Below are 72,089 nucleotides of genomic sequence, written 5' to 3'. Positions count from 1 at the left end.
AATTAACTTATAAATTTCTTCATGTATCTTCATTCATCTTTTAGATGCCTAAATCATTATTTTCTCTTCCTTTTCTTCTATGTCTGTGCTATTAATGGTTCTGTCTAATTACTCAGTGTCTAATATGTTCTATAACAATTTTTATTCAAGTTAGCTATTCTGGCCCATATATTAATTATGGAGAAACTGAGATTCAGAAAATTTTTTTAATTATCCAGTCAATAAAACTCAGATAAGACAATGGCTGGATTTAAGCACAGGTATATGAAATTATTTTCTGAACAGAAAATGCTGCTGTAATCTTTTTATCTGATTGCATTTTTTTTCTTTTTTCTTTTTTCTTTTTCTTCATGTATTTGGGTCCGAAATGAAACATTAAGGGAGAAATGTCTCTTCCACATTACTAGTGTTTTAGTAGTGTAGATCTCTGCTCATCTTACAAGAAAAAGCAAGACAGAGGGAAAATATTCATTCCTGAATTTCATAAAACATCAACCCTCTCATTTAAAAGACTGAAATATTTGGGGCTGGATGAAGAACTGACTTTATTAGAAAGAGAATAATAAGAGTCAAAAATTAATGTTTAATACCATCATGTCTACAAAAACAGGAAGGAGCCCCATCAGAGGCGTAGAAGAAAAAGATCAAGATGTTAGAACTGGCTCTAATTTTCTCCTCTTGGACTGGCATTTTGTGTTTGCCCTGCCAAGTTCACCCTCTAGACTTTCCCTCTGCAACACTGGAAGCTGACCTGCCTATAAGACTGTATCTCACTGCTCCTACGTTCTTGGCCTTGTGTTTGGGTTCAGCCCATGGGAAGTTCTAGTAGAAAAGGAGAGGGTAGAAAAAAATGGAGGCTATTTTTATTTTATAGACCCCCTCCCATTCAGGCTTACAGCCGCATTCCTCTAAAAGAGAGAGCAGTTCTTGTCAGAGGGTCCTCTCTGCTTACCTACCCTGCCTGGGCTTAGATAACCATTTTCCCTGCTTGCTCTTTGGGAACAGTGTGTTAGAAGGCTACCTCCCCACTTTTGCTCGCTTCCAGGTGCCACAATATCTGTTGATGGTTCCTTTATACCACACTTACCCTTCACTACAATGTCCATTTATTAAACTTCCCTCAGCTACTGTGAATGGTCCATCTTTTTCCAGCTGGGACATGTACTAATAGAGTAATTAGCTCTTGAATAAGCTATAGAAAACAGAACTTTCCACCTTTTAGAATTATAGAATCATGTCAAAATGCAATTCCATGATTGAGCTGCTCATATATTTGAGAAAAGAAGAAATAACCTCCTTGCTGTGGCTAATGGACCAGTGGTAATTTGGTGGCATGTGGGGGTGTCATGATAGCTCAAATTATCCTCACTGGTAGCATGGGAGGAGGGATGTAGTGCAGAGCAGGTCAAGTAGCTAGAGCACTTGGTAGCTATAGTAACAACCATGAGTACAAACATTGTGGAGTCACTTGGCTTATTCTGACTAGCTTAGAAAGCAGAAATAGTGAAAAGGACAAACCAAAATCCTTGAATGTCCAACTAAGAAAAAACTGAGAAAAAAAAATCAGAAAATCTTTATGGTCATTTTGAAGATGCTCTTGTCTCCTACAGTTGCAGCAAATACATGCTAAAAGCTATTAGATTATAGCACCATTGAAGTATCAAATCTTGAGAGCATTTTATGCTGAATTAAGGTCACTAAGGAGAAAGAAATAAGCCCAAGGCATCATGTGGAGGCATTGGAGCAGAGGCAGTCAATACAAAAAGTTTGAACAGCCAAATCTCCCTGAACCCCCTTGTCAACAGGGATATTCTGCTCTGTGCCCATACCTTCAACACTCACACACACTGAAGAAATCAGCATCCTCCTGCACAAACAATTATCATACTTGAGGCTTATATTAACCTTGTATTTTATTTGCTGCGTTCTGAAGCTTTGACATCTGGGATCTTGCTGCCCCTAGAGGGTCTGCCCTCCCAGTGTTGGCCAGTTCCCAGAGACAGTCAACAACTCCAATGTGAGTGTGCTTATATTATATAAATATTATACAAATATTATACAAACATTGGCCTCAAGACCACACCCCAACCACCTCCTTTACTGGTTCTCACATCCTGGGCCACCATTCACCTGCCTTAACCACCCCCAAGGGCCTGGTACCAGCAACCAGGGACAGTCCCAAGTCTATTCCCCCTGCTTTACCCATTTCTTCACCTGAAAGCCACAATCAAGGTTCTTACTCACAGTTCCCGGTCTCTCTCTGCCCCCCGACTGATGCTGGTGCGTCCTCATGTGCACCTCCCGCAGCACAACATGGCCCCCTCCTCTTAGGAAAAATGAGTAATAACTATCTTTTTTATGTCAATTATTTCCTGATCTTTTTTATACGACGTCAAAATTTCTATTAGTACACAATATTTACAAGTCCTTGTGCTGTGTGTTTCCTAAGAAGAGGTTGCTGGCTTCTCTGGACATACCTCCACTCATGTTTTTGGCTTCAAGTGCATAAAAAGTTAGAAATTCATAAACTAGACTATAAATTTCATAGCATGCCTCCAGAGAAGATACTCTATACTCCAAATAATATGTCACTAATTTCTATTATCGGGAATTTGGGGAGTACATTATGAGTATACCATAGAGATATTAAACTAGTGAAGATAAAATATAAGTATTGATGAATATATTGATAGGTATACTTACCTAGGATTGAGAATTTACTGTATTGAATTGAATACTTGGGAATGGTATTAGTAGGATATCTTTAAACCCCCAAACCCCCCTGAATGTACCTTTCCAATGCCCCTTGCTATTTTGAATAATTGAAAGTTAAACGCAACAATAGCCAATAGTCATGAAGGATAAAATACCAGGACTTTTCTGGCTAGGAGTCTAAAGACTCAAGTTACTATAAATATTAGACTGACTCTAGTATGTATAAAATGATCATCTATCTATAAAAATCATCTTGTCTGCAATGGCCCAAAGCAGACTCCATTTATTCGATTGTTAAGAAACCTATTGGTGAAAGAGGAACCAGCATGTAAAGCTCTGTAGTGATTCTTTAAGAAGCCAGACCTAATAATGAGGGATTCTGCAATAAAATTGGGCTCCATTATCTGAACACAAATAATGAAAACCTAGAGGTGCATAGATTAAGTGTCATAGATCATGTGAGTTCATTTATAATAATAAACCACTGAGATCAGGGATAATCTTATTTTTGACAGACAGGGGTCTGTGCCAAAGGTTAGTCAATCATGAATTTACCACAAATAAAGTAGTTTAACAACCTAGAAATATTTAATGTATACAAGTGAAAAATATTAGGGCTAGTGAGTAAAAACCTAACTTAAATTTTAGTAAAAAATATATGGAAGACACACTTTGTGATGATTTCCCAATGGTCAGGGTGGACCCCTGAGCCAGGGGCTCTATAGTGGGACTACTTATCTTTAATTACTGGCAGAAGCCCTTCATAGGTTCTATGATCTGTATAGAGAAGGCTGTTGTGATAGAAAAGGTCAAGTGGAAACCTTTGGATCTGTCTACTCCTGCCAAGAAAGTAATAAAAAGACAAAGCAATATAGAAAAGGTTTGTAGAGGTTAGTACCAACGACAAATATTTTGAAGATGTAGGGATAGCGATTCCTATCACATCCTCATTGAACTGCTTCATAGCCAATGCAAAAAAATAACCAGATCATGGAGCAAAGCTATAGATTATCACAAAATTAATCAGATGATAATGACAACCACAGTTAAGTTGCTTAAGTCAGTGTCTTTACTAGAGTTAATCAACACACAGTCTCTTGTGTGCAAGAGCTTTCTTTTTTTCCATTCCTATTAATAAAGTTAACCATCATTGGCAATAATACCAATACACCATTACTCCACTTTATAGGGCTACGGTCATAATAAAGTTGAAAGATCTCTTGCTCATGCCAATATTTCATTACTCTTATTCTATATCCATGACAATATTCTAAGTGAGTCTGATTCTGATCAATTAATAAGCCTTCAAAATGCTGTAGTAAGATACAATAGAAGGGGTTATAAATCTTGCAAAATTTCAGAGACTTGCCACCTCAAAGAACTTTCCGTGGGTTCAGGAGTATAGAGTATATCTCAGAATATTCTCTTTGAAGTGAAAGGAAGTTGCTGCCCGTTTCACTGCTCACCATGAAGAAAAAGGTTCAATGCCTTCTGGGACCCCAGCGTTTTGAGACAACGTGAATCATATTTATGGGTTCTTCTCTGACCCATTTCTGGATAACTCATAAATCTGCTGGGTTTGAATGGTGTTGAGAATAAGAAGACTCAGCAGCAGGGGAAGATGCCTTTCAATTTGGATCCAATCAGCAGACTTGGTAGTATTGGAAATGTTTATGGCAGACAGAGATGCACTGCAGAGCTCTAGGGAAGCCCCAACAGAAGAAATAACCCCAGCCCCCAAATTCTGAAGGGAAGTCATGGATCTTTCAATCACCAACGCTTCTCCATTTGAAAAGCACCCTGTGACCTCATACCGACCACAACAGAAACAAAATATTTGACCATGGGATAACAAATAATCATGTGTCCCTGCCTGCACATAAGCAACAGGATATTAACTGATCTACTGAGTCATAAAATTGGATGAGTACGGTAGGGTACCGCTGTGTAATGGAAAAAGAATTTATGAGACTGGTACCGAGCAGGTCTAGAATGCAGATAGATGCAGGAGAATGAGGCTCAGATGCCCCTGTTTTTCTCTGCTTTACCGCCTCTCTCTGCCTACATCTGTGGTTAATGTGACCAGAGAGCTAACATCTAAAGCAGGACACTTTGGAAAGTGAAAAGTGGCACTATGAATAATTAAGAATGGACAGTGGGTGTAAGTCAGAAGTGTTCAGGGCAAACCAGTATCTCTCATCACTCCATACAAGATATTTAACAGATAAATAAATGAAAGAAAGAAAATGTATGGGTTTAGTTTCTAGAATAATGTGAACCATATACCAGAAACAGTAAAACTGGATAGTTCCTACGTTATAGTCCCATTTAGGAATACCTTCAAGAAGCCATAATGTAGGGACATTCCCATAGTCAGCAGACTTTTGGACGCAGGGGTACATCACTTTATATAAAAGAAGTGATAGCCTGAGATACAGATCTGTGAGGATTCATGAGTAATTGCTAATAAGTTGTCTAGCTAATCAAGGACTTAAAAAAACAAAATTGGAAGATCAGTGATGAGGAATTTAGGGGTGAGGTGTGGACCTGTCAAAATAAGCAAAGAGTGTAAAAATATTTTGATCCTCATATATGCCTACCAGTGAACTATCACCATAAATCAATCTCTCAGAAATGAAATAGAACATATGGACTATGCTCCATTGGGAAGCCATCCAGGTGCCTTCCCAGTGGGTCTATTTATTAATACAAAAAAGATACTGATGGTGGGAAAGGGAGATACGTATCAATCGGACAAGAGGTATTTAGGTATTTCCTCTTCCAAACTGATTTTCCTACTGCTATTGTTCTCAACCTGCCAAAAGTGAAGGCCAAGTTACACTCCCCATTTTGTTTTATTTCTTGGGGGTACTAATTGACGACATGGCAACATGTTGATTAACTTAGAAGCTTTATATGATGGACATGTTGATTAGATAGATTTTGTTACAGTAAAATTCAATCTTAAACTATTAGTGGCTAAAAACAACAATATCAATAGCAAAAACTATTTTCTGTTCATGTTTCATGTGTTCACTGTGGGTCTGTCCCACTTGGTTTATATTCTAATATTCTAATCTGGAGCCAACTGTGATGGAGCAACTCCAGTTTGGGATATCCTGCTATCGTGACAAAAGGAAAAATCAGAAAAGACTGAAACAAATTAATCACATAATTAATTAAAAGTCTCTATTCTCTGTGTGCAAGTAATATAAGCATATCCACTCATTTTCTTTCGACCAAAACAATCACATGATGAAGCCCAGTAATAGGGGTGGGAAACTATACTCTAAAACCACTTGCCAGGAGGATGGGTAAAACAAAAAAGCAAAGTACACTGAAATATAATACTTTTACAAAGAAAGGAGCTGATATCTATGATAATAATTCAATTTTTCGCAAAATGAGAGGAAATCACTTCACCCTACCCTGTAAATACACACAGGAATGGACATGTATTCCAGAAACATATTTACCATCACTACCTGTACTTTTTCTGCTAGGACTACCATATATGCAATTACAGAATGCCTTATCAATTGCCGTGGTATTCCATACAAAATATCCTTTGATCAAGAGACATATATTATAACAATACAAAGATGACACACAGAATTCATAGGTCTTACCACATCTTCCATCACCACATGTTAGATCCAATAGTATATAATGTATTACATGCCTTAAACCAGTGGCCAGTATACACTGCAAACTCTTTCATAGATAGCTTATGTTTAAGAATCAAAGAATAAATGTGTCTAAATGTGTCTGTGTGTATATATATATATATATATATATATATATATATATATATATAAAATTCTTTGATTCTTTTTTTTTAAATATATTTTATTGATTATGCTGTTACAGTAGTTCCAATTTTTTCCCCTTTACTCCCCTCCACCCAGTATCTCCCTCCCCCAGCATCCCCCCCCCAAGTCCATACCCATGGTTCGTAAAAAATAACTATCCCTCCCTCTCAGATATTAAGACTCTTTGTAATCTTGTAAAGGACAATGGGCGAAGGTCTCAAGCTCCTCTAGCTGCTTCAAGCTGGACATGGTCGTCGTCCTACCTACCCTTGGGTCCAGAAATCCCTAATAACAGTGGGGGTGTGGAGGGGAGGGTGGCCTTCCCACATGGGGAAGGATCATGCAGACTCCAGGTCAGTTGGCTGTCTCCGGACAACGGCGTGCTTGGTTTAGCAGGCTGGCATCCTTGTTGTGTTCTGGGGGCAACAGATTTGGCAAAAAGGGTTAAAAAGCATCATTCAATCCATAACTACTAGGTGGCAAAAGGCAGGGATTAATTTTTCAATGTTCCACATTAGGAGGAAAAAAAAAAAAAAAAAGGGCTTCTTTGGAGGAAGGTGTGCTAGGCACATCTCTCCTGTCCAAAACCCTTTTGCCCATTTTATTTAGTTTGGGCTGAGGGAAATAGTTTATGTTTCCCCCCTCTCAGACCTCTGGGCCCTTTCTGTCCAAGCCATTAGGATAGAAAAGAGAATTCAGTTTTAAAGTGAAGCCCACAGACCACCCCATTCTTCACCAACTCAGCCATTTAGTTCAGCCAAACTGTTGAGTCTCCGGAGGCAGCGCTGCAGAGAGGATTAAGTGAGGCTTATGCGTACAGACAATCACTCAGGTAATGCGGTCATAGGCTTATGCCCTCTGGTTCAATTTTGCTCATTTGTTTGTGTTGTTCATTAGTTTCCTGTAATAGGTGACAGCATAACGTATTTTTCTTTCGTTGCCTGGCTTATTTCGCTAAGCATAATTCTCTCTAGTTCCATCCATGTTGTTGCAAATGGTAGAAGTTCCTTCTTTCTTTCTGCTACATAGAACTCCATTGTGTAAATGTACCACAGTTTTTTGATCCACTCATCTACAGATGGGCATTTAGGTTGTTTCCAGCACTTGGCTATTGTAAATAGTGCTGCTATGAACATTGGAGTGCATAGGTTCTTTTGAATTGGTGTTTCAGGATTTTTCGGATATAATCCCAGTAATGGAATTGCTGGTTCAAAAGGCAGTTCCATTTTTAGTTTTTTGAGGAAATTCCAAACTGTTTTCCATAGTGGCTGCACCAGTCTGCATTCCCACCAGCAATGCACCAGGGTTCCCGTTTCTCCGCATCCTCTCCAGCACAAGTTGTTTGTTGATTTGTTGATTATGGCCATTCTGACTGGTGTGAGGTGGTATCTCATTGTGGTTTTTATTTGCATCTCTCTGATGGCTAGTGATGTTGAGCATATTTTCATATGTCTATGGGCCCTCTGTATGTCTTCTTTGGAGAAGTGTTTGTTCAGGTCCTTTGCCCATTTTTTAATTGGGTTGTCTGTCTTCTTGGTGTTGAGTCGTATGAGTTCTTTATATATTTTGGAGATCAATCCCTTGTCTGAGATGTCATTGGCGAATATATTTTCCCATATGGTTGGTTTCCTTTTCATCTTGCTGATGTTTTCTTTAGCTGAGCAGAAACTTTTTAGTTTGATGTAGTCCCATTTGTTTATTCTTTCCTTTATTTCCCTTGCCTTAGGAGATATATCAGTGAAAATGTTGCTACGTGGGATATCTGAAATTTTCCTGCCTATTTTTTCCTCTAGGACTTTTATGGTATCATGGCTTACATTTAAGTCTTTGATCCATTTTGAGTTTATTCTGGTGTATGGTGTAAGTTGGTGGTCTAGTTTCATTTTTTTGCATGTCCCTGTCCAGTTCTCCCAACACCATTTGTTGAAGAGGCTCTTTTCACTCCATTTGATGTTCTTTCCCCCTTTGTCAAATATTAGTTGACCATATGAACCTGGGTTTATTTCTGGGCTCTCTATTCTGTTCCATTGATCTATATGTCTGTTTTTATGCCAGTACCAGACTGTTTTGATTACCGTGGCCTTGTAGTATAGTTTGATATCAGGTATTGTGATTCCTCCTACTGTGTTCTTCTTCCTCAAAATTGATGTGGCTATTCGGGCTCTTTTTTGGTTCCATATAAATTTTTGAAGTATTTGTTCTAGGTCTGTGAAATATGTTGCTGGTATTTTAATAGGGATTGCATTGAATCTATAAATTGCTTTGGGTAGTATGGACATTTTAATGATGTTGATTCTTCCCATCCATGAGCATGGTATATGCTTCCATTTATTTGTATCTTCTTTAATTTCTTTCTTCAATGTTATGTAGTTTTCTGAGTACAGGTCTTTTACCTCCTTGGTTAAGTTTATTCCTAGGTATTTTATTTTTCTTGTTGCTATGGTAAATTGAATTTTTCTTTCAGTTTCTATCTCTGAGTTTTTATTGTTGGTGTATAAAAATGCCTTTGATTTCTTAATATTGACTTTGTATCCTGCTATTTTGCCAAATTCACTTATTAGGTCGAGTAGTTTTTTTGTGGAGTCTATAGGGTTTTCTATGTACACTATCATGTCATCTGCAAATAATGACAGTTTTACTTCCTCTTTTCCAATTTGGATGCCTTTTATTTCTCTTTCTTGTCTGATTGCGGTGGCTAGAACTTCCAAGACTATGTTGAATAGGAGTGGGGAGAGCGGACATCCTTGTCTTGTTTCTGATCTCAGGGAGAATGCTCTCAGTTTTTGCCCATTGAGTATGATGTTGGCTTCAGGTTTCTCATATATGGCCTTTATTATGTTGAGGTATGCTCCCTCTATTCCCATTTTGCTGAGAGTTTTTATCATAAATGGGTGTTGTACTTTATCAAATGCTTTTTCTGCATCTATTGATATTATCATGTGGTTTTTGTCTTTCATTTTGTTTATGTGGTGTATTACGTTTATTGATTTACGAATGTTAAACCATCCTTGCATCCCTGGGATGAATCCTACTTGATCGTGGTGTATGATCTTTCTAATGTGTTGCTGGATCCGGTTTGCCAATATTTTGTTGAGGATTTTAGCATCTATGTTCATCAGCGATATTGGCCTGTAGTTTTCTTTCTTTGTTGTGTCTTGACCTGGTTTTGGAATTAGGGTTATACTGGCTTCATAGAATGACTTTGGCAGTCTTCCCTCTTCTTGTATCTTTTGGAATAGTCTGAGAAGGATAGGAGTTAGTTCTTTCCTAAATGTTTTGTAGAATTCACTTGTGAAGCCATCCGGTCCAGGGCTTTTGTGTGCTGGGAGTTTTTTGATTACTGCTTCAATTTCACTAGCTGTTATTGGTCTATTCAGACTTTCTGCTTCTTCTTGATTCAGTTTGGGCAGACTGTAGTTTTCCAGGAATCTGTCCATTTCCTCTAGGTTGTCAAATTTCTTGCCATACAGTTGTTCATAATAATTTCTTATAATCCTTTGTATTTCTGTGGTATCAGTTGTGATTTCTCCTCTTTCATTTCTGATTTTATTTATTTGGGTCCTCTCTCTTTTTTTCTTGATGAGCCTGCTTAAAGGCTTGTCAATTTTGTTTATTTTTTCAAAGAACCAGCTCCTACTTTTGTTGATCTTTTGAATTGTTAGTTTAGACTCTATGTCATTTAATTCTGCTCTGATCTTGATGATTTCCTTCCTTCTACTTGATCTGGGCTTTGCTTGTTGTTCTTCCTCTAGATCTTGTAGCTGTAGGGTTAAATTTTTTATTAGATATTCCTCTAGCTTTTTTAGGTAGGCCTGTATTGCTATGAACTTTCCTCTTAGGACTGCTTTCGCTGTATCCCATAGGTTTTGGGTTGTTGTGTGTTCATTATCATTAGTTTCCAGAAACTTTTTGATTTCTTCCTTGATGTCATTGTTAACCCATTCATTATTTAATAGCATGTTATTCATTCTCCATGAGTTTGAATGTTTTTGAGTTTTTTCCTTGAGGTTGATTTCCAATTTTAAGCCATTGTGATCTGAGAAGATGCTTGATATAATTTCAATTTTCTTGAATTTGTTAAGGCTTGTTTTGTGTCCTACCATGTGGTCTATCTTTGAAAATGTTCCATGTGCACTTGAGAAGTATGTATATTTTGCTTCTTTGGGGTGAAAACTTCTATATATATCGACTAAGTCCATTTGATCTAGAGTGTTGTTCAGTGCCTCCATATCTTTGGTGCTTCTTTGCTTCGAAGATCTGTCCATTGTTGACAATGGGGTGTTAAAGTCCCCTACTATGAGTGTGTTGTTGTCTATATCTTTCTTGGAATCTTTCAAAAGTTTCCTTACATATTTGGGTGCTCCTAAGTTTGGTGCATATATATTTATAAGGGTTATATCTTCTTGATGGATTTTTCCCTTAAGTATTATGAAATGCCCTTCTTTGTCTCTTTTTATGGACTTTGCTGTGAAATCTGTTTTGTCTGATATAAGTATTGCTACCCTGGCTTTTTTTTCATGTCCATTTGCTTGGAATACATTTTTCCATCCCTTTACTTTCAGTCTGTGTAGATCTTTTGTTCTAAGGTGGGTCTCTTGTAGACAGCATATATGTGGGTCATTCTTTCTAATCCATTCAGCTACCCTATGTCTTTTAATTGGAGCATTTAATCCATTTACATTTAAGGTTATTACCGATAAGTACTTATTCATTGTCATTTTTCCCCTTTGTACTCGTGTTCTTCTCTGTCTCTCTCTGTTTCTTTATCTTCTTAGAGCAGATCTTTTAGCATCTCTTGCATTGCTGGTTTGGTGGAGATGTATTCTTTTAGCCTTCTTTTGTCTTGGAAGCTCCTTATTTCACCCTCCATTTTGAATGAGAGCTTTGCTGGGTATAGTATTCTAGGTTGTAGGCCTTTGTTTTTCATTGCTTGGAATACTTTTTGCCATTCCCTTCTGGCTTGTAGTGTTTCTGCTGAGAAATCTGATGATAGCCTTATTGGAGTACCCTTGTATGTTATTAGTTGTTTTTCTCTTGCTGCTTTTAGGATCCTCTCTTTGTCTTTGAATGTTGCCATTTTAATTATGATGTGTCTTGAGGTGGGCCTGTTGGGGTTCATCTTCATTGGGACCCTCTGTGCTTCCTGGACTTGCGTGACTCTTTCTCTCGTCATGTTAGGAAAGTTTTCTGTCATTAGTTTTTCAAAGAGGTTTTCTATCCCTTGCTCTTCTTCTTCTCCTTCTGGAATTCCTATGATACGGATATTATTACGTTTCATGTTGTCCTGCAGCTGTCTTAGAACCTCTTCAGTCTTGTTCAGTCTTTTTTCATTTTGTTGCATTGTCTGGGAGTTTTTGTGTAGGTTGTCCTCCAGCTCGCTGATCCGATCTTCTGCTTCCTCTAGCCTGCTTTTAATTCCTTCTACTGTGTTCTTCAATTCAGAGATAGTATTTTTCATTTCCTCCTGGCTCTTATTGATAGCTTCTATGTCCTTTTTCATGCTCACGTAATTTTCTGTGAGTTCCTTGCAGTTTTTCTGGAGTTCTTTGAAGTTTCCGCTGAGCTCATTCAGCTTCTCCATAATCCATGTTTTGAATTCCATATCTGATAGTTCGCTCCCCTCTATTTCATTTAGCACTCTTTCTGGGGATTCTACCTTTCCTTTTGATGGGAGGTTGTTTCTCTGTCTCCCCATTTTTTTGACTCCTATTGTTTGTTGGTGCTTCTTGGAATGATCTGCACTTCCTGTAAAATTCTTTGATTCTTAAACACATATATATGTGTGTGTGTGTGTGTGTGTGTGTGTGTATATATATGTATATATATACATATATATATACACATATATATGTGGAGAGGAGCTATAATTACTAAAGAAGCAGCAGTTACATAACTAGTCAAAGGAGAAGGGTGTTTGGGTATGATCATGGTTTCCACAGAGTCCTTACTTTATTCTGTCCTCGGACATGATTACAGAGTAGTCTTCTTTTTGCCTTGCTTTGTCATGGTTAAATAACCTTATCTAATAATGGTGTTCTGTGGAATTGTTTTATGTCCAGCACGATAATATTACATCTTAGCAGTTAGAGCCAGGCCAGCTTCTTGCTGAGAGCAGTATGGGCTATTTTTAACCTTTTCCTTTTCTAGTTCCCTTCTTTTGTCTAAGGTCGAAGTCAGGAAGGAGGACATTAATCCAAGACATCCACATTTTCTCCATTGCCCCAATTTTGCTGATGAGGAAGTTGTGCAGATACTGTGCCTGTTCTTGGCCTGGACTTAGTCTCTCCTGCTCCTTATGTTGCAGTATAAATTGTCTAATCATATGACTTCTATTGCTGTGCAGTTGCATTTAGGCTCTAGATAGGATATGTAAGCCAACTGCAACACAGGAAACTATCAAAAATAGTTCTTATAAAAAGTTTCAACACAAGGAAACCAGGTTATTAAAAAAGCAATAAAGAACATGTGAAAATCTAGCTTTCTTCTAGAGGTATATTTTTGCTTGAGCTTAGTCATGGATTATTCTATTTGATATATACTGTTTAAGTGTGTTCAGCAAGAAGTATTTGCTATACAGCACAACCTCCCTTTCCTTAACTAAGCTAAGAGGCAATTATGTGATTATAAGGACTCTTGTGGTAACATTGGACCTACGCAGATAATTCAGGTAAAGCTCCCATTTCAAAATCCTCAATTGTATCTGCAAAACCCTTTTTCTTCATAAGGTAATATCACATTCATAGGTTCCTAGAATTAGGACTTTAACATTTCAAGAGGGGGGCATTATTCAACCCGCCACAGTCTGCCCTCTGGCCCCCAAGCAATCACATCCATTTCACATACAGAATGCTTTCACCCTCTCCTGATGTCCCAAATCACCTGAACACATTACAACATCAAGTTCAAAATTTCATGTATTATGAGCTCAAAAGCCACAAATCTCATTATCTAAATGATCTAAAGTAGGAGGTGAGCTCTGAGTACATTTCATCCTGAGGAAACATTTTTCTCCATATCTAGACCTGTTACTCCAGAAAAATAGGTGATCTATTTGCCAAATAAAAGTCTGAGGCAGGCATAGAATAAGAGTTATGAATATCCCCATTCAAAGAGGAAGACAATGAATAAAACAATGGGATCATCAGTCTCAAGCAATTTCAGAATCCAACAGAACTAGCTATCAGGTTTCAAAGTTTGTGATCACGGTGCCACGCTCGCAGGATCCTCTTCCCATTTGCATGACTGGTAACATATGTTGGCATCTGAGTAGCTTTATTTTTAAAACTACATGTGTAGCACATGAACATATGTACATTATAAAAATACAAGCAGTACAGAAGTATATAATTAAAGATCAAATAGCCTTATTATATGCACCATCCCAATATCAACTGCTTCTACTAAGGAAACATTGGAGTTGTGAGTTTGATTCTTATTTTTCTAGATATCTTTACGTCACTTTGCATATATATGTAAAATATGAAGATTAGACAGAATCAGTCCTAATATTTTAAATATTATAGGAAGATAATATTTGACCAATTTGCTAATACCTTCTCTGTGATCTATAGGAATATAAATTTCTGTAGAATGTGCCAGAAGATTAGTCAAGAAGAGTCAATTTTTTAGAATTTTCTAATGAAAATGTCAATATTTTCTTTATTGACATATAAATAAAGGGAGAGGGAGACTGGATGAAAGGAGGTGAAGAGATTAGCCAAAGAACATCTATGCATAACTCATAGATATAGATAACAGAGCGGTGACTGCCAGAGGGAAGGAGGCGTGGGGCATGGGCAGAGGGAAGCAAAGAGGGAGAAATGGGCTATCTGTATTAGTGTTGACAATAAAAATAAAAGTAATGAAAAACAAATAAAGAAAATGTCAATATGTCCATATTTATAAAATGTTTCAAAATACTTCAAAGTATTCTACTTTCCAGCTCAGTCTTTTATGTGCAATTATCATACTTTACCTTTAGTTTTGCCAATATCTCGCTTGCTTATGCATCATCTCTGTCCCAAGGCCAGTGTGCCTTTCACATTATATCACACAGGAGTAGTATATATCATGCCTATATCTCTTCCCAACAACATGCAATACTGCAGTGTTCCTTCTATGTCTTCAACAGCAGAGGCCCAATTATTTAAAGTAGCACTGGCAGCTAACACAGGAGTGTGAAATCAATGTTAGCATCCACAGAAGAGTTCTTCATACTGCTTTTCAGTCCCACTCTCAGTTTTTCCTTTCACTGCTCTGCTGTAAAATATTCTTCTCTTTTTTCCCTGTAACAGATATTACTAAGAGTCCATTTTCATGCTATGTTCTTTGTTGAGTTTTTGAAAGGTATTTAACCTTAAGAGATTTTGAAGGAGGACTTCTCTGTGGGAACAAAATGTTGTTTTACATCAATCACATCAGGCTTCTTGTGGGTATTTTCTATTCTGTGTAGAGATTTTTAGCACCAAAAAATGGATGGACCACATATTTTAACAATGCTGGCTGCTTAAATTGCCATTTCCACTGCACTTCTATTCTTCCATAGTGTTGAACATAACTTAGCACAAATTTCATAAACAGTATGCTATGTTGAAAGAAGAGTTCAATCAGAATAAAGCCTCTCTGTATCCTTCATGTATTTATTCTGTTGTGTGACAAATACTGTCCTTGGGGCACTGGAAGATTTATTGATAGATTCTATGTATCATATTTAGTGAGTAGATGTACAAGCGATGTTTTGGAAAGTTAAATAACATATAGTTCTACCACAAACTTACAGAGAGGAAGAAAAATCTCAACAAGAGAAAAACAAGTGGAATTGTGGATTGTTCTCTTGACCTCTAAAGTAAGGCAACTCAACAATGCTAAAAATTCAGCCAAATGAAATTGGATATCCTGATGGCCTCTCTAATACACATAAATGAATTAAATAATACTTAGACTGAGGCCAAATCAGACACACTCCAGGAAGCTCCACACCCCAGAAAATGGAAAATTTAGAAGAACATTATTAAATGCAAAAGGACAAATGGAAATTTTCTTGGGTAATGGAAATAATTTCTACTCCTTGGTATATTCCCAACAGAAACATGTTCACATATTCATCAAAAGTTGTTTGCCAGAATATTTGCCACTATTTTCGTAAAAGCCAAAAGTTAGAAAATAACCAAATTCCACCAACAGTAACATATAGAAGTAAATTATGATATGTGCATAAAGTGTAAATCATAAAATAATGAGAGTAAATCATTTACAACTATATAAAACATAATGGATAAATTCCCAAAACATAATTGTGAGCAAAAAATGTCACACAGACATAGATCTCATATTTAACATACAAAATATCATATATATTATTATATGTATAATGCTCAAAAGCAGAACAAGTTAGTCTATAGCATAAAGAGGCAAATAGTGACTTGGTGTACAGCAGGAGAGATTGTGACTACAAGTGTGTAATGAGGGTTCTGGAGTGTTGAACCACAAAGGGTCTTTCTTTGATCAAGTGGATGTAAGTTAAGGAGTAGTCAGTGTGTGAAAATGTATCAGGCTACACACATATAATATATGTACTTATACTTCAATACAGTTATTTAAAAAATGCTTTTTGTGAAATTACATATTAAATAATGCAAAGAGATATTTAATATCTTAATCTAAAAAAGCAAACTGCTAATTGATGACTTTAACCAATATTGATTGGTTCAACCACCTGCCACCAAGTTTTGGAAGCTAAGTGATTTTATAAAAGGAAACCTGAAGCTGGGCTCAGAAGCCACTGGAGTCTTGGCTCCAGTTTGGTTAAAAATATAACATATTTAATTATTGAACATTTGTAGACTTTAGCATTTTCACCTCGACAGGGTGGGACAAAAGCAGATTTACAGTTGTGAGTAAATGAAACAGAGTTTATTCTTGTATTATTATTTACTAATTATTATATCATTTTCCATATGAACAACTGTGAACCTACATTTGCCCCACTTTGTTAAGATGAAAGAATTGTATTAGGATCTACATGGTTATTTCTACCTCTACAATTCTTTGGATCTGCTGCACTAAAGAGATATAATAGTTTCAAATATTTTAGTTTTCATGAAATTAAAATATAGAATGGTGATAATAATGTTTAATTTTTCATTCAATTGTAAATAATCTCCTAAGTATTTACCAAAAAGGCAAAATTAACTTGTTAAAGTCTCCCTTCTTCTGGCTTCAGCAATAGCTAACATGTTGATTAAATTGTAAATGAAGTCTGTTGAAGAGCAAAGGAAACCTCAAGAGTGGCATAATGCCAGCAGCGTTTTGTGAGCCCTCATTTCTCTAAATTTTAATGCGATTTCATTATATGAGGTTTAAAATATTTATGTAAGGCTTCTGTTTAGGAGAACGATGATCCCATCTTCATTTTTATGATTTCTAAATGCTATGTTAACTGCATTGGTATTGATTCAGATAATAAAATGGCAATCAGTATTCAATGAATTGGATAATATTCTTATAAAAATGACAGTCTAGTGTCTATCTGCTTTTATACCCATGTTTTTTATTTCAGCTCCCAGGATGCCATTCTTTCACAAACCATTAGGCTACTCAGTGTGTAGAAGCTTTTAGATTATTTAGATTATTATAATAAAACAGTCCTTTTGGTAAAATCCCTAGAAAAGGTAGGCCACATCTGAAAAAAATTTTATTTACTCCTCATTTTTATAATAATAAATGATGTTTATTTGTTCTACAAAAGCATAAATAAACATTTTAGGAAAACTTTTAGGCATCATGACTTTTAATTTTTGTTCTCATTCCTAAACCAATAGATTTATATATTAGGATTCTTCTCACTGTCAAAACAAAACAAAACTTAAAAAGTCTCCCTATTGAAAAGTAAAAATGTTAGGAAAATAATAAACTAAATGGAACAAGAACTATTAACTTTATAGCAGTTATCTATCATAAATTTTCACTTTTGAACACAACCTATCCATCCTTCTAAGGAGTTCATGTTCCTACAAGAAAGCACCCAGCTAGTGCTAACCTTCTGCCTCTCTCTCTCTCTCTCTCTCTCTCTCTCTCTCTCTCTCTCTCTCTCTCTGCTTCTTATATAATTGGAGCATTTTCAAGAAGAAACCAAGTATGCTTGGTTCAGATACTTTAGGGTTGTTTTTTATTTAGTCTGTAGAGAGGATGATTTCAGATCTGCTTTTCCACAACGCATCTCTGAGGGAGGTGTCCCAATAACGACTCTCCTTATGACTGTGTGGATACATCTGTTTAATTCAGAAGTAAAGATTAGAAGTTAATTATACCCATGTAGGAAATTGACACATTTCAATTCTGTTTTATCTATTACATAATTATTATTATGAACTGCACTCACTCCTATGCCTATCTTTTAACTTGGGGTAATGAGGAGGGGGTTATGCAAATAGCAGGTTCCCCAAACCTGTGTGTATGTGTGTGTATATATACTTTTATTTAATAAAAATACAACTTAGTGGGTTTGGGTATATTTAAAAAATTGTGCAACTATCACCACTATATAATTCTAGGACATTTTTATCATTCAAAAAATGCCGCACCATTATGGCAAAAACAAACAAACAAAAAATGATCGTTGCCCTTCTACTTTTTCTGCTACTCCCTGATGCCCTGGCAGCTACTAATCTACTGTCTAACTCTACAGATTTGCTTATTCTGGACATTTCATAAACATGTAATTGTACATTATGTGGCCTTTGAGTCTGGCTTTTTTCACTTAGCCTAATGCTTTCAAGGTTTATCCATGTTGCAGTATGTATCAGCACTTCATTCCTTATGGTTGAATAATATCCCATTGCATTGATAACCTCATTGTGTTTATCAGTTGATAGATACTTGGTTTGTTTCAACTTTTTGGCTTTTATAAACAATGCTGTTATGAATGTTTGTGTAGAAGTTTTTTCATAGACATATATTTTCAGTGATCTTGAGTATATTTTTAGAAGTGGATCCCTGGCCTGTGTGGCTTAGTCAGTTGGAGCATCGTCCATACACAGAAAGGTTGGGGGTTCAATTCCCTTTCAGGGCAGGTTCCTAGTTTGCTGGTTCCTTCCTGTTCAGGGAGTGTATGGGAGGCAACCAATTGATGTTTCTCTCTCACACCGATGTTTTTCCCCTTCTCTCTCCCTTCCTCTCTCTTGAAAAAGTCAACAAACATTAAAATAAGTAACTTAATTAATTAAGTAAAAGTGGAATTGCTTTTCATATAGTAACTCTTTGAGAAATTGCCAAGCTATTTCCAAAGTGAATGTGCTCTTGTACATTTCCACCAGCAATGTTTGAAGGTTTTAATTTTTCCATATCCTCATCAATACTTGTTGTTATCTATTGTTTTTATTATAGCCATCCCAGTAGGCATAAAGCAATATGTAACTATGGTTTTGATTTGCAATTCTGTAATGACCGGTGATATTGAACATTTTTTTCACATGATTATTGGCTATTTGTTTATCTTCTTTGGAGAAATAGCTTTTCAGATGCTTGGCCCATGTTTAAATTGGACAAAGAGTTATTTCAGAGATTCAGATCTCAAAGGCAATAATTTCCACTAATGATTAGATACAAATTGTAGTTATTTCAGTAAGGAAAAAAATAGAGTTAGATGGAAATCCATACAGTAAGTGAAACTTTAAAAAACTATACATAGAAGGGATAGAAGAGTCCTCACATAAATATTTTATTTCACAGTGAAGATGACCAGAGATCAGGATGAGAGAAAATGGTGGAACCTCTTCTGGGGACTCCCCCTGGTTGTGATAAGAAATGTCTTAGCAGTCAATTGATTATAAAATGTATAATGATGGGTATGGAAATCCTAGACTATGAGTATCAGGGAGCTAATAATCAGCAAAGTTATGTAAAAGAAAGGGTAGGGCAGAGCAAAAGGAATATTAACGCACTCTCTCCCAAAACCTATAAAATGGTGACAACAGGAGAAGCAGCAGCAGGAGACTGTGAGAGGGAACTGTTCAAACTGGAGTGGGGGCGAGAGGAAGACTTGGATTCAATTAAGTAGGGGAGGTAAATTTTTTCGAGGAAATACATTAAATGAAACAAACCCTTTTGGAGGACTTATAATTCAGATGTTTTGATGAGAATGACTTTTGGTGTGAAAAACTAGTCCTCTTCCCTGACCCAAGGTCATGTGGCTAGGTGTTGCGGAGACTGGGGGAGATTACTACCTTCTCTGCTTTCTCTTCAAAGGCAAAAATAAAGGATTGTTTTGTTTAATTGCAATAAAACATCTCCCCTCAGATATCCTACCCTGTGAGTGAGAGTTAGATTTGCCACAGACGTTATCATTAGGCCCCATTACTTCTCTTAAACTGTTTTTAAGTTGTTTCGTGTTGATTTCCATTACATAAATACCATCAAAGGAAAAACATAGGATTTGATTATCGGTTAAAATGTCAGTTGAATTGAAAATCAGTGGGTGGAAAAATTCAAGAGCCACTTAGGATCTTAAAACTGAGCAGACAAACCCCAGTTGAGTAAATAAACGTTGCTTTTAAACAGCACATTACTTTGACTATCCCACCTAAAGGAAATGATATTATGGATGGTCCTTTTTAGTGCTGCAATTATAGTTGTTCATAATTTTGACATGTCGTTCAAAAACACATGACCCACTGTAAAGGGAATCTGGGCTGGATGCACTTGCATTACCTCGTGTCAACAAACAAAGGTCATAAAGGACCTATGTATTTTATTCATAGACATGTGGTTAGTTTCATATAATATGTAAGATTAATATTCTACCAGTACCTAGAGGACAATAATAGCAGTGTCTTTGGTGAAATTCACTTGTGATATGAGTGGCAGTACTTTTTCAGACATAAAGATATCATATAATGAAGCTCCTATTGATAGTACAGGCTTTCCTTTGGTAATATGAGCTGATTGAAAAGCTTTTTCCTAAAGCTGAAATCAGATTCACATATATTTTTATATCCTACAATTACTTCTGATCCCTGGGGAGTGCAGTCAGTAAGAATATCCTCCCATCCCCACACTTCATGGATTTTTAAGGAAGAGCCATGCTTATTCAACCACAGAAGAAATACACTTGGCCATAATAGAAGTTACATTTCTAATTTCCCAGATGTAAAAGAGGCAGGTCTATCATTATTAGCAGCCTTCTCTTTTCTCCATATTCCCCAAATACATAGATATGAGGCTGCAATTTTCCAAGAAATAAAGCATTAAAGGAACACATAAAAATAAAACACTCCAGAAAACATTATTATAATATGATAGAATGAAATATTATCAAAGTAACCAAATTTGTACATGAGAATACTCATTACTTTACTATTTAGCATCTCCTCAGTATGGATAGTATGCTAAGAGCTATATGTCTGAATGGAATATTGCACACACACACACGCACACATGCACACACATATATTTTCTCTAGGAATTCGTATGTTAACAAATACAAAGAAGGCAAGTTTAAACTCAAAGTACACTGGATTTAATATATGCACATAAAATAAAAATGCATCTTATACATTAAAGATTCATTTGAAATTGTATGATTTCATTAAAATGTAAAGGTAAAAATTAGCATAAAAGATCAAAATCTCACATCACATATACTATGCTTCAGTTAAAAATCAAACATTAGGGAAGAACTGTGGATTTACTCTGAGTACTCAATCTAAGGGATGCAACAGACACTTGTTTGTATGCAAAAGTATAAATTTATATCTTAGTTGTGTAGCTAAAGGTAAGTGTCAATGAGAAAGACAACTATAAGATTCCTGAATTGTGTTTTAAAGATTTGCTTCCAAAGTTGAGTTCTACTTTGCACCTTGTGATGATTCTGTGTAGTGCAGCCCACTGATGATGTGGTAACCACTGGCACCATCACTTCAATGGCTTCCAATGACATGCATACATTTGTCATGCACACCACATGGCCACGCAAGTCAGCCCTGGCTTTGCTCCCTGTCACTGTTATTCTGGGGCTCAGGCTAAGGAGCCGCCCTTACCTGAGACCATAGAGGTCTTAATGAAAGACAGAAAAGAGGCTTGGTAAGAAAATTGCCGGCAAAAATAAAACATCAATATGGTGGTGAAATAATCCTCTTGTGGGAAAGGAGACCCATGCGGAGCGACATAAATCTACTACCAGTAAGTCAAGACATCCCAATATATTAATATATATTTTTACCTATATTTGAAACCTTAATCTGAGCGAAGAGGCAGGGAATTCCAACAGAGTAGCTAAAATGGACACACTTTAACAGCTATATTATTCTTCACCCAACTTAGGGCCATCTCCTATGTTTTTAAGTTGACTTATTATCAGCTGTCTCTGTTTTCAATTAAACCCTTCATCTCTGTATTTTATGCCTTTTTCTGATAAACTGGCTGTTTTCTGATCATGTTTTGGGGTTAGTAATTCAACCCCTGTTCTTGTTTTTTTCTGGGAGGCTCAAGAATTATAATGATTCTGGACAAGAAAAAGAAATAAGACTATGCTTAGAGAACTTTTTCTGCCTTGACCACTGTTCTTTCCCTGATAAATCTAACCAAAACTTCTCAGAAAAACCAGAGGTTCACTTTATGGCATATAGGATGTGTTTATACACTAGTCAGGTATCACGCATTTTATCAATTCTTACGGCACACCGGTTGACAATCTCTGTGCTACAGTTTGATTTGAATTTCTGGAAAACCACTCTGGCTAGTGAAAAGAAGGAGCGTGTGCATGGGAGAATGTTTTACTGAAGAGAAAAATACTGAGACCATTTTGGCAGATTTACTTCTATCACAGAATTATTTTCATCCCTCCTACTGTTTTGAATCGAAGTGCATTCCCTTAGAATTTTCACTGTGAATCCCACCAAGGCTCATTTATTCAATAGTCACATAAAATGTTCCATTCATTTGTACCTCGTCTCATTACTTCATAGTCATGCGTTACACTCAGTTCTATCACCACTGCTTACTTCTTTCTTCAAAAATCAGTTCATCTCCCTAGTTCCTTCATTAAACGTTCCCAGGGCCTATCCATAATTAGTTCTTCCCATTTATTACAATGTAATCAATGTTACCTCATATTTTTATAAAACTACCAGAGATATGCTATTGATCAACATGTTTTTCACTTACCCTTCATGGTAACAGAGCATATCTCATACCTTGTTTTAGTTCTATATGATAATGCCTCTAGAAAATGAATTACTCATTTTGTATCATTGTGCAGGTCAACTCAGTGTAAAACACCCCTCAGCAAAGTCACTGATAGAAGATCTCCCCTGAAACTCTGAGGCCTAAGGAGACTCAGTTGCATAGAGCATCTGCCTACCACTGTGGGGAGGTGGTCTGGCTAACTTGAAACTACAGGATTAAAACATGTGGGTATGAACTAAATAAACAAATTAATAAATTGAACATATATATATTTGTAAATTGATGAATACCTTGTTAAACAAGTCTTAGTCATAAATTCTTCCCATATTATCAAAACTAAGAAAATGAAGATAAATTAGTTATACTCATATACATTTTAAGGAAATTGAATATATCTGCTGTTTTATTTACAGTTGTTATGGAATGATAATTTCTACTGTTTTTATTTCTGATGATGATGAGAGCAAATGCTAATATGGTACTGACTCTTCCAGGCCCTGTTCTAAATGATTTATATACATTGTCACACACTTAATGCTCTCAATAACCTTTCTATTTCCATTTTACAGATGAGAAACATGAGGCATCATAAAGTTGAATAACTTAGCCAAGGCCACATAGCTAGCTGGCTAGCTGTAAGTCCGGGACAGGAACACACATACCCAGGTTCTGAAGCCTATACACTGATCCACTACATCATGTTACCTTTCTTATACTTAGTCTCCCTACTGTAGAAATGTGCATTGCTGTGCTAAATGCCATGTCAGAAGTCAACAAGAAGTCCATCTGAGAAGCATATATCTGCCCACCTCGTTGTGAGTAACAGTCACTTCACATGGTTACATATCTGTTGAGGTTGTGTTGATACACACTGGATAAGGGTGAAAACCATTCGCACGGGTGCCCGAGTAAACCAAGGGAGCCTCAGAAAAGAAGAAAAGCAAGTGTTATGCAAGCAAATGTATTTTGCTTTGCTGAAATATATTTCATAGAATGTAATGAAGATAAAATATAAATATCATTGCTAGTGGACACTAGGTATAGTTTGATACTTTTTAGTAATGAGGACAGATTTATCACACTTGGGCAAAAACGCTGGTAATATGGTTCTGAGGCATTCGCAAATAGCTTACTTATAAGGTGCTCCAGGAAAGTGATAAGTATGAGTGTATCTAAATCAATAAAACATAAAGGTATGCCTGTGGGTCTGATAATAATAAAAGAACTATACGTAATTGAATTCTGGCCATTGTTTTTTTTTTAAATATGGTCATTGAAGCTAAAAACTAAAGTTATACATATACCAAAGAGTTCATTATAACAAGCAGTGGAAGAATGTTATTGGATCCACAAATCAATAGAATAGGTGATTCCATTCTGCCTCAGCTGCCAAGAGAATAAAAATCTTTTTTTTTTCCTTTTTATTTTTTGTTAGTAAAGTGTGAGTCTTTGCTTTTACTTTATTGAAGCTTAATGTGTTGCTATATTTACTTTCATTCCTTATTGGATGTCAGAACTCTTAAAAATTTTACCCATTGGATTCAATGTGCCAAAAGCACTTATTTCTGTTGTTGTTTTCCTTTTGAGATACTGATATGCTTTTTCTAGAACTTCTCCCTCTCCCTCTCTCCCTTTCCCTTTCTTCCTCTTCCTTCACTCCTCTCTTTCTCTTCATTCTTCTCTCCCTTCTTCTTTATCTCTTTATGAAGTCCAAGATCTCAGAGGAGATTGATCTCTTGATTATCCTTCTTAAATATTTTCTCTTTATTTAAATAGGTCGTAGACCAAAGGTCACACTTGTCCCACTCACATACTGTCTCCCAAAGGATCAGTTTCCATCCTGAAACCATCCACTTGAGTACCTTACCGAGTTTAAAAGTTGCATCCTTTTAAACTTTTGAAAACATATATTTCTATATTTTTTCTCAAAATATAAATAAACTATAAATTCTGGACCTTATTCTTTTCATTTAAGAATGTACTTTAGAAACTTGTCTGTGTCAATTCATATGGTGTATTCTCATTCTTAATCTTTCTTTTTCTCAAGCACTATTGTTGTTAAAATTATTTAAAGTTGTATAATATTATACAAATATTATATAAATATATACTGACTTATAATTAAAATAACTAAATAGTCAAGCGTTCTCTGTCTTACATAATAATATAATAATACAAATATCATTCCATCTTTCTTGTTTTCTCTCCTCTTTTTCCCCAGAAGACTATTTTCTTAACTTTTGGGTTATAATCATTTTGCTTTTAAATTTTGAGCTCATTTATTTTTGCTCAGAAACAATATTATTTCATATTTTAACCTATGCAAAAATATTATATTGTATGCATATGAGAGTGTTAAACTTTAAGAGATAATGTTATTTTTTTCATAATTGATTGTACAAGTCTATACTTTAACCAACAATATAGAAGTGTTTCCATTGATTTATATCCACTTTACCACTTGGTATTGCCAAAATTCTTATATTTGTACTCATTTCAATTGGGTATATATCTAGGAGTGGATTTACTTGTCAAGGTAGTTGTATGCTTAACAGAAATCATCAAACAATTTCCAAAACAGTGTTTTAACTTCTCATACCTCAGAAAAGTAGAAAAGTAATATTTTTTAATCTACTTTTTTCTGTTTCTTTTCCTCTGATTTCTTTTGCTTTATTTTAAATGTGATCGTTCTGTTAAATGGGCAGAACTTTGCACTAAGTAAAGGTTAAAGCTGGGAGACCAATGTCAATCAGAAAAAACTGAGTGGCGTTTTCTGTGTTTCTTCTGTCATTTACTACCCAGAGGAGAATCCTGTCCCCCATTTCTCTCAATCACAGGATATCCGCCCACATGTCAACATTCTGTGGGACAAGTAGGCTAAGGTGCACCTGAAATTCTGTTCACTCAATTTCCTTTTTGAAAGTATATAATCTTGTTCCTTGGCAGTGTCTAATATCTGAAAATCCAGAATCTCTCTGGTTACAATTCTTCATAAAGCAGATTTTGCAGTTTCTGTAGACTGGAGGAAGGGTAGGCACCCATCTGCCCAGAATGGAGCAAGACATAAAGATTCTTTTTTGAAAAATAGACTTATAACCTGTCTTTTCGTTTGCAGATGCCTGCACTTACAACTCCACTTTTACAAGCACCAACCTCTCTCAATTCCCAAGTCTTTTGGAGAGAATAACACTGTAATTTGCTGGCTTTGGGTCTTCTTTTGCATTTCAGGGTAGGTTTCAGATTTCTCCCGGAGAGGTAATTAACACTTGTCCTACTGCTTTTCACCTTTCACATTGGCTGCCCTCATAGTCTTTCTATCACACCCTCATCTGTGAGGGTTGATGTAAATTCAGGTTCATTTTCTGCCACTTCAGTTTAGCCTCAGAAGGAAGACTAGGTAAATCACTGTATGTATCAACCAGGCTCCTCTCTCTCATCTTTATAGTTGAACCCCTAGCACTGGGACTAAATATTTATCTGGCTTTTCCTCTCTGGAGGCTAGTCTACATCCATTTTGATCTTTCTAAACAACTTTTGAATTTCTTCCATTGCACTATATAGAGCACTGTTTTCTCAACCTTTTTCCATTCATGCACATTTTTGATTTTTTTTTTTTGTATAATAAGTTCAGAATCAGAGAGCATACCTCTCTTAAGAATCACTACATTATCTTTAAGTCACAAATTTGATTTTCCTTATTTTTGATATTTTACATTGCCAAAGGTAATAAATTTTTTCAACAGAAAATAATATTATTAAATAGAAGTTTTAATATCATGTCAAACTACACTGACCCCGGGGAAGTGTGACCCTGCATTACATAAATTATTTAGAGATCTCCAGTTGTGCAGGCACAAGACAGATTTGGGTTCTAGCCAACTTTGTAAGTAACTCTTAGAAAACAACACTTAACCCTTCTAGAACTCAACGTTCATATAAGTAATTTGACAGGATTTGAGTCAATGGTAAGGAAGCCCTAACATACTCCACTTGGACCCCTTTTTAAATAGCTTCTCTCAGAATTCACTGTGCCACTGGAATATCACATCCCTCTCCACAACTTAGCAAGGAATAACTGAACGTGCTTTCTGTATAAAGTTTTAAAAATAAATAATTTTATAAGGCTTTAAAGAAAAATGTTTGTTTAAGATATTTGAGATAGAGTATGATAAACATAGAAATAGGAAGAGAAGTTTGGGGAACAATCCAGGAAAACAGCAATAGATAAGGTGTCCATTGGAGCAGAGAGCTTCAACAGAAAAAAATAGAAAAGGAATACTTAATTATTGTTTTTGTGTTAGGAAATACTTTCTTAACTTTAGCCATTGACTGAAGAAAAAACCTTTTTCTTCAATTCTAAGACCTCTGAGTCAGTCTTCTGGTCTCCTCTACATTTCTGTATATATTTAATACAACTGATGTGCACTAGCCTAACTATAACAACTTATTTATATTTAATGTTTTAATCTACTTCTCTGTCATCTCTAAATTTTTTTTTCATTTGTTCTTGTCTTCCTGGGCAAATGACTTCCAGTAAACAACTATATATAATATTCCAGACACCGCTGTACCTCAGCTATGTATACTAAGACTCCCTACCTATGTGCATCATGACCCATCACAATAAAAAATTGTGTCTGGATTGTTACTTTCTGTGGTCATTAGGTAAATACATGAGCAAGGAAATTTGCTGTGATGGTGGGTAGATAATTTTTCCAAAGATATAGTAGCAGAATTCTAAGCCTTTAGTTTCTAACTCTTAACAGCATTAATTCTGTGTTGATGTGAGGAGAATTAGAGTTACTGAGTGCTCATTCAATCGAAAACAGTAAAAAAGGAGTATGACACTCTGCACCCACTCATCCCAAAGCCATTGGCCCACTAACAAAAGGTGTCCCTTAGGAAAGGCAAGCAGCCTTCCTATTGAACAGGAGCAAATGAGAGATCTCCATTCACCAGATAAGTCTGCTATTAAATACATGGTTCCGCAGTCCCAAATAGGTAGAATGTATGTGTTTTGAAACTAAAATCCAGAAGTAGAATGGACCTATTAGTTTCTCTGCTAGTGATTCCCTCAGAAAATTTGCTCTCCTTTTGCTGAAGCATTAGGCGCTGTTGGAATGGAGATCTGGCTTCCAGAGCGGGGCTGTGCTTCTACCAGAACCACACAAAAAGAGCTTCACTAACCTCTGTCTGTGTGATTTGAGTTAGACATTCGTTCCCTTGGTCTAAAACCTTTTTGCTTATACCGATCAAGAAGAATTTAGTAGGCTTCCTACTGATTTCACTTCTAGGAAAACTGTGAACAACTAGCCAATGCCATAGGGCTACATGAGTCAGACTATCCTGATTGCTGCTTTGGTTCTGATATCCATCACGGTCACTACAAAACCTGATATATGACACTGTATGTAGATCAGCAGAAAAAGTATAGAATTTTCAATCATCTATGCTGGGACATCATTTGGGAGGGAAAAGCAGAGATCTATTTCTGTAAAAATCAATTACAGATGGATTAAGGATTTACTGTGAATAGAAAAATCTTTAAAACATTAAAAAGAAAATATAGAGAATATCTTTATTGCTTTTTCACGAAGGTAGTAGATAATATTTCATAGACACGATATAAATCTTAAAACCAAAAGGAAAAGGAGCTTTTTTAAAAAACCTTTTACTTCCTGCAAACAAATCACTTAATGCTTTTTAGAAACACAACTGATATTTTAGGATGCATTCTGAAATTGTGTTAGAAACACAGTTGATATTTTGAAGACGCATTCCAAAATTATGTTAGAAACACAGTTGATATTTTGAAGATGCATTCTAAAATTGTGTTATAAACAATTGATATTTTGAAGATGCATTCTAAAATTGTTTTAGAAACACAACTGGTATTTTAAAGATGCATTCTAAAATTTTAATTTTCCCATGTCATTTTAAGAAAGATGATCCAGCATCCAGCAGAGGGATGGTATCAAGTCCCAGGTCCATATTAAGAACCATGTAACTATAACGGAAAGGTGGCCGAGCTCAGACAGCAAGTCTGCAATGACGCTAAAACGCGCCCTCTGATGCTACCACATCGCAGCAGCCGGCTTTTGCCAGGTAAAGCATTTTGTTTGTTTTGGGGGTATTTTTACTTTTTTTGTAGTTTGAGCATCCTTATCTTGATGTTTTACATTCTGTCCCAGGATCTCTAGGTCTTAAGTGTACAAAACAATTTCATCCACCTTAGTTTAGAGAACTACACTGAAGTGTTTCAAACGTTTGGTGGGTTACATGGAAACTATGGGCAACAAACAATTTAGTGCTAGAACAAATTTCTCTGTCTGGCTGTTAATTTCTGATGTTCCTTGGGTCCCATAATTCTCCCATGGGTGGTCATTGAAAAGCAAGCCAGGATTAAAGAGGTGCTTCCTCTCTGGAAAATACATGCTACACTATTGGTGCCACAAGATGTTTTGGAAGCTGGAGGGCAATTGTTTTGTTAACCAATAAGTCAACACTAAGCGGGGCAGGGGTTCCTCTATATGTCAAAGGTTTCAAGAGGCATACAGTTTTATACATTATTTTGCATTTATTGCATAAAGTATAATTAGTAAATTTATAATTATACATTAATATGCATATTGGTCTTCACTTAAAAATTATAAAAAGCCAAGAAATAGTAACCTGGACTACATGTTACATAATATATAAATTACAAATCCATACATGTGGATTAATTTTTAAAAAATAATTTAGTTTTAAATTTTATACATTTAACTGCTCAAAATTTCTAAAATATAGTTAATTGCGTTAAAACAAAAATATGGTTACTAGCATTAAAAATTATATTTAGACTTAAATATATTTATATATTTATACATATGTACTTAGACTTAAAACTTTTTGCTGGGGATGAAAATTATCCTGTATAGTTCCAAGCTGTATCACTATAAAATAGCAGATTTAGTTGATCCATAAGATACATAAGCAATTTTACAGAAGTTTTATCTCTCTAAGGTAGATCCCTTTTCAAAAAGATGAGAAAGCGCAACACGTGAAAGCAACGAGGGAACTGTCACTTGAAAACTGATCAGCTGAAACCCTTGGAGGGACTTCCAGTTTTCTACCTTTATATTGTTCTCCCTCCTGGCATACACTTTCTTTTAAACTCTGCCTGTCTAACATATTTTTCATATACACAAACCAAAAATAGTTATGGAAAATATGTATATCTAAGCCAAGATCCTGAAAGTACAGGGAAAAGAAAACAAAACAAAAAAACAAACAAACAAAAAAAAAACAAAAACAATCGAGAGCAGCTCTCCCTGAGAGTTTCATAGGGAAAAGAGAAATAATTATAAGTACTTGTAATTACAAATTAAGTGCTGTAATGGAAAAGAATGTACTATGAGCTCTCGTCTCAGTTGAGACCAGAAAGGTGAGTGAATAAAAGTCAAACAGTAAAAGAGAGAGGAGAAGGGTGGAGACATTCTGGGAAGAGCCTGGGATACAAATAAGCGTAATGCATTGAAGGAATTAGAAAGAAATCATAACAGTTGGAAAATACACATTAATGGGATGACCAATATGAGATTATATAGAGAGTTGGTCTTTATCAAAAAGCAAAACGAAGCCAACAAAGGATATAAAGGAGTGAAATTATATCATCAGATTTGCATTTTATCAGATATGGGGAACAGACTTGGGACAGGCAGGAATGGCTATAGAGAGAAGTTAGGGCATTTGGGCAATGTTCTGGGCAAAAGTTGTTAGCATGTTGTAGACCTACTGGAAAAAAAGGGGAGATAGAAATTTTTAAAATGTGCTGATATTAATTCTCTTTTAAGAATTCCAAATAAATAGATACTATTTGATAATTATTAACAGTTGTTTTACTATACCCATTTCAGGCACTCTCAAAGTAATAAAAGTATCCACATATAGACATATGACTGGCAAATGATGTGATATTTCATCATCGCTCTCATTGGAAGTTTCAAGGTGATATTGTGCTGGTTCTATTTGTTGGTCCTATCAGTACATGAATATTATTTGAAAAGTAATGGTTATTGAGAGACTGTATTTTATTACCTAAGAAAAGTGGCTGTAACCTGAGATTTTGGCATGATGCAGTAGTTATATTTCATTCCCTTCCCAGATACTAAATTAATCATACTTCTGAACTAGACCTCCTAGGATTTAGTTTATGTAACATCTTTGATCCTCTTTTGCTCCTACTCATCAATAATTTGCATTTGTGGGCACAAAGCTGTTCCAGAGTTTTGGCTGCACACAGTTCTACATTTATCTTCCCTAAGCAAGTTCTAGGTAAAACATTTCCGTTCCAACATGAAGGGTAAGCCAAATAACTGCTATCTTCATTCCAATACTTCAGACATTCTATTCAATAAAATTCAAATAGTTTCCTCTATTCTACACTAAATTTCATCATTAGGTTTTATTACAATAATAGGAGAACTTACAGATCTCCCAACAGCAGTTTTAAATTGATACCCCACTGAAACCTATATCAGAAGTGTCCTTGAAAAAAATAGGTAATGTAAATATCCAGAGCATATATGTTCAGAATATGGTTGACCTTTGCAGTGGAGAACACAGGTGCCATAGCTCTGCCCCAGTAATAGTAACTAGAGAAAATCTAGGCACCTTAGACTGTCTACAATTCTCTTCGCCCACTGTGTCACTTCAGTGCTACTATAAGTCTTTCATGCTAGTAATTACATCCTTTTCTCAGCAGAATTATACTACAGGTCCTCATAATAGCTAGCAGAAGGCAGGGAAGTTGGGAGGGAGAGAGGGAGGGAGGGAGTGAGGGAGTAAGGGAGGGAGACTTGGTAATGAGACCTGGGACAGATCTGAGTTGAAAATCCTGATATGTTACTTTACCAGTTGTACGGCCTGGAGCATTTTGCTTCTGTGACCGGGAGTACTTCCTAGGATGTCCTTCACTGTAAGTTATACAGTCTCTTCCTTTTCTTGTCTATATTTACCTGAAGGGGCAGCACTTCCTTGCTTTCTTTTTATTATTTACTAAGTAACACTGTAGCATCAATGAGGATAAATGTAAAGGAGAGAGAAAGGACAGATGGGTTTTTCCAGCTTCCTAGCCATCTGTCATGGAGTGACAGTGCAGAAACAACCAAGGTGAACTTTGCAGAGAAGGGACAGTGTACTCATATTTGGATAAACACAAATTGAAATCTAAGCTCATGCCATGGCTCAATGTGAGAAATATAAAACTCCTATCTGCCCCAACCCACAATGAGAGAGGTTGAGAAAGCTTCCAGAATAGGGAAAGCCTGGAATGAAAGATAAGAATTTGTTTCAAAAACATAACCATTTTATTTCCTTGACAAAAGGATGTACTATGATCCACACAGCTTTGGCCTCTGAGAAGCTGTTTACTGAAAAAATCTCAATGGTTCTCAATAAGCATCTTAGATGGAAGAGATAATTGCTTAGTGCTACTTTTATCTTTTTAAAATTTTAAATACACATTTGTTCGACTACAATAATTAAAAGGCTATTTTTTAGCTCAACATTTTAGAGAGTCTGGTTCCAAAATGTGAATATAAAAATTAAATTGTAGTGAAGTAAAGGTGATATTATCTTAGGAAGCATGCGTGAGCTCAAGAACAGCCTCTCAACTTCTACCTCATTTGCAGGTGTGTAAATGGAAGTGGGGTTCACAAGACGGCACCTGAGTCAACAGCCAATGGCTGCTCCTCTCTGCTGCTCCCAGCTGCCATTTATGCTGCCCTGTCCCCATGCTGGTCACTCCCTGGGTGGCCTGGATGCAATTGCTTCACCTCCATCTATCTGCCTGTGCACGTTTTACCAACAATGGGGTAGATGAAGAACAAGCGATAGTTTTCTTGACTTTCCTACTACGTGATTTTCAACACGAACACTGATATGTTGCCTGGATATATCAGACCCTATTACAGAACGAGTCAAATTTGAGAGACTAAAACAAAAGAGGAAAAACTTAAGTGCTTGTTTTCGGTGAGTGCTGGAGCATTCCCAAAGAGAAATTCTGCATGTGGGTCCATCGCGGGCACACTCCACTTCCTAGCTGAGCTTCTGGACCTCAAATCAAGCAATGCTGACTCTTTGAAAAGCAACATAAAAGCTATTGATCAAGCAAATTAGTTTTATTAAACTAGAAACAATGAAGAACTTCAGCTTATCAGAGTCCTACTGGAATCTCAGGGGGAAATATCAAGGAGGGCTCTTTTAGCATTCAAGGGACTGCGCTCAAGGAGTGAAAGGCAGGTCTTCCATGCCCAACGGTCATTACATTAGAGCCTTTGTCTTCAGGGATGACTTTACTTGCATTAAAATTGGCTCATTAACAGAACAATCTGCCCAACTGCCTACAAAATAAACTCCAAAAATTATTTGAAGGCATTCCTCAAACCCTTCTTTTCTAAATTGAGTTCTTTCTCTCTACACTTAAGACCTCCTTTTATATAACAATCCATAAAATATTCCTTCATGTGCCACTATTTCCTTTCCTTGTCAGACTCCATGTATTTAAACATATGAAATACATTATTTAAAAAGCCACAATTATGCTTGTCTCCATTCCCAACACTTTTATCTTCCTGAAATGTATAAATTAATCATGTCCAGGCCTTAACTTCTTACTATATTATATATTTCATAAATCATTTTTAATTTATCGTTATTTCTCTCTCAGTGTTCAGTATGGAGTAGATGTTCACTAAGTGTAAGGAAGGACAAAGAGAGAAAGAGGAGAAAAGATACCTGGAAAGCATACATCATCTCGCTTTATCCTCTTCCCATTCCAGGAACCCTTCCTTGTCTGAGTTCATTAAAAGTGAGAATTCTCACCTCCTACACTCCTCTCTCTAATATGCATCTTTTTAAATACTACTGCTTATATCTTACTTACTGTGTGCATGTGTGCGTGTGTGTGTGAGAGAGAGAGAGAGAGAGAGAGAGAGAGAGAGAGAGAGAGAGAGAGAAGAGGAAAAAGAAGGAGGAGAAGGAGGAGGGGGTGGGGAGGGAGAGTCAGAGAAGAAAAGGAAGAGATGAGGAAACACACACACATCTATAGGTAAGTCTAACCAATCAGGCAAATTCCAGCATCCCCAATAAATGAAAGAAAGTGATAACAGAAAGTACTGGTCCTGGTCACCTGTAGTTAGTTTTAGCCAAAACATGATGTCATTGAATATAGTTGCCAGGGGAGGTCCTGCATGGTTGATTTTAGGGTGAGATGGGCACCTCCCCTGGGGGCAGAGCAGGATCAGGATGCTGCAAACAAGAAACCTGTTTATAGGGATTTGGTAATGACATCACTTATCTTTTCTAGCTGCAAATCGAATTATCTCTTAGAAGCCAAAATTGTCTTTTCCTTTAGAATTGGAAGGTATGGGAACCCATAAAAATATTTTTCTTCCTTTCTTATTTATAATAGTTTCTAACTAGCTCTATCTGGAAACCGGTGGATCACATGCTGATAGAAGTCATGTGCTTATTGCCACATTTAAAAACTTTATGATTGTTCAATTATATTAAGCTACGACACTTACAAGCTTATTTTTGTCTTGCCTCTGTTATTCATAACAGGAACTAAAGCAAATATATTACTAAAATAAAGTTGTTCTCTAAGAATGTATATTTTCATCACTTGGAAGATAATTTAGATACTTATTATTACAGATGAGATGCAATCCTTACCTTCTGGAAGGCACTTTTAATTTGCTAATACATGGTGTTATATTCCAGTAACAGCAGTATTCCAGGAATACTTTTTAATTAATAGGAGCACTTTGTATTTCTTTTTCTAATTATTTTTTTCTAGTCATGCAGACAAAAGTGTGGGAATGAGTTACGGTGCTATTTCTCCTGTTTTTCCCTCCGACTTTTGGAATTATGCTTGAGATGCTAACTAAACTATCAGCAAGATGCCAGCAGACAGAGGTGAACTTCGCGCTTGTGTGTCCTTCCTTTCTTGCAGCAGTCAAGTACAGTCCTTTTTGAAATTATAGGAGTCTCTCAAGCATAAAATTTGTAGCTTCCAATGAGTTTGAACTTCATGCTTGAAGGGATGCACAAGTCGGTGATTTAATTCATGCACCTGTATCTGGATTTTTTCCAGTCATAACGAAATGGGCAACTACTTCAGGATTTACCTAATGAGCGTTGCAGCAAGACATCAGAAAGACATTGTCTGGCATATTTGGGCAGGGAAAAGAAAAATGAGCTTCCAGTGGAGCTCTGACAGGCATCTAAGTTCAGCCCTTGCGACAAAAACGGAGCATTTCTCAGCCCCCAAGGCCAAGCCCTTTGACTTCAATGATGTACAATTTTCTCATTACAAAACTATTGTACCCAAAGGAATTCCTGTCAGCTTTTTAATTATTTTCTCAGTTTGAAATAAGACCTTGTCTTTAATAAGAAAGGGGTTTGGCGTGGGATTGTTTTCAGCACCAACACACAGCACAGAGAATGAGAGCACGGGAGAAACAGCGAGGCCTCCCCTCCACACACACCCCTACACACGCACAATAAAAGGAGAAAGGCATTTTGGAAATAAATGCAAATCATTTCCCACTAGTGATTATCAAAATATAATTATGCTGAGGTCAAGTGCTGTAGTCTTTGGCTAGGAAGACTTGAAGAGTAAAAAGAGAAAATAGTGCCTTGGTCCTCTGTCTTTGATAACAACATTTTCATAGTTATTGATGAGATCACACAAACGCTCACCAAGATACGTTAGGGTTTGGGATCCACAGAGTAGCCACATACGTCACTTTCCATATACCCTACTGTCCCCATCTATCCTGTTCCACGTGGAAACTCAATAAAGTCACAGCAGATAATGGCTTCATCTTTGCAAAGATTATAAGTGTTTTATTTTCAGTACATTTTTAAGTATGTTTTATTGATTATATTGTTACAATAGTTTCAATTTTTCCCCCTTTTCTCCCCTCTGCTCAGCACCCCCCCACCCCCAGCAATCCCCCCACCGAGTCTTCAGTACATTTTTAAAGTCAGTATTTTAACAATGATTCAATGCTGTTTTGAGAACTGTATCTGCTTTTTTATATTATTATACTAAAGATTATATTTATGTTTTCTGTTCTCTCAAACAAATATTATTAATGGAGTAAAGTGCAGTTATCTTTAAACTTGGCCTACACTGACAATATTCCAACAAACAGAAGACAAGAGAGCATAATAGCATCATGAAAAATATTAGTTTAACATAAAAATGAACTGGGCAAGGGAATCTAAAGGACAGAGCATTGAAAATTCTGCCAGTGGAACAAAAATCCTACTGGCATCTCTATGTTTCTCTCATTGGGTCCATTCAAAAGTCACAGAACTTGTATACTTTAATTCCCTCCTCAGGAACAGAGAGAAAAAACATTATTCTTTTACGTAATAGCATATGACCGCAGGAAAATTAGCTGACTAATCATAAAAATAAAGATAAGAGCCATTCTGCTTATGCTTTCTTTCACTGAAACAGATTTGGTATTTACCATCATGGCCAAATATTGAATGAATTGTAAGTTCAAAGTTATGAGACATAGAGAACGTGGGAGAGCTTTGGACAGAGAGAGATCTATATTGACCATGATGTGAGAAACTGTCAGGTAAACTGAGTTCTGAAGGGTGAGTGGGATGGGTAAGAGTGAGCTGATAATATTTCAGGTATGGGGACAGCATGTTTAGAGACCCTGAGCTGACAAAGGGTAGGACCTGAGAAAGACTGAAGCAAAAGAGTGAAAGCATAAGCTGTCCTTGAAGGCAATGTAGAGGTTTTGGTTTTCATGTTAAGAACAATGGGAATCCATTGAAAGATTTCAAGTAAAAAGAGTTTATAGTTTCAAAATGACTTTTAAAACAATAGCTTTGGATTAAGTATAGAGAAAGATTGAAAGAGGTCAAAAGTAGAAAGTGGAAAGTAATTATGGATTGTGGCAATAATTTTAAGATTGACCTGACTTGGAGATTGCTTAGGTGTGGGCATGATGACAGGGTCAACACTGGTTTTTTTTGTCATATAACAATGGATGATGAGACTACTGATTACTTCAGAAAGGCTGAAGGGTAAGAGGATTGCTTATATGTTTGGGAGGTTTATATGTTTGGAAAGTGGCTAAAACAGTTCATGTTTAATTTTTAAAATGTTGGTTTGGATCACAAGAATCTAGGCAAAAATCATAATAATACATTTGGAACTTAGCATAAAAGTGGAAATTAAATACAAAAAGAATAAATTCAAAAAGCATCATGATTGTAGAAAACAAGAAATGCCAAAGGAGACTGAGAAGCCGCTGAGAGAAAGAGAAAAAAAAAAAAAAGGTATATAGAAGCGTGATGGCAGGAAGACTAGGGGAAAAAATGTGTTTTGAGGACCAGTAGATGGTCAATCATGCAGAATCCTGCTAACAGATCAAGTAGGATAGATAATGTCTGTTGGCTTAGCCATATGAAAATTATGGCGATTTTAGCTGGAATAGTTCCTAAGGAGTAATACTATCCAATACGGTATTTTGAGATAATACAAATGATTTGTGTGTGTGTGTGTGTGTGTGTGAGAGAGAGAGAGAGAGAGAGAGAGAGAGAGAGAGAGAGAGAGAGAGGAGAGAGAGAGAGAGAGAGAGTTTGCCTCCGAAGTAGGAAAGCAAAAAGGAGCAGGTTCTGGAAGGGGGTATGAGGATGAGAAAGGGTTGCTCTAAATCAGACCACCTTGAATGTTCAAATGCCCAGGAGCCAGAGAAGAGGCCACAGTGGGTGCGACTGATCTTAGATAACATTATACCCAAAGAAAAACAAATGTATATGTATGAATAGAGGTCAACTTGTATATTTGGAAGTAAAAAAATAAGATAATTGATTTTTGGAGTCTTCCATTTACTCTGTAAAGTAGGAGGAAAGGACATTGGCTGAGAGAGTCAAGGACAGGGATGGGACTGAGGGACTCGATGACTCACTTCCAGATGATTTTAGCCCTTCCCAGCCAGTCCCCATGAGTTTCCTCCAGGCTGGCTCACACATCTGCAGCAGAGGTATTTCATTCCAAGGTATGATGTGTGGAGAGGCCAAGACCTGCCTGTTAAAAAATAGCTCATGGAAGAAGCTTAAATCTCTGCTCTGTTTCCTACCATTGGGGACAATTCCTATGATACTTTTGGGAAAATATGCATTTTAATTAGGGGAAATCATCAAGTAAAGTACAAACATTTGCCTCATATTAACACCAATTAGTGTACCTAATTAACTCTTCGATGGATATTGCCAAAAAATGCAAACCAGGAAAGAAGTAAGACAAGTTTCTGGTCATGGAGGTTCCTGGAACTCACTAAATCTTAGGCCCCTATGAGGCCAACAGGCAGTCTTGACCTTGATAGGAATAGGCTAGCAGAGCACCAAAAAGGACAGACAGACAAAGCACTGAAACTAAAACAAGACTCGTAATTAGTCTTAAATCTCAAAACTGCAAGTCATGTTTGATATCCAGACTCTAACCCCCATAAAGCACCTTCCAAAGTTTGTTTTGGAACTCAATTCACAGAGAATAATGTGGCTGGCTGAGGAGGAAACGTGTAAATCTTCCTTTACTGGCTTATAAGAGTTTCATGGAAGAATATCAAGCTGATGCAATAAACTTGGACTAAGGATATGTGCAGGAGTAAAGACCACTTGCTACATTAGTAGGACCGTGGAGGGTGAGTCCAGTAAACAAGTCAGTGTGGGAGAAATGAGGACAGATTCTGAAAGCCCTGTTAATAAGAACAAGAATTAAAGCTGAAATGTAACAGGAAGGGCGGAAGTAGGTCAAACTCAGAGCTCTAACAGAGTACTACCCTCTAACTACTCCCAGCTTCTCAGCTTCTTAAGGTAACCACGGCACCTATTGACCAAAAGGAGAGTGGAAGCCAATATTCATGGTGCTCAGGTGCAATAAGCATCCATTATTTTTCTTAGAGTAATGTTATGTAGCATGTGGCCACGTTTGAGAGCTAAAAAAGTATGTGTCTAAATGACCTTTTGGACCTAGAATAACTAGCAATTGTCAACCTGCATGTGGACACACAGCCCCACAAACTCATGTAATAAAATGTAATGCTATCAAAACATTTTATTTTTATTTTTAAATATTATTTTTAATTTTTTAGTTAATATTTTATAAGTAAATACAGTTAGAGTTTTTCTTATTAAATTATTCAAGTTCAAAAATACAGTCTTAAGGTCTATACCTATCCAACGGAGGTAACTAAATCTTAACATATGCTTCTCCTTCACTTTATAACTGTTCTAGCCTTTATTTAAGCTTTCTCTCTATTTTTATTCAAAGTTAATTCTATATTTTATCAAAGAAATTTAAGACAATTGCATCTGGAACTTTGTTCTAAGAATATCATTGCCAGGCATTCATAACAAGCCCATGTACTAAATCATGTAGAAGCTGAAAATAAAGAATATAAGAAACCTCTCTCCATATTCACCAAGTCCCACGATATGAATGTCTAAAACTAATGGCTGTGATGAATGCTTTCAAGCATTCTCATAAATGAATGTCATAAAACTCTTTATTGATCTATGTGTTTTTAAGTTCTTCCATATTTTCAAACTAATTAATGATGATGAGAATACTAATAAAATCACTAGCTTGTAGAAATATAGTAATAATTTTGTAAGATTAGGCATCAATATGTGTGTAATTTAATAGTCTCAACAAAGCTTCTATATGTTACAAACCCAGTGGTCCATGCAAAACATTTTCGTTTTTGTAAGGACTTTGCAGAATATAACATTTTGAGCTCAGACCAAAATTTAAGCACTGATATTATGTTAATCTACTTCTTACTTAGGCAAACCTTATGTGTTTGAAGACTTCATTGGGAAGAAATAAATTCATTAAACATTTACAGAACCATGCCCATATTTAATTTTCTAGTCAATTATAAACTGATCATTATTATTTATAAATTTCTTTATGATTACCACATCCACAGTGTCCTCATTCCATAACATTACTCAGTTAATTATTTTACCAATTATTTCAAAAAAATTCCCATGAAAATTTTTGCTTTAATAGGTTAGTAATACTTAATTTGCAAGTACTTCCCTATTTTTTCCTATGGAAATCCTCCCTTTCCCTTATGATTTGCCTCCAGTGTGGTCTATAAATTCATTCATTACTTACCTGTAGAAGTGCTAGATTTGGCAAGTAAATATATTGCATGGGACATACTTATACTAAAACTTTTATTCATTGTTTACATGAAATTAAAGTTTAAATGGGCATTCTGTATTTTATGTCAACCCTATATATTTGATTATTTTCATGAATAATGTGTATAAACTTTCCTTTGAGAGTTCCTAGGGATTGCCAAGTTATAATTCCTGCATTTTCAAGTTCCTGCAACCATCCCAGGTCTATTTACTAGGAAGAAGGCCTTCACCAAGAACGCAATCATGCTGGCATGCTGATCCCAGAATTCCAGGCTCCAGAACTGGGGCAACTTAACTGTTGTTTAAGCCACTCAGTCTATGGCATTTTGTTATTGCAGCCTGAACTGAGAGAGCAGGTTTAACATCAGGAAATTCACTTATTTCCCCAATATCTGTGATGATAGCCTTGAAGATTCCTTAGGAAGCACTACCTCAAATATCCTAAGGATATCAGATTTGTGTAATTCTATTACATGCGCATTTTTAAAAGACCTCTTTTGAGAGCATTTACTCATTTCCTATACTCTTAGAGTATTGGAGTAAGAAAGAAGAATCTATTAATGTTGCTGCCAGAAAGAGAAAAATTATACAGAGGAGCAATGTGAAATAAACTCTAATAGACTCAATTTTCAGAAGCACACTTTAAAATTTACCTATGTAAAAGTAAGAGAAAAAGCAAGGAAATAATGTGGCTGACCTAACAATAATTTACTTAACCATGCTTAAGCCATGAACTTTATTGAACATATATCCACTGCAATATAATGTGTCTGTCTTATGCCATAGCCATGTGTGTATGTGCAGCATGTGTGTGTGTATGTAAATTCACTGAACATGCCTGTGGTGTACAAATGCTGCCTGAAGATGATGTATAAATAAATGAATAAATGAATGAATGAATATGTACATACATTCATATATTGACAGTCTCTTTAAATTCCTACAATTATTGTTTGTGCCATACAACTTAACAATCACGTATACATTAATTACAGTTTCAAATTGGTATATGTAAGTCAACTTAAACTCTGAAGTCCTCAATAGCTGGACTTCTCATAGTCACACAGAAGAAATAAACCATTAGGGAAAGATAAAGGTGAGAGGAACAAAATGAAACACAGCGACCAGATAAGGACTGGACACCGAAAACAACTTGGCAAGGTTAGAAAATCAACTTTACGAGACAGGTGGCAAGCTGGACTAACAAGATCCATATGCAGGAGTAACATAAAAGTAGGCGCCAAATGCCAGCAGAGACAAGTAGGAGACTGAAAGCTCAGAGACAAATCTGAAACAAGCACCGCCCAGAACTGCAAACTGGAAGCCAGGGCCTAATGCAGGCTTGCAAATGATAACACCAACGGCTGTGAATGGTCACCAGCATCATAGAGAAAATTAGAAGGTCTGGTGTCCTGCTTCCAGACCCATGGCCGTTGGTTTTAAAGACACACTCTTTTGCACAGCAATTTACTCTTCTGTTGTTTCTTTTTCCCAGAACCTTTATTTAATTTATTTAATTTAATGGTTAATTAAAATTTGATTCCACTGCACCCAGCACAATACAAGTGCATTTTAAAAAAATGTTGGATATTGATGGATTAATGTTAACCTTTGGGTTCTCACTCTGTGCTGTTTCTCCACATTATTTTAATGACTGCTGCAATTTATATTGCAACACAATTCACATAAACGCTTTTAACGCATCATCTCTATGTTTTGTCTAAAACACAACAGTTAGATGAACAATAAGTAGAAAGTAAAAATCATGTGGAGCAAACTTTTATCCATAACTAACAAGTGTAAAACAACATACTTGTTCAGCTACTTCGGTTTATCTCTACATATTACTCTAATGATTGCTGAGGTTGCATGAAACAAAACAACCATCCTTTTATGTTATATTGAGGAGCTTGTTGAAAATATCTTTTTTTACCTAGGCAGACTATAACGTACATTGGGTAGTTCAGCTACTTCATAGGCCTGGGAAATGGGCATAAATATTCAAAAATAAAACTGAAATAGGCATTGATGAGATGCTGCCCAGCCTGAAATATACTTAAGCCCGACAATAATGTTCCTGCTGTTTCTAATTGGATGCTGGTTTTAAATTATTGGTTGGATTTTAAACAATAAAAATCCTGAACTTAGAAGAACTCTGAGATACTAAGAATTTTTTAGGTGACATCACACGAAACCTGGCTTAATTTGGCAACAGAATGCCATCAACTGCACATTAAACAATGATGGCCCTCACATGTCCCATACAGTCCCCCACACTACAAGAGGAAGCATCTGCTCACTTTAGGAGGCAGGAAAGTCTTGGAGCTTTTCCATATACATAAATATATATATATATTTTTAAAATATATATATATATATTTAAATATGTTTGTAAATATATGTATAGTCTCCAGTAGAGCAACTTTGGATACATGGATTATTTGGGGTAAAAAAAATTTTTTTAGGATAATGGTCAAAGGTTCCTTGCATAGAAGGAATAGATCACTTTTTATGAGTCATAGGTAGATTAATTTTATATTCTACTCCATAATAATCAAATCACAGTATGCTCTGTCATTTAAAAACAGTGGTGTTTCACAGCATTTTGGCAAAAATCTAAATTGAAGGTCAGGGTGGGAATGAATGATACAAATAATGCTAGTGAGCATTATAGAGTTGACCCTGTATCAGGAACTGACTAAGCACCTGTAAGAAGGGTTTATTTAAACCTTGAAACAACCTTACAAAGTGGGTATTGATATCTCCATTGTGGATGCGGAAAAAGTGCAGTTTAAATATATTAACTGATTTGCTTTTTGTCAAAGAATACTAGGTGGTAATGCTTGGACCAAACCTAGGTCAGAAACTCCAGAAGCCTGTGTTCGTGAGCATCAAAAGGTTGTTTCATGATCACATCAGCTATCAATTGTGTGCATGTATTATGCCTGCTTCATTTCATTGCTTCTCTCTCCCTACTTAGAGTCACCCAGTGTGCCCATATCCGCACGCAATCTAAAAGATGTTTAAAGACTGAGTAGTCATTTTACCCTCTTCTGGATCAGATAGGAAGACTAGCCAGGGCCATTTGTCATTCATACAATTTTTCTTTAAAACCACTTGCGATGCTGGGTAATAATCCCAGATGGAAGTCATTAAAGTTTAATTTGTATGCATATGTGACATCCTGCTTTTCAAGTTTTTTTGACTTTACTCTTTCCATTACTGAAACTAATTGATATATGTGAGAAATAACTAATTAAAATGAGTGTAAAGCAGTTTTCTCAAATATAAAAACATGCCATAAAATGCTAATAAAACTATAAAAATATATGGAAAAATCTGTCAATTACAAAATTAACTTTCGATGGGAAAGCAAATATCATTTATCCTTTACAATGCACAAATACTTGTTTGGCAGCTAAATGCTCTTTTTGCAGAATGTTAATAAAATCTCAAGAATAATAGTTGTCTTTATTTCATAAGGCTCACCAGAATAAAATTTTGAAGATGATCATTGTAGTTATAAATTAAATTTGAAACAAAATCCTAAATAGCTATTTGCTAGGAGCATTTTCGGTTAGGGTTAAAGGGAAGTAAATCTCTGGTTGGCAAATTGTATCAGAGTGGAATGTTTTTTTCTCCCCTTCATGAGTGACTCTCATCTGGGTAATTGGGAAAGGAGAGAACTCCCTGTGGAGGAGAGATCCGATATCAGTGGAGGCAGAGACAGTGAGTAAGTCAGCAGGACGCAGGATGCCAGATGGCCCTGGTTTTAAAGAATCCCACAAAGCAGCTCCAGGATGCTGCTGCACTTAACCAAGAAGACCCTCAGGTAACATTCATGCGCCCACACAAAAGAATAAGAAACTGGCTTGGTCTGTGTTCATCCATGGAAAGAGAAGTTTAGAAAAGGCAGCCCTCAAATGTGTCAGTGTTTCAAATAGAATTAAGTCAAGCTATTTGCTGTATTTAATGACTTTGTAATAATTTATTTTTTAAAAGGAGGTGCTTTTCTTGAATTGATGACCATCTAGATATATTTCATTTCTTTAGTCACTCATGTATTCATTCCCCTTACAAATATCTGTTGAATGTGTATTTATGTCAAATGAATAATATTTTTATTATCCTTTGAAAATAAGCTATCCTCTCCATGGTAGCTGACCTCATGGAGCTTCCTGTCTAATATGGAACACAAGTATTTTACGCATAATTGTTTAAGTAATGATTTGGATTTAATTTTGAGTGGAAAAATAGAGTGTTGTGCAACTTTAAACTGGAAACTCTGACCAGCCTAAAAATCACTTTTTCGGAAGTGCCAGACTCAGCAGTGAGGAAGGCATTTGTGCCCCACAAAGCGCAGTACCCAGTGGAGTTCCTGGATGGTGGAGAATGCAATTTAGGAGAACTTTTCCAAGGGACCCAGAGGACATTCATGTGACCCAAAGGACACAAGTGTGACCGCAAGTCTTTCTAACTTTATTGTTCTCTAGATAAGATTCAATTATAAACAATTAACTCTATTCTTCCCACTATTAGGAAAACAGGATAAAAAGTAGCATTTTTGGGGTAAGAATAAGATTCTCATATTACCCTTAGGGTTATAGGGCTCTAGATTTCCTTTTAGAAGGGGCTACGCATTTCTCTATTGCTTATTGCCACTCCCGATGAGCATATCGTAGGGCTGGCTGACCATAATGTCCAGGAGACAAGGAGACAGAGTGGGATACAGGAAGAAAGGAAAATTTCTGAGTAGAGCTTGTGAGGAAAACACAGTTATTTAGGTTTTGCTCCTCACTGAAAAGCCAGGGGATCTGGAGAAAGATGTAGCTGACACAGAGGCATCTTGTAGTAATTATCACACTTTTAAAATATGGTTTCAAAGGTGCAAGCTACTGACTGCGATCCCTCTGTTATGGACGGAATGTTTGGGCTGCAGCCCCAATTCATGTGTTGAGCCCCTAATGCCTGGTGTGATGGTCTTCAGAGATGGGGCCTTTGGGAGATAATTAGGGTTACATGAGATCATAAAGGTGGGGCCCTGGGCATGGAATTAGTGCTCTTATAAGGAGAGGAAGAAACACAGGGCCCTGTCTTTACCACTTGAGCACACAGTAGGGAGTTGGCTGTCTCCAGCCATGACATCTACCAGGAACATAACTTTGGATTATCAAGATTCTCTAGAACTGTGAGAGGCAAATGTCTGTTGTTTAAACCACCCAGTTTATGGCCATTTATTACAGCAGCTGAAGCAGAATACCAATTCTTCTTAGGAGAATTTTATTAGTATTAAGATCAACCGCCAAGTTTCTTAATAAGATATGTTATTTTGCATTGCTTTGCAAAACCTCTGAACACATTTGTTTCCAGGTCCAGATCATTTCTGGGATAATGCTACAATATCCTAAATGCTAAAATTGCTTTGCCCAAATGTCTGATTTCTTAATTTATGCCTAAGTAGACATCCTACATTTAAGGAGAGTCCAAGTACTATTAAATAATCTTCATCAACTTTGTTAGGAACTAACGAATCAGGACAGTTGGGGGACCCTGGATATAGGAGTATATGTGTAACTCAAAAAGAAAACTTCAATGCATCCAGCTTTACTCATTTAGCATCATGACTGCAAAAAATAACTCATAAAAAATGGTTTTCTTAAGCCATCAACCAAAGAAGGAGAAAACATAATATAGGATTCTGAGTATAATCCATTAGAGGGTTATTATTAATTAAATTATTAGCTTTTATTTAGTCTTAACCTAATGAAAGTCAAAGAGAAGGACAGAAGGAGAAAATATGAAGATATAGAAAAGTTCTATTGCGTTACAGATGAGTAGATAAGAAAGATAAAAAAAAAAAAGAAAGATCACTATATTTTTCTGAGCTTCAGACAGAGAAGAGGTAGAGGGGATGTTATGTATATGCCTAATAAATATTTTCTTCACATACTGAATCAGTTAGGAAGTGTTCTCTTCCACATGACTTCATTTCTGTGCCACCATGGAAATATGGCAATAGCAACCATGCACATCTCCTGTCCCCAACCCCCAGTCACCTTCTGACCCACCTGGACATTGAGCTATTTTTGTGACTTCCAACGTTTAAACAAAGAGATCTAGAACTGCCTAGCTAGAGAGAACCTAGTGTTGACTTTGCTCATATTCCACAGCGGCCATGTTCAAAAGAAAGCTTTTATATACTTCCTGGTCTTTACATCAGTAGCACTCAAAACACTGAATTCAGGAGGGTCAGTGAAATATATTTTGTAAACTCGGTTCCATTCTAGTTCCTTTTCTCTAAGAACAAGATATCCGGAAGGGATCTAACCTGAGCTCCAAGAAACATTCATCAAATTCATGTTTTATTGCCATTTTTTTCTATGTCAAGTGTACTTAATTTTTCTTATATCAAGTACACTTCAACAAGTGTGCTTGACAAGTGTAAATTCTTATTATGGCACAGAGATAAGTAGGTGTCTGGGGTTAGTCTTTAAGCACCTGGTCAAAAGTAAATGTTAATCCTTATTTTCACTTCTCTGGCTGATAAACTCTGTGTCGGGGAAATCAACTTCTGTAAACAAGTCTTTTCTCTGGGTTTACATGTTACCATCACTGAAGTAAGAGTCATAAGCAGTAACCATGCTTCTCATCCTAATTCTTCTTCAATAAAATAAATATCTGTTTCTTGTACATGAGGCTTTGTAAAAGAAAAAAAAATTATTATCAAAACTTTATATTGTAATGACAATATTTCTTGAATGCATGTCATGTGCCAAGACCTGTATCAAACATTAGATTACTTATTTAATCCTCAATATTACAATGAGGTGTGTTCTTTCATTTTCTCTATTCTGGAAAGAGACCTAGAAAGGTAAGAAGAAATGTCCTGTCTCAACAAACTTCAGATGCCGTAAATTTTAAATCACACCATTAATTTTACAAATCAATGAGAAAAAAGTCCACAAAAATACTGACTATTCTTTAACACATCCTAACAGATAATGTAGTAAAATGTAAAACAATTTCATCTTACCATCAATGAAATAAAGCATCTTGTTTAAGGTTAATTACCAAGAGGGACTAATACTGTAGAAGTCTCAAGAGAGAAGTGATGCAGTACAAGATGATGCAAAGAAATGTAGCTGGACAAGGTGGGCTGTCTTCCAGAACAGGAGCCACGGACAGACATTTATTTTCTAGAATTTACCACCACTCTGGGTCTAGCATCTGCCATAATAATTCAAAAATGTATTTCATTGATGTGCCACAGTTAATTGGCAAGTAAATGCTGATTTATGTAACCAAAACTCACAGGAGATGTTCTAAAAGGTCAATTTATTAGGCTAATTTATTAATTTGTCATGAGAAATATAGTATCTGTCAAGACTTTCTAACTGAGTGAACCTGACCAATTTATTGTTTTATGTAAGTTAGTTATGTGGGAAGACAAGTTTTCAAGAAGTTTCTTAGGGAGCAAGTGTTGCAGGCTGAATTATGTCCTCTTTCTTCATTCACATGTTGAAATCCTAACTCCCAGTCCCTCAGAATATGAGTACGTATATCATAACACAGGGCATTTACAGAAGTAACTAAAATTAAGCCCTAGGGTTGGTCCTGACCCAGTCTGACTGGCGTCTTTATAAGAGGAGGAATGGACACACTGATAGACACCAGAAATGTGGGTGCACAGAGGGAAAACATGTGAAGGCATAGCAAGAAAGAGACTCTTTGCAAGCAAACAAGAGGCCTCAAAAGAGACTGAACTTACCAGCACTTGATCTTGGATGCCAAGGCTCCAACACTGTGAGAAAATAGATGTCCATTGTTTAAACCACTCAATCTACAACATTTTCTTATAGCACCCCTAGCCAACTCTTAGAGGAAGAGAGAAAAATGTAATTAGGTATATGTATCCAAATTTTAAGGGATTCAAGTTCTATGAGTTATGACATGGCTCCACTGAGGACATGCCTTACCCTCATACCCAAAATTGGACTGATCACAATGGAAAGGCAAAGAGTTTATCTTGTTAGAAGGTATTTAAATGAGCTTTCAGGTAGAATTCTTTCAAAAAAGAGTCATTAAAAAGTGTTAGTGTTTATCAAAGGTCAAATACATAATCTGCAGTTGCATTCATTTCATTTTGTAAAAATCTTTAGGAAACCTAGTTAAAGGAATTTTGCATCTTTATGATGATCCACTACGTCTTGATTTCCAATATTTATTCCGAGACATCATTTTTACTTTGTGATTCATCTCTTATATCCATGCACAATAAGTGACACAAGCATAGCTATAAATCAACATAAGTATCATAAAATGAAAGCATCATATAAAGCCTTTAAAGAGACAAACTCTATTCAGAAGATCCAGAAAAGATTCTTGGAAAATGGTCTTAAAGACTGGGTAAGATTTTAATAAAACAGAGGTTAAGGAGAAAGTTTATTTTAAACTGGAAGAAATCTCATATTAAAATAGAAAGAAAAGGGAAGTATTCCAAATAATACTTAGCATAGTCTTCCTGAAAAAAATGGTAAGGTAAGAGAATAGAGGGAACCAAGCCTCAGGTAGAGATCATATCATAAAGGCCCTTGATGTGAATACAGTGTTTTAAAAAGATTTTATTGGCTTAAACTAATAGTTTAGCATAAAGGAAGGAGAGAGAAGGAAATAAAGGATTTTTCATAGGTTTAACCATGGGCAGATTGATAAGTATTTTTGTCATGTTAATACAAAAAAAAATTAGAATAATGAACTAGACAGAAGATTTCATTGGGTACAAGGGACAGGATGCTTTTAGAACTAATATTTTTTCCTGCCAAAAAGAGCTCAGGAGATCTTCACCAATTAGTTAGGAATATGGATCTGGAATGTAAAAGATAATTTTAAAAGGGAAGTCTTGTTAAACACAGATGTTAGAGTCCACCTGCTTAGAAGTGATCATTGCAACTATAGTCATGGAGAAGATCACTCAGAGGAGACCGTAAATAAATGTGATATGAAATCTTACAGGTGTCAATGTGATGGGCAAGAAGAAGATGTACTAATGAACCTTTCTCTGAAAACATCAGCCTATCATGTGCTCTTCTCAAATATATTACAATATTCATTTGGCATTAAGTATCTGTTTGTTATTTTTAAAAGCAGTATGAGCTCACTTTAACAAATGGTATATGAGTTAGAGTATTTACCCAACAGGTGTACCTGGCCACCTACAATGTACAAGACAGTGCTAGATGATATAACCTTCCTATTTATTCCTTGGAGATAGGCCTGGATTTTTATTAAACTCTAGGAAGAAATTATGTATGTTTTTTAGCCACTGGCTCATTTTTGCAGCAAGCGGGTGATAAATCGAAGCAGTGAACGTAGGCATGAAGATGCAGGATGCAACCTCATCGATTGGATTCAGGCAGATGAAACTGTGGACTCCTTTCCTATAGTACTATATTTTCCTCAGGAAATGTGCCTTAAATTTCACTAACATTTCATTACTTTTGTTATAAATAATCTCTAAAGCTCTTTTATCCTCATAATATGAACTTTTATGAGAAGCCTGTGTCTTATTTTCTTGTTTCTGCATTGCTGCTGTGCATTATAATGAGTCATGCTGGGTACAGAGTCAGGTTGAATTACCTGCTCAGGTCCATGAAACTTTTAATAACATATACATGTTGTGAATGATCTAAACATTCTTTTAAAAAATTTTATTTTTCCTGCTGATGTGTTTTTGTCTAAGAATTTTAAGAAAAGCTGAGAAAATTCCCTTCTACTGAGTTGTGATCAAAGCCCCAGGAATTGTATGCTAGAAACAAAGAGAAAGACAGCAGTTTGAGAAATGCAACGCTGTTGTCTTGTTCACAACACACAATAAACTTCATCAAATAAGGTCTTGGTTAACTACACAAGTGTTGCAACTTAGAGAAAACCAGATGGGTAGTTTTTCTGAAAGTAACATATACTACAGTATTTGTACAGTGACAGAATCAAGATGTATAGAATCCTCCATAGCAATTATTCCTTTAAAAAAAAAAAGAACTACTGTACTGGACAGCTCAACCTGTATTTCATTGTTCATCTAACTGAGAAGCTTATAAATCAAAGCAAAACAGAAAAAACATATTTTCAAAGGTTCTGGAGGCAAATTAGATCTGTTACTCATATGCATGGGCATGAGATTTGGAAGGCAAAATTAAGGCAGAAGTTCTCCTGTCAGATTTTGTCTGCTTCTGCTCAGAAACTCATGGGGGAAACCAATATTTCTCCGCAACAGTGAAACATTCCTTCCTCGCTCTGCACTGCCCAACATAGACTCTCTAGCTCCATCTGGATACTGAGCACTTGAAATTGTGGCTAGTCCAAATGAAGACGTTCTCTTAAGTGTGAAGCCACACTGGAGTTTGGAGTCTTTGTACAAAAGAAGAAGAAAGAAGAAAGAAGAAAGAAGAAGAAGAAGAAGAAGAAGAAGAGGAAAGAAAAGAGCATCAAGTATTATATACATTTTTTATATGAATTATATTTTGAAGGAAAACTCTGACTCCAAAAAACCTCCGCTGCCTTGTGGCATACCTCTTCAGGGGAAAGGCTAAGGGAGTAAACCCCGACAGAAAATCCGGAGCCGGAGTCCCTAAGGCGGTTCGACGTTGTAGTCAACACCGGCAACTCCTGCGGCGCACCTGAAGCCAAGCTGTATTGACTCCGTCTTTCCCTTGGACCCTTCAGCTGCGAAGAGAGGGGGGGGTCTGCTGCATGGGCAACAGCAGACCCTCCATATCACCCTGCCCAGGCTCTGTAGCTTCAGCTTCACTGGAGAGGACACTCCAGCGTCATCGCAAGATGTCGATTCAACACGGGAGGAGACAGATACCGTGTCACTCCCGAGTCGGACTGCACAACCATTCTCGGCGGTGCAGATAGACTCTTAAGAAGCTACACCATCGTCTCTCGAGACGGACGGCTGCCGCCGACGACAATTTTGAAGAGCTTCAATTTTGGTAAAATAAAACATGTTAGATTTAATTTTACTCTTTCATTTTACTATTTTTTAAACAAATGACATTATGAGAAAATTTAACATTACCAATGTGCCTCTCTTTGCATTTCCGTTAGACAATGTTGCCCCAGCTTCCTGTGTGTGGAGAGAAAGTCACGAGGTGAAGCAGTTACAAGGCTTCTCTGGGCAGCGGGCCAGCCGCTGGCTGGCAGCTACACATATGGGTTCTCCGGCTCCTGGGCTGTTCAGAAGCTGTGGGGGTGAACTCCTGATTCTAGCTCAGCTTCACTGACAACCTCAGAAGCGGCTCTCCTAATGGGTTCGCCTTGTCTGGTTCTCCATCCGTCCCTACAGACCCTGCTTAGGGTCCTTTCCTTTAGCACTTTGTCCTGTTCTGTGAAGACCCTCTTCTTTGTACTATATTTCTTATTCTTTCTTGTTTAAAATTATCGATGTATTTTTTTGTTTCTTGAACAGATCCTTAATTGATTTTTTTTTTTTAAAAAAAGTTTTTCTTAAATAGTAGCAGTAATTTCTGGAATTAAACTCCTCTAGTTGAAATTTTTAAGTTTCTTGGAAAAAAAATCTATTCTAATGACAAACCTTCCAAAGTTATGAGAATGTCCCTAGGGTGTGTTACTAGGGAAGGTGTGTCCATCCTCTGGCCTGAATATAGCACTTATAATACCTGTATTTGCATATTCCAAAAAGGAACCAGCTCTGAAAACCCTAGAAATGATATTTTTAAAAATACATATGTGAGCATAGGTAGCTAGATATTAATAAAGGAAATAAACAAAGGAAATTAGACATCATTAAACATAATCAGCTGGGGGGCAGAAGCCTGCTCACTTAGCCAGGAAGCTACAGCTTCGCACACTCCCCAGGGAGCCACCCTCTCTTCCCAACAGATCACTGGGGGAAAGGATAGAAAAATAAAGGTGGAGGTAAGCCATAAAGGCCTGTCAGTCTAGCCCAGAGTAACAATGGATTGGCTTGAAGGCAGGCCCAGTGCAAGCCCATGAAAGCCTGAAAAGGTGATTGGCCTTTCCCAAACCCAAGATGATATAATCGCAGGGAACAAAGAGTCCCTTTTCCCCTCCCCCTCCCCCGCCTTCTATTCTCACCTAAATAAATCCTGCCACTTCACGATCTCCCAAGTATGAGTCTGTGAAATGTTTTTCTTGGGATCCAGTGCAAGAGCCTTGCTTCCACAGGTAACACCTACCTCCACAAGAAACCCCGTTTTTAAACACAAAAGTTTAAGAGAAAACTGCACTAAAGGAAGAAGAAATTTGTTGACCTCAGTCTAAGGCATAAGCCATTCCTTGCTGGAATCTGATTTCTGTGATAAGGACCTACAAAATTACTTGCAGTTTTTCTCATTTCAGCGTATCACGAGGGCATCTAAATAATGACCTCGCTTCCCGTGTTCTTGTGTTTCTATTGTAAGAGCTATTTATTAATCGGCCTGGTTATCACTGGGATCATTCTATTTTATATAGAGGTTGTTGTCTGTTTCCCATATAAGTTTCTCTATGCAGCAGTACTGGGCATTCGCTGATGATATCAGAGCCTTGGAAAATTGCTGCCATCTCTGGTAGATCTTTCTAGGTTGCTCTAGCAGCCGGAGGAAGTGCGTGTATTATCTCCGGCAGTGCAAGTTTTTAGATGTAAATTAATAAAGCCTCTACCTATCATGGTGAGGAAGTGCAACAGCTGTTCAAAACTCAAAAACCGTACAATAATCATTTGGCCACACACACTCACATACACACACAGGCTGTGGTCCTTAAAGACAAATTCATTTTTCACTTATCCTATTATATGTGTTGAGAAGTATGTACACTAAGAGATTTTTAAAACAGTATTGGGGAGAAAAGGCCTGGGAATTGCTGACTAAGATTTTTAGTTTGGGGTTGCTCTTTTAAATTTTGTATTTTAGATGGAATTAACCTAGTCTTAGTGCATTGCATTTCTTGGTATTGGCTTCTACTGCAGTCATGTTAGGATAATGGGTAAAAAATTATAAAAGTACAGACAAAAATTGTAAAGCAATGACACATTTGAAGCAAAGTAAAGTAGCTGTTCTGTGACTTTCAGGCCCAAGGTCAGCCTAGTTTTAGGATGAAAAGCATTCAAGTTATCTTATGTAGAGATTTATAAATTTTTGTGTTCAAACTTTCATAAAAATATAATTACAGACCTGGCAGAAAGGCATAGATGAACTTATAATATGGAGAGAATGGAAAATGCAGAAAGGAAATATAGGAAAAGAGAAAGGGAGAAAAGCTATAATGTAGAAAAATGATGGGGAGATAAGGAGAAATGGAGACTTAACAGAAGAAATAAGAAAAGCAGGGAAAGGAGTAGGAGAAAGAGCAGATTGAAGGATGCAGAGAGACTGGTAGGAAATTTGTCAAGAATTAATTTTTGTTAAACTAAAAATTCAAGTGAGGTATCATCTTCCTCTATGACTCCTTTTATGGACCAGTAGGGCCTTTCACCCCTCCATGAGGCACCAGATATTTACGAGGAATATGACATAGCGAATCCCATTTCACTCCATCTGTCCTCACACCTTACCCTGGACAAATGGAACACCTGGAGTGGAGGAAAAGAAACACAAGAAATTTAGGAGAAAGACCTATTCCAATACCCATTAGCTATGAGCTCACCTAGGAGAGGAAGGAATTTCCAGATTAAAGAGCAGGTAGATTTCATTCTATTTCCTATAGGAAAGTTTTTGGAAAAATACAGTTCTACTAGTCTGCCTCATAAGACTGAACATGGAGAGTGACTAAAAATAAAGCAAAAAATAAAAATAAAAGAACTTTGTGCATGTAGACCCAAAAGGACTAAAGTTTTCATTTCTCTTCATGTAAACTTTTGGCATGTAAGACAATTTGTAAGTTGTGAAAGCCTCAAATGTGAGTTAATGAAATTAAAGCGGGAGAGAGAGTACACATTGAGCAGACTGATTCCTGCAATGGGAAGCGATTTGCATCAAAGGGGACTTAGAATGATTCACTAGAGATGAAGGCTAATGAGGTTGCATCACAGTTAAGCAAATTCAGGAAGAAGGAAGAAAGAAGGCAATACATTTTTGAACACTTATTATGTAGCTTCATGTTTAATTCACAAAAGTCTTGTAATTTAGGGTATGCTCACTCCGGTTTTCTTATGAGCAAGAAGAGGAAGGAAGTGTTACAAGTGTAGATAGAAATACTAGGAAATAGAGTTCTTGAACCGACTATGGGTTCAAGGTTTAGACAAAAATAACATCAGTGAGTAACTTACCCATAACAAGTGTAGCAAACATGACTTGAAGAGGCAGACTGTAAAGAAAATTTTCTTCTCTAACAGACAAATATGTGACCGTCCATTTGCAATCAGTATTCTAATTCATACAAAAATATTTGTATATTTCAGCACCACATTGTCAGCTAGAATTATATTTAGTGTGTGCCATCAGAATGATACAGTTTATATAGATGTAGCATCATTAGTAAAACTGACTTTTACAACTTAACCTCTCTTAGTGCTACATTTGAAGCTATATCTACAAAATTGTTATTTTTTAAATGTAAGGGGGAAAAAAACATGTCTACAACTGACTCAGTGACTTTTCCCCCCAAACAAATAAACTAAACCTAAGCACAGACCATTGTAAACATCATTATATACTTAGATGTGAAAAATTTAATCAATTCCTATGCTACTTTTCAGAATTGACTTTGCAAAGGATTTTAGTAGATAGTTTATTTTCAATAACTAGTTTTTTGAATAAATAAAATGAAAAAAATATTATTACCTGATGAGAAGAATGTTTACACAAGAAAAGGAAGACAAATACAAATTATCAGGTGTGGACTCGGGGAGTACATGGGAAGTCTCTGGGCCTTCCTATCAATTTTCCTGTGAACCTAAAACTGCTCTGTATGTTTATATGATTAAATATTAGAAAATAATTAAGATAATTTAGTGACAGCCACGCAAATCAACATGACTGAGTCTTAAACCATAATGCCAACTGATGAATGAAAAAAAGTTGCAGAGGATTAAGACACCATTTCTATAAAGTAAAATAAAATGCAGGATGTTTCCTTTAAGGCTATACCTATCTGAGGGAAAGCATAAAGTCAAACGAAGTGATAAAAGACACAGAATTTAACTTAAGCATTATCTCTGGAGAAAAAGGAGTAGATTGGCTGTGTCGGGGGCTAAAGAGAACACCCGCTGCATAGGTGGGACTCGGTGGCAGTTTCTCAAGTGCTCATTTAATGGTTTTGCTTCCGTGTGTGTCACACTAATTTGTATAAACAAATATGTTATACTTTTCAGATACATAAAATTATTAAAAAAAAATTATAAGATTATTATCACATTATAAAAATATATTTTAGAAAGCCCAAAACAAATATAATTAAACTGCAGATCTTCGAAAAAACTTTACTAAATCAAATGAGTCTTAATTTCTTTTCTGAAGGAACTCACAAAATCTTATAGTTGTGTAATAAAGTAAAGCGTAGTTAAATGTAATCTCAGTTGAAAACTTATTTCAAATTGATTAATCAACTAAGTAAACTCCTTTATTTAACTACAGATTTCTTAATAGCTAGCTCATAGGGAGACCTTTCAAAATATACCAGCTGTAAAATATTTAGGTTCCAGAAAATGTGTTGACTTTTGTGCAAGACTTTAGGCTCCTTCTCTCTTGTAATCTTAGTTGAGGAAAATTGGGGGAAAACTGTATTTAAATTTTATTTTACTCTTTCTGTAACAAAACGAAGACAATCTCCTGTTCTGCAATCCTCCCTGGGTGATTTTGCAACACTGGCTTTCTTCAGAATTAAATCGGTAGGAGGTACATAATTTCATTCTACTCTGACTCTCTTTTCAACCCTTTTTCCAAGTACATGTTATGTGATATTTGTCCAGACTCTTAATGAGATAAGTTTCTTTGCATTTTATTAACAAAGTGCCTGAAAGCAGCATCTTATCAGCATTAGCCATGGTTACAGGTCCAGTTCCTGATCCCAGACATTTTAGGATTTTTATTTTTAATCACCAATCACATTATTTTTAGATTTTAAATTATCTGAAACATATTGCAGCATTTTTTCCAATGTATGTGTATTGCATTTATTTCCAGTGAGACTATACAGCCATCTTTTCCTGATCAGAATAAAATCTAGAATCTATTAGTTCTGTAAAACCATAATTCTGTTACTCAAATATACCTTATAATTTATTACAGACTATTGATTGTGTTCATTTTAACTGGTTCTACAATGTTAGCCAAATATCTAACTTCTAAAGTTAATTGGGTCATTTTACACGTTGGGAAAGTTATAGTTCCAAGCTCATCAGACACAGCTACGCCATATAGGTTGTATTCCATTTCCTTATGAATTATGGGAAATTTCTGGTATCCTGGAGCTTTCAAATGGAGAGCTTTAAAATATATGAGAGCAAGCACCATTCCCAAACATTTAAGTGTTCCGGGTTCTCTTTTAATGAGACAGGTCCTGAGACAGACATGTCATGCAGGAGGATTACTGGGGAGTGCACTCAGGGACAGCTGTAAGGCAGTGAGGAAAACAGGGTTGAAGAGAAGGAGCACCTAACCTCTGAGTGGCCCTCCAAAGAATACCTTGATAAGGGGGACACACAAATTTTCATAGGTCTTATTATCTTATGTTTGGAACATATGTATCCTCAGAACCCTCCAACATACTTTGCACTTCTCTCTGATCTTGGATTAATGGAATGTCATTGATAGAGTGGACTAATGTGATATTGTATAGAATATCTACTTGAGCCAGGTCCTTTCAGGCTATAATTATGAAAAAGAGTGGGAGAATCAACATGATTCTGAGCAAGACCATAAATGTATAATGTTGTGCTAGTATGTAAAACTCTTCAAGTCCTCTTTCCTGGTGGAAATGAAAAAAAATGGTTAGACAGCCTTGCAAAGATGCCACACCTGTCACCACAGCTACAAATGGTCCTCAGAATCCAGGAGTCAGATTGGTGAATTAATAAGTGGGGATATAATGAAGACCATCATCCTCGCATCATTTAGATTTTTGAGGGATGAGCACTAAAATCTGTCATTCTTCCTGGGATGCAGTATCAGTTTTGATTTACTAGTTTGGCCAGACTTACTATACTCACTATGATAGCTCTTACCCCACAGACCAAGAACAATTGTGATGTTCCACCAAGAACACAATATTTTCATTCCAATTACATATATTTGGGCCAAAGAAATGTCCACTTCATGATGCATGGACTCAATGGACCCATTATGAACATGACTTTATCAGGACTGTATTTATTATCTGGCCCCCATAATTTCCCTCTTTAACAAAGGGACTATGCTAATGCTTTGATTCCACCAGATAACACCTTGCTTATCTTGTATCCAAAAGTCTTTGAAATGGTTGGGTATTTGCCTTTCCCAGCATATAGTTACCCAAGTTAATGTTTTATCTCTTTTGGGGATATATAGGGGGAATTATTTTAGCATACATTTGCTGTGGTGTTGCAGGGTCCTTCTTTAGGGCAGTGGTTCTAGGTTTGAAAGTGGTTCAGGTCCACAAACTAAGCAATAGATTCTGACTTTGTATTGGAGCAGCCTTAACGTTTATTTTGTATCCTCAATTTTTTTTTTTTTTTTTGATTATGCAGTTTCAGCAACTCTTACGTTCCCTACCCATCTCTCTTGCACTCAGGAACACCATGGTCTGATATGTATCTTCAGAGCTTTCTGTAGGTTAATTGTCCTAGACTATGACCTTAACATTCATATTACATTTGTGTCCATCTCATTACTTATAGTTAAGTATCACTGTCTAGAATTTATCATTTTGAAGATCTATCATCCAAAGTTCTGATATAGCATCTCCTATCATCAGTTCTGGTTACAAGGGAGAGCCACAACTGAACTTCTTAACAATGCTAGTACCACTCTTACCAGCATGGACCTTAAAACTTTGGTAATTGTAGGTTTTTCTGTCTCTCCACAGAACATAGCTGACTGGTAGATTTTCTAGTCTCGGGTAGTATGTCCCACTCTAGTCTGCTGATTTCTCTAGAATTTTGACATCTTACCATGATATGCCTTACATTTCTACTTCATTACATGTGTGCTGTTGTTTTATCCATGCTTTCAACAGTCATATAGCAACATATTATCTCTTTCTCTTAAGGTCCTTCCCAAGGTATTAAGTGCTGTATTCCAATTGAGTGTTTTCATCACAATAAACTCTCCCTTATCCAACTTCATATCAAATCCCATAGACCTAGCATCATCATGTTCTAATACCATACATTAGTCTTCTAATTCTTGTTGATACATGCTGGCTAGGTCATACAACTCTTTTAGCATGTAGCTTTTGTCCTGTTCTTCCCTTAGCCAATCCAGTATTACTTTCGCTGGGTTATGCTATGATTTTACCCTACTTATCATCGGATGCCCAGAAGGGAAGCTAAGAGTAGAATCTGGGAGTAAGGGCACAATATTTCCCAGAGTGGCAGCTTCTTCATTATCTTCAAGCAATGGGGGTTCTTAATCTCTAATATAAAAGAGCACATCTGCAGGCCCTACAATCAGATGTTTCAAGGCTCTCAAGTGCATTGACAGAGATATCCTAATCTCAAACTTTATTTTCCTACTTTGTTTAAATTAAGGCCATCACCTAGGCATAATAGACATACTTGGATTGAGAATCAAATATTTCCTAAGGATTAGCTACTTTTAAGTCAAGCTGTCAGCCTCCTAGTTAGCTTTTTCTGTCCTCTAATGGAAAAGGATCAGGTTCTCTTCGTATATACTGCCAAAAGGCCCTCTGGCTTTCACACTTTGGCCTGGACTGCTGATTAATCATACTCAGTTTTTTAATATCTTTCTCCAATGCATTGATCTTACCCAGCAACAGCCATTGCCTCCTTAATATTCAGAATTATCCCCCACCCATATGTCTGAGAAAAAAATGAAAGAAAATGTGGTGCAGTCCATTAACAACTAGTGAAAAGTTCAATAATTATACACTAAAGCATGCCAGGGAAAGACCAGAGATCAGGTCTTTATTGTCATCTAACCAGAGGGTGCTCCATTTTACCAAATCTTATTTTAAGCCTTCTTTCTAGGACAACTTTTGATACCTATTATCTTAGACAAGTTTCCCTAGAAAGGGATTCTAAGATGAGATTTGTCTGCAAGAAGTTCACCAAGAAGTGCATTCAGGAACAGCTTATGTAAAACAGCAATGATAGCACGAATAGACAAAGGGCAAACTTGAACTGTGCTATAGTTACAACAGAGACCTCAGAAGACTCCTTGGGGAAATTTAGATCTGATGTGGTAACTTCAGATTATGGTAAGGTCCCTGAACCCACTGCACAGTTATTAGATGTACACTGTCCTGGGGAAAAGAACATGAACCTGAATAAAGCAGCATTCTTTGGCTCAGAGCAATTCCTGATGCAGGGGTTACCTGCCAGCCATGAGCATCTGCTGGAGCAATGGATGCCTCACATTACAGCATCTACTTGACAAACCAATATGAAAATTAGAGAAACATATTTTCCATTTGGGTATGAACAAATAAAATATATTAATAGCAATGAGATTAAAACCCAGATTTTCTGAGACCAGTCTTAACCAGCGTGTGTTTTCAAATCCTTGCTTTCTTGTAAAAGCCATTAGATGGCACACAAAAGCCGAGAGAACATGATAGAAATAGTAAAATATGATCAACATGCTTCTTCACTCTACAGTCTAAATTAAATAAATACACCAAATCATTTAGCCACTGATGCTGGTCATTTATTTTCACGCACTGAAGATCTCAGTTTTATTATTTGGTAGATTGTTTTGTGGGGGGTGGGGTGGTTGACACAGCTCATTCCTAACATGATTATTCTATATGCTGTAAGATTATCAATATGATAGGAAATGACTAGTTAATCTTTTTCTGGCATAATGATTATCAGCATAATCACAAAACATGCAAGAGTACTTAGAACAGAAAAGTCAAGGGGGAAGTGGTGGGAGATGAGGTAAGAATCATTGGAAATCCACAAATCATGAAAACAGAAGTTCAAGTTTGCTTGAATCAACAGATGCCCTTTGAGAAAAGTGGCTTCTCTGCTTACCTATATCCTTACATTCTGATTTTTCCCTTCAACTTCATCCGAAAATTTCATCCAATCTTTTCAAATTTTTGTGTCTTCAAAAGAGGCACTTAAAACTTATTTTATCCAAAGAGTTCAGTTGTTTTCAGTAGGACATTTGGCCTGGACAACTTATTTGACATTCTTGAAAACAAAGTCCTAACAGCTCATTTTTCAAAAGTACAGCTTGTCCTTCTGCTATCCCAGCTCATTCTGGCTCATATGTGTAGCGAACATGTGGATGACTCTCTAAGGTATTTGTAAAGCGACCTTTCAAGTGAGTGCAAGTTGGGATCTTAAACATTTTTCTGTCATTGACCAGGTTAACCTTTGCTCCTGGATAAACTAAACTCCATCCTGAAAACTTTCAAGTAGTTGTGAAGACAGATTAAAATAAACAACATTTCTTCCTCTGGATGAAATCAAGGTATGTATTTACAAAATGCAATTACAGTCAAAATTGATCTGCCTTTTTTTTTTTTTTTCTTTACAAAACAACCTACATTATAGGCTTGACAAATTGGGCTGGATTAACAATTCTATTGAGCCAGGCTGGAAAATTGCAAGCATACTAATTACATTCCACTATTTCTATCATCTCTCCTTTGTTCGTGTGTGTTGTCCAATAGCTTCCGTGACTGAAGAGAAGGAGAATGTCCTTTAGATGACCTCAAAAATCACTTAAAGGGTCATCAAGTGATTTCATACAAAAGTTTTTTTCAGGGTCTGAGAAACTCCCTGAGCATGGGAACTGATCTTTCAGGAAAAATACAGTTTCTTCAACTTTCTATGCACAAGATATTTTTTCTAAAGTGACAGTTTTAATTAAAGGAGGCTTCATAAATGAGGTGTCTCTCAAGATCTAGCAATGATAATAGCTACCCACGCCCAGAATTGTGTGCATTTTTGAATTTATGGTTGGCTTGTGGCTTTACTTTAGAAGACAGAAGATATTTTGTGCCATAGAAGCAAACTCAGGATTTTTCATTTTATTTTAGTTCTAATTTAGAATTTTTGTGACCTTTTGAGGATAGAGAAAAAAGTGAGGTAAAGGTATCTTGTTTATAAGCCTCTTTTGAAAGAAGACTAGTAGAAGATTAACTACTATATTATATAACGACAGAATAGCTAAAAAAAAAAAAACAGAATATGTGGCCTTGTAATGCAAGTATCTTGGAAGCTTTGATATAAAAAAATTAAAAAATTAAAATTTGTTAGCAGGATGAGACGGAAGAGAAAAACAGAGCATACAAATGTGAAATAGCTGCAGGTGGAATACATAAAAAATGCACCAGCCAGATCAAGGATAAATGTAAAAGAAAGGAATATTACTGCATTTAGTACCCAGGGGTGCTGTGCAAATAGAAACATGTTTTCTAATTGGTGATAGGGGCATTGCAATGGCTCCTTATCAGAATGGTATCTTTCTGCAATAGAAATGTTGCAAAATGTTCTCCTCTTCCTTTGGCCACAAAGGATATTGGAGCAACTTGGGAGAAGAATCTGTAATGTTCAGTCTGAGAGTCACTGAATGATCAGCCTCATAATCCAACTACAGAATCACAATGGAAAAAACTAATAGGAGATATAAACATGACAGTCTCATATAAATTGTCACTGGAGCAAGAAGTTGTGAGTATTTTGTTCAAAAATTCTCTCTCAATATATTCTATTTCATATCTACTAGACAGTGTCCACACTTGAAAAGTCATTTTACCCTTCCAGTAATATATAGGAAGTAATAATGGGGAAGAAATTTAGGACATTTTTCAATAAAATGCACATTGGTCAGAATAAAACCCAAAGAAACACGTGTAGTGTGAAATACAAAATACGCGGGCATTAAAAAACTAGTAAACAAGGAAAGGCTGGGAAATCTTGATTTCTAAGAGTGTGGTTGCTTGCACCTGTGTTGGTTCTGGAGTTGGGTACATTTAGTATGTAAGGATGTAAAAACTATGTTCTAACAACATTGATAGAGCCGAGATGAAATTGGTACTCTCCTGGATGTGCTAATCAAGATCAGGAGATGGAAGTTCAATTAGAGCCTTCTGCCTAGCGGAAGTTTGGGCTGTTATATAATTCTGAATATGGAGTTAATATGAAAGTTGTTTCCAATGATCTTCTGCAGAGTAAGGGTCCCAGCACCAAGCCTTAAGTGAAAACCTTAACTGGCCTTATAGTGCCCTGACAGCTTTCCTTACTCCTGTGTAGTAGAACAGGATGTATCCTCTGTCACACCTCCTTTTCTTATGCCTTTGAACTTCAGTCTGATTTGCCAGTGAAATGTCATAACTACATATCTTTCCATTGTTAACTTATTTCTCAAGGAACTTAAAAAAACTGCGCCAGTAACGTATTCACATAAAATAAGCATGGACCCACATAGATGAGATATATGCTTGTTAGGGAATTTTTTCCCATATTTCAATTCAAACTAACTTAGAGCTGAAAAATCAGCTTCATAATCACAAAAAGAAGAGCATCCATAAGTATATACTTTTTATACAAAATAACTTAGACATGGAAAGAATTATATTCTTTTGAAAGGATGCCTGGAGTTCGTAAGTGGAATAAATTCATATTGTATTTTTAATTTTTTAACAGTCATCTTTGAAAAGAAATTTAAAAGTATTAAAAAGCTTATGCATTGTTATGGAGTGAACGTGTTTCCCAAAAGATAAATTGAAGTTCTATTGAAGTTCTAATATCTCGTACTTCAGAAAGTGACCTTTTGTGGAGATTGGGTCATCGGACGTGTAATGAGTTAAGATGAAGTCATTCTGGAGTAGAATGAGCCCTTAATCCTATAAGACTGCTGTATTTAACAGCGAAGAGAGGACACACAGAGAGGCAGGGGGCAGAGACACAGACCCACAGGGGAAAAGATGACGAAAGAACAATAGCAGAGATCGAAGCAGTACTCCTGCAAACCAAGGAACCGCAAGAATTGCCAACAAGCCAGACCTAGGAAGAGGCAAGGAACGATTTCTTCGCTACAAGCTGTGGAAGGAGTATGGTGCTGAGACATCTGGCTTTTGGACTTCTACCCTCCAGGATTGTGAGACAAGAAATTTGTATTGTTTTAAGCCACTCATTGTGGTACGTTGTTATGGCAGCTGTAGTAAACTGCTGTGAGCTTTTACTCATTTATGTGCCGTTTCCTGTGACCTTCATTTTTTTGTGTGTAGATCAATAGTCCAATTTAGTATCATTTTCCTTGTGCCTGAGGGGTTTCCTTTAATGTTTTCCATAGTGTGGGTCTGCCAGTGATGACTTATTTTAGCTTTTGTACTTTTGAAAAGCCTTTATTTTTACCTTCATTTCTGAAAGGTATTTTGCTAGGCATGGAATTCTATGACGACAGGTGATTTTTTCACTACTCTAAGATGTGATTCAACTCTCTCCTCCCTTGTGTTGCTCCTGACAAAAATTTTGCCACATTCTTAAGCCTGCTCCTCTTCACATAATGTGGCATTTACCTCTGTTTGCTTTGAAGATTTCTCTTCATCACGGGTTTTGAGCAATTTGGTTATTATATGTGTTAGTGCCATTTTCTTTATGTTTCTTGTGCTTGGATTTCATTGAGCCTTTTGTATTTGCGGATTCATACATTTCAACAAATTCAGAAATACTTTAGTCATTACTTCTTCAAATATATTTTCTGCACACCTTCCTCCTTTTCTGGGCTCCAATTACATGTGTAAGTATTCTGTTTCATTTTGGAGAGTTTCTACTAAGTCTTCATCTAGTATTTCTTTTGTTTTGTTTTTTTGGCCTCGCTTTATATCACTGAGTCACTTTTAATCAATTGATTTTTGTTTCTCTTCTTTATGGTTCATATTTCCTGTTATTATATATGCCTGGTCATTTTTTTATTGGATGTCAAATATTTTGAACTTTAACTTTCTGAGTGGGAGGTGTTTTTATTTCTATGAATATTCTTGAGTTTTGTGCTGAGTGGCAGTTAAGTTACCTGGATATTTTTTGAGAGTTTTGGGTTTTGTTTTTTAGATTTGTTAGGAGTGATTGGAGCAGTGCTCTGCCTAGTGTTAATCATTCTCCACCATGGAGCCAAGAGACTTGCAAATCCTCTTGGTAATTCTCTGTGAATTAAGAGATTTCCCTGCCAGTCTGCTGGGAACTGGCACTGCTGTGGGCCCTATGTGAAGCCAAGCACCATTCCCTCTAACCCTTTGAGCTGGTTCCTTGCCCAGTCTTGGGGAATTTTCTCACATACATGCACTGAATTCTCTAGAAAGATGTTTGAATCTCTCCAGCATTTTCTCTCCATGTACTTCTTTCTTCTCTGGTATTTTGTCCTGTTTGTGCTGTTACCCTGATATCCCTGAACTCTCAACTCATTCTCCTCAACTCAAGAAGTCTTCGAGGTCTTGCCAGGGATCTCCCACCCTGCTCTGTGGCCGGGAAGCTCAGTAAGCTGGGCGATTCATTGGACGTACGTACTTCCCACAGCTCAGAGCTCACTGTCCTCTATTGTCTTATGTTCAGTGATTTTAAAATTATTGCTTTATATATATTTTCTGCATTCATATTTTCTATTTGGATTGATATTGCCCTGATATAGAAAGTGTTCTTAATAATTTTAATACCTTTTTCAATGCAAAACCATGTAAACTATGTTTGAGACTGTAGTTTCCACCCAAGTTGTACTAACAGGGGTTGAATGCTTGATAGGGTATTTTAGTATTATTTAATTTTTTTGCTTCAGGTGTACAACAAGTGAAATCTTAATATCCAGAATCTGTGAATATATGTTACGTGGCAAGAAATAATTAAGGTTTCAGATGAACTTGAAGTTGCTAATCAAGTAACCTTAAAACAAGGAGATTTTCCTGAGTAAGTACAGGAGCGATGGCATAGCGAGAAGGATTTGGCCAGCCATTGCTGGCTTTAAAGGTGGAAGGAGGCCATGAGCATAGGAGAGTAGCAGCCGCTGGAAAAGACAAGGCAGTAGATTCTCCTCTAGAGCATCCAGAAAGGAAAGCAGCCTTCCTGACCCCTTGATTTTTAGCCCCAGGAGACTTATTTCAAACTTTGATCTCCAGATCTATAATATAATAACTTTTGGATGTTTTAAGCTATCCAATTTGTGGTAACTTGTTATAGCAACAATATAAAATTAATAAAACTGGCATGTTAATAAACCTTATCAAGCATTCAACCACTACTATTCACCTTGGATGAAAGCCAAGGCATAAAACATGGTTTTTATATATTTTTTTCTTTTATTGTATTATTTACCACTACCATTTATTCCCTTTATGCTCCCCTTCCCCTGTGCAATCACCACACCATCGTCCATGCCCATGAGCCTTTTTTCTTTTTGCTCAATCCCTCCAGCCCCAGAGCTGCCATCCTGCTATCTATGAGTCTCTATTTGCTTGTTAGTTCAGTTTGTTCATTAGATTCCACACATGAGTGAAATCATATGGCATTTATCTTTCCCCAACTGGCTTATTTTGCTTACAATATATTAAAATTATTAAGAATATATTTTTATAACAGGATGATATAGATTTTAAAAAGAAAAAAAATAATAATGCAGCAATGAAAGTGGAGGGAGGGGAAATTTCAGGTTTTGAAGCAGGGATCCAATGCACAAAAGGAGAGTGAGGATTTCATAAATTTGAACAGTGTTTCTGTTTATTTGTTTGTTTGTTTGTTTGCTTTTTACATAGTCCACTTCCTCCAAGTCTTAACCTGTGGGAAAAAAAGCTGACACTGAGTAGGGTCCAGTACAGAAGCTTCTTTCTTTTCTATTCCCTTCGTCACCGATATAAAAACATAGGTTTTTTAGTAGTACAAAAAATTAATGTTCCAGTAGGCAAAAGTATTTTTTGCATTGAATAGAAAGGTGAACTGAAAACTAAGAGAGGTGAGACAAAAAAGTGGGATGGCTTATTGAAGAAAATTATTAGACATGGGTGTTTGGATTTCACAAGTTAGTAATAAGGATACACTCTAGATTATTGCCACTCTAAAAGCATTGTTCTGAAATATTCTCCTGGGTCATATTCTTCCAATTAAAATTTTTGCAGACTCAGGTTTATGAAAATACCAGAGGCAAAGCTTTTGCAAACATAATCGATTTAAGACCAGTTTTTGATGACTGGCATTGTTAGATTTAGTTTTGCTTTTAAAGAACACTCTGGTTGTATTTTATGCTAAAATGTGGATTTGAGAAAGTAAAGCTGAAAGCAGAGAAGCCTGTGGGGGAACTACCATGGCAAACATGTGAAGGATAATAAGAATTATAATAAGATAGAAGCAGAGAGGATGGTGCCCCTAAAACTGGGTACTCCACTGGAGGCAAAAGCATGTGCCAATGTAGAAAATATAAATTGGGGAGCAGATTTTAAAGCATTAGATCAGTGGTTCTCAATCTTCCTAATGCCACAACCCTTTAATACAGTTCTTCATGTTGCGATGACCCCCAACCATAAAATTATTTTCATTGCTACTTTATAACTGTAATTTTGCTACTGTTATGAATCATAATGTAAATATCTGATATGCAGGATGTATTTTCATTGTTACAAATTGAATATAATTAAAGCATAGTGATTAATCACAAAAACAATATGTAATTATATATGTGTTTTCCAACGGTCTTAGGCGACCCCTGTGAAAGGGTCGTTTGACCCCCAGAGGGGTCATGACCCACAGGTTGAGAACTGCTGCATTAGATCAATAAGCAAAACATGGGGTTTTGTGGTAGACATGATTATTTGAAGTGACCATGACAAACTAAATGAAAAGACACAACAGGCAACTGAATATACAGGTCTATAGTGAGAATAGAGAATATTCACCAACTCACCACAACTGTGTGCTGGCCCATGTTTCATACTGTGTCACCAAGCCAGATGAGGGAATAGAGGTAATGAGGATTGCTATTCCTGGTCATGTCTCCATTTCAAGGGGGCAGCTTACTGCTGCTGCCTGAGAATTTAGCATTCCACTGGCTTCGCGAAGTTACCATTTCTTCGGCAGCACGAATTCCTCTGTCTTAAATCATCAGACAAATTAATCTCTAAGGCTGCTTCCTCCATCGCAGCATTATCCTTTCAGTTTTGGCAACCATAGGAGCTTTCTTTCTCTGATAATGCCAACTAAAGGGCAAACACTTTAACAATGTTTAGAACACACCCTGTTTTTCAAATGAAGAAGCATGTTCGTGGTTGATGATTTATTTAGACAGGGTAAAAAGTAAATCAGAATGAGGGCACCGGGTTTTAAAAGTCTGAAATGTGTGATGGCCTTGATAAAAGATTGAGCCAGGAACTCTTTGGTGGTGCTTTTGGAAAGTGATAACCCCTTGAGGTAGCCAGAGGATGATTTAATGGCTTGCTAATGTATTTAGCCCTGGTGAAAACAATTCTACCTTTCAGTATAGCTCTTCCATTTCCCAGTTTTTCATTACTAGGAAAACATTAGCAAAGATGGGACACGTGTCTCTGCAGATTTTTGTTATTATAACAAGATAATGTGTTGAGTACCGAGTTGATAATTATCGTATACGGAGACCATGTATCTATCTCACATATCTTTGACATATTTTACATTTCTTAACTCTCTGGTCATAGTAACATCCTTGCGTGTGTTAGATGAAGGCTGCATCAAACCCAGCTTCCTCTGCTAAGTTTTCAAAGTTTTTTCATGTTCAGACCCCACTGAGACAGATTTTCCATGAAAGTAATGAAGCTTAAAACCAGGGCCTCTCACTGGCACTGATCTCTTCCAAGACCCTGGGAAGGGCTCCCCAGCACTATGTTGCCAGCATCCTATGTGAAATTGACTAAATCAAACTTTTTCTTTTTAAACATAGTTAGGATGACTGCCCTTCCCACCCCTACCTCCCACTTGCTTTCATATCAGGTAATATTAAAATGACTGAAGGGATTTGGGGGATCTAGCTAGAAGGAAGGAGAACCGACAGGACATTTAGTTTGTGCTTAGTGGTATGTTTGTACAGTCTGTAGTTGTTATCATGTACAACTACATGATAAGTTAAGTTATTGCCATGTATAGGAATGGCTTCCAAGAAAATGTCAGCCACTCACTGTACCAACTTACAGTATGATAATGAAAAGACGTACAGGGAGAGATGATATATAGATGTCTTCAAGGGCCTGCAGTCAAAACAAGAGTGAAGAAGAGGAGAAACAAGGTTTGAAATGTACCAAGGAACATTTTATGACGGATTTTTCAATCTTCAGTCATTTAAAACAGTAATCAGAGGATTTATTTCTCATGGGTTGCTAGCCTAACTCATCAATAATGGAAAATAAAATGTTCATGCTAGGGGAAAGGTACAGCTATCTTTTTATTCTTCCTATATTAAATGATACTTCAAAAGGATTACCATGTGAAGGGGTGATTATAGAGGATAGAGCCAAATCACATGGAAAAGTGTCAGAGAGGTGTGTGCCTGGTACTATTACAAATCTTAAATAATTTTTCTGAATTTGTATTAGCTTTTCAGATTTGTGATTTGTTGTGATTACTTTTCTTAATCCAAGCAAATATTTCCCTTTAGAAGTGAGAAAGCATCCAATTGTCCTGTCAAATCAGACTCCTATGATTCAGATATCTTATTTCCACAGTAATTTCATGGGTATAAACAGAGGCAGAGATATGAGGCAGAGACAAAGCAAAAATTTCTGCTCACTCTTGGGCCCAAGTCAACACAAGACATCTTTAAGCAAAGTGTAAGGTCATGTCACTTACAGAGAAGCCATTTGGATCCTGACACATCTCCATTTCATGCATAGATAGTAACATAGTTCCAGTAAATTTGGAGATTCCAGGTATAGTTACTGTAAGAGCTCTATAAAGTTAATCCCCTTGTATATGTAGTGAATACTGCTGCCCCTCCCCCCTCCATGTGCCCCGTTAGCATGCTTTTGACTATGCCACTGCCGCTTTAGGAGTGGCTTTTTCTGGCTTCTCCACCCCTATGATGTCTTTGCCATTTTTTTTTATCTCTCCCAAAGGCTTTACTCTATGTATATTCAGTTATGGTTCATAAGGACCATGGGACTGCTTGTACCACCATCTTCTCTGATTGTTTTAATGTATATTTCTCTGCTCATGACCTTCTACACATTCATCTTTTACCATTGACTTTGTGAATAGGGGCCACCAAGCTTTGTAGAAAGAGAATAGGATTTCACCAACACATGAAGGGTCCCGATGGCCTTCTAGTGTCTTCCTCATCGACAGGGTATGTGAGAGCTTATTTCTCGGGCAATGTTCTTGGTTGTTCCGATCTACATAACTCCTAGAATTTCACAGACTAAGTTAAGCCTTTAATTTTAGCTGCTATGTCTGCCAGCTTCTTTTTGTTCTCCAGAGTTCCTTCCTCAGAGGAGTCTGTGACAAGCGTGTCATTAGTGTAGTGCGTGCACTTGCCCTGATGGTTATCAACTTCAAATCCTGCCTCCATTGATTGTGGCCATATGCCTGGAAATTCAAATTTCCCTGTACCAAGGCAGTGAACGCATGCTGATTTTCATTCCCAAGGTTGCAAACTGTACCTGTCTGGGCTCCAAGTCTGGTATTGAAAAGAATGTATCAGCCAAGTAGGGAACCTGCCAGTCCCCACTGGCCTGCTGCACTTTCTCTGTCATCTCTACTGCATCCAGGAGAGCTGAAGCAATCAAAGGAACCACCGTGGCTACCCTTCTGAAGCCCAGTATTATCCTCTAAACACTGTTTTCCATAATACTGGTCAGACCACTATTAAAAGGGGAGAGAGAGAAATCAAAACCTCAGCCCAGCCATTTCCTAATGAGAACAGCAATTGCACAGTCCTCTTGGAAGCCTCTGCAGCTTAATGTTTATGACTGAGGAAGGCTTGCTTGTAAAGGTTCTCATTTATCATGGCCAACTAATATTGCATGAAAGATGGATTTAGCAGGCGTCTTCCCTATAAAGAGTAATGTGTCTTATCTGCATATAATACCCATCCTAGCTAGGCATACATTCGGGGGATGGGGAAGCGGCTATTCTTATTCAGTCTCTCTTGCCCCATGGTAATTCCACCATGATGCTGGTTCCCTCCAGTGGCACCTCTCACCCTCCCAGGGTTACCTTCATGCCATCAAGAGCACAGGCCCTACCACCACCTCCCCATAGGAATTATTTTACACTGGACACCTATACCTAACTCCTAAAAACAGTTTTGTTTACCAGGTCACTTGATCTCATCATTGCATACAGTCAAAGAGCCCTTGTCAGAGATGAAGAGAGCAGAATTTGGCCTCTTACTCAATCTTTTATTTTTTTTTTTTTAATTTTATGGCTTAGCTTTTAACTGAGGGAGTAAATTCCTGCAGACAGAACATTTAGAGGAAATTTACCATGGCCCTTTCGAAGATAACAGTGAGGCTGAGGAAGCTCCCTCACCTTCATCTATTGCAGCTTGTTAGTTGCAGCCTGTCCAGATGCCTTTGTTCATAAAAGGATTCAGCCACAGGAAGATCAGCCATCAGCCAAAATAATAACTTCCATTCAGCAAGATATAGTGTCAGCAATATATTGGCCTCTCTGACTGCTATTTCTAAGAGACCATGCCAATACCTATTCTCCAGGAGTTCCTGATGTTTTTCTTTTTATGTCCCGAAACTTGAGTGGAAAAAAAAAAATCCCCTTGTTGGGCTTGCAGCGGCTTCTATAATTTTTTTTTTGAGTAATCTATATTCATAGCTGAGTTTCTTTGCTAATGAAAGTAACATCTTTCCCAGTTATCAAAGAGGCTTAAGAAGTCTTCCAGAACCAGAAAATCTAATCTTACTGATTTTATATTTTTCCACTTCCACCTACTCTTCTTTTCAAAGTCTAGTTTTTATCAATGCTGCTAACAGTGGTCAGGTAATAAACTTTTTAATTAATTTACCCATTTTCCTACCACTTCCTGTCTATCCATTTCCCCCAGATCTAAATGGATTGCCTACAAATTCCGTTGATAGCACTTATGCCAACAATATGCATTGGGTTTTCACCATTTCGTACAAAATTTGATAGGTTGCTAACTTGGCATTAAGTTCTCATCATAGTTTTCTCATACCATCATTTTTCTTGCCAAAATAATAATAATAATAAATGTCTTAACTATTGTCATTTGTGAATCTGAAGTAGAATCCTGTTCAATGCACCAATCTGAAATAACATGAAGGGTGATATTGTCATAGTAGGCTCACACAAATCAGAGGTCTTACCAAGTATCAAGCTTTCCTAATAATTTAAAGAATTCAAATAATCACGAGGCTCAGGCAAAGCAGAGAACGCCCAGGGCTGCCTGTGAAGGTCCACAGTTGTATTCTGGCCTATATGAAATATATGAGGTCTCCAAGGAAGGTGTGCATAACCCCCCTTACAACATAGTTAATGTGACAGTTTCCCCAGAGTCAACCCATAGAAGTCTCACTTTGATGTTTGTTGGCACAGCAATCCTAGAGAAGCAGGTTTATCCTTTGGAAAAGCATTCCAAAGATAGTAACCCTTCTGCTAGCAAACACCACTGATTTGCTTGCTAAGAGATCTGTCACTAGCAAGCTTACAATGAATTGTGATGACGTCATGTCTTTCTCTTCCAGAAGCATCCCTCATCCCTGGAAAGGGGATAGAATGGATTATAGATCTGTTGTTTGTTATTTACATTAGTGCCTAAATCTGTATTTGTAAACTTGGATACTTCTTTTTTTTTCCAAAAAGGTGATCCAAATAATATATTTCAAGTTCCCCCAAATGGATCAATCCCTTGCTCTGCTATATGCAAGCAGCTAGAGAAGAGTTGGGATATATTTCTGTCCTACTCTCTGAATTCTTATATACCTTTCCTGCTGCTCTTAGCCCATCCTCTGTATATCCCATTTGTCCTGTGTACATTTCATCCAGGCTCCTACCTACCTGTTTAACTGCCTGAAGTAGTTTCTTCCTCTCCT

Source organism: Furipterus horrens, unplaced genomic scaffold, assembly GCF_987537825.1.
Source record: "Furipterus horrens unplaced genomic scaffold, mFurHor1.1.pri manual_scaffold_12, whole genome shotgun sequence".
Lineage (NCBI taxonomy): Eukaryota > Metazoa > Chordata > Mammalia > Chiroptera > Furipteridae > Furipterus > Furipterus horrens.
The sequence above is the reverse complement of the archived record's forward strand: the minus strand, read 5'-3'. Positions refer to the sequence as shown.